Source organism: Apium graveolens, chromosome 5, assembly GCF_009905375.1.
Source record: "Apium graveolens cultivar Ventura chromosome 5, ASM990537v1, whole genome shotgun sequence".
Taxonomy (NCBI): Eukaryota; Viridiplantae; Streptophyta; class Magnoliopsida; order Apiales; family Apiaceae; genus Apium; species Apium graveolens.
The window spans coordinates 120,320,865-120,392,953 of record NC_133651.1 but is presented as its reverse complement, the minus strand read 5'-3'; the positions used below and the strand labels follow the sequence as shown (position 1 = coordinate 120,392,953).

The window sequence follows — 72,089 nt, the reverse complement described above, 5'->3', positions numbered from 1 at the left end:
TGGGTCGGCTGATCCGTGGAACTCAGGGGGCTTAAGGGACTTAAAAGCCCTGAAAGAGTTTGCCACAGCATTGTTATTTCCTTGAGGGGGTGGGTTGGGTTGACGTTCCAAGTTCTGCCTTAGGAGTTGCATGAATTGGCCCATGGGATCCATGCCTGGGTTTGGTATTGGTTGCTCAACCTCAGTTTCTCCTTCTTCAGCCTCTATCTCAAATCCCTCAACATCATATGTTTCCTCTTCCTCTTTATACAGGGAGTCATCCTGTTCCACATAATCCTCATCTTCCTCTTCACTGTGTTCCTGGTTTCTATTGTCCTGATTATGGCTTCTCTGGTCCTCAGATCCAGGGTTCTCCCTAGTTCCAATCTTTCTTGGCGGCATGATTCTGATAAAAAAAATATTATTGGGAAATTCAACGTTAGGTCACAATCATATATAACATTGTGCCTTGCACAGCTCTATAATGGGGAGAACGTATCTCGAAATTCTATTACATTATGACAGTTCTAATAAGAAGTGCAGTAATAATAATGATAAAAATAGTGATCTCGTCACTAAGGAACTGGACCGAAAGGAAACAAATATATACATAATACGAGAAATACATAGTTTGATCTGGTCAAAAGTAAAACAGTGCTACAGCCATCTGTCCCAAAAGTGATACACAAGAGTCTATCTGTCTAGTCAGAAAAAGGGATGCTATATACAAGTCAACTATCCCGGAAAATTGGCTCTTACTAAGGCCTCGGCTAACTAGACAACTAGACTATTCCATCGTCAATCCTGAATCACACACCGGAGCGGGTCAGCTCCCATACCCTTTTCATCGCACGACGGAAGATATAGTCGGCCTGCCGCCTGGAGATCCTACCATGCCTGTCCCCCTGAAGCGATCTGAGCCTCGCTCGGGACGTGAGCTCTATCCCCGTAAGCTCCCTCCTCAAGGATCGGGGTATAGAACCCCTAGTCTCATAAGCTCGGGTACGCCTACCGGCCCTCTCCGCATCCAACTCCCTCCTGGCCTCATCCAGTCGGGCCTCGAAAACAGCCACTCGGGTCTTCAGTACATCCTGAACATAGCCGTGGGCTAACGAAGACTGCCTGTGGTTAGGGTTGAGAGGTGGTGAATCCGGAGCTGCTGGGGGTGCCTCCTCAGTCTGCCTAGGCTCGGAAGTATGGGTCTCTGAGCTGTCATCATAGGGGATCCAAGATAGTGGTGGAGGGGTAGGAGCTCTGACCACCGGAAGTGTGGGTAAAGGGGTACCAGCATACACTACCATAGGTACGACACGCTCCTCAGCTACTGGGACCTCATCCGGGTCCTCCTCATCTGGAATAGCAATGACCTCTGTCTCTGACTCCTCTGAGGGGTCCTCCTCATCTGAAATAGCAATGACCTCCGTCTCTGACTCCTCTGAGGGGTCCTCCTCATCCTCCTCCATCTCAGGCTCCTCCTGATCCTCAACATCTAGCAGTGCCTCATCATGCTCACGCTCGAACATCTCAGGGTCCTCTATCTCAGGCGCCTACACATTAAACGAGCTAAGTTACTATCATAATACTTATAAGGGTTCCCGTAAGGGTTTTAACTGTCAGCACTACTTTAAGTAGTCCGACCATGAACTTGGAAAGAGTTCTTATTATCTTTATGAGTTTATTATTATATCGTCGCATCATCTCTGAGGTTTATAACGCTTAGCTCTGATACCATTTCCGTAACACCCCCAGATCCGGGGTCAGGGATCCGGGTCGTCACGGTCTTTCTTTCCACCATTATCACTTAACTTAATTAATAATAAACAACCTCAAGCTGTGACCCCACACTAACACACACCACCACAAGTCATAGTCTCAGAGATGAAATTGAAATAAGTACAAGTCCTTGAATCCACAATTAGAAGTTATTACAACCCAAAATGATTACTTGATAAATTTACAGTTAATTTCCATTATCTGCCACAAGTTATAATTATACATAATTGATTCTCAAAAGTAGAATGCCTGATCTATCAATAGATCTACCTCTGCAGCTATAGCAGCTACAACATCAACGGGAAGACGCGGGACGCTTCCCACGCGCTTGCGCTGGGTCTGCTGGAGTCTGGCCATCTTTCCTAACTGTTGTTGTGTGATGAAGAAATAAAGCAAGAGTGAGCCTTACAGCTCGCAAGATAATATATAGTGATAACCATAATACAAGTATCTAAATGGATACTTAGTAGAATCTTTTATCATGTGTAAGGTAATTACTTACTGGGTATAAGTTTTTAAAAGAAGATGAAGTTACCAATTACTTCGCTACACTTATACCATTTTAGAATCTACTAGAACTACTACTGTTCCAAGTATAATAACATTCAAGAGGTCATCCCATAGATGAGACCACAATAAAACTTGAAAATATTTGATCTTTTAAATATTTTGAAAAAAATGAAGTTACGAGATACTTCATTCAATGGATACACCAATAAAACTGTTTGACCCTGTCAATGCTTCGGCAACCACCCATTAGTAGCCTTTCGATCGAAATGCTATGGGTAGTGTTGCAGAATTATCCAAATGGATGATGAACTCATTATGGGAGTTTGCCGCGCCAGGAAGACCACTTACGATGATCAGTCGTAGTAGTACAACCCCACCATTTTCTACATGTAGAGGAGAACCTGTCGGATTTACTTGTCAACCGAACACTGAACTCCTAAGGAATGGACCGCCTTAGCGGAACTTCCAGGCCATTTGGGCCAATATAATAAGGCTGGGTCGGCGCCACTCGACCACTTACGCCACTCCTAGTTCAGATGAAATCCATGACTCTGAAATGTAGAGCTCGTTCCCCCTTTCCCCAAGTAGAAACTTGTTGATACGGCTCCACCAAGAAGTCGTATCTAGTTGGAAAGGAAAACTCACCGATATTTCCCAGGCGATGCCTGTTAATGGATTAACTTGTTCCAAGAATTTTACTTCCCGAGTGTTGGGTAAGTAATCAAAAATTCTTTTATCAAGACAACAACCTTGTTGCGAATATAAAATACACCACAGAGCCGGATCCCTCCGGTTTTGAGCGAGTATTTAAATCCCCTTTTTTTAAAAAGGAAGATCTTAAATATAAAAATGAGTTTTGGGATCCGCTCTAACTTTTGAAAATCATTTTAAAGACTTGAAAACACTTTAAAGAGTGTTTGGAATAATGCTGATTTAATAAAGTAAATCAGTCTCAATATAAAGAAATATCTTAATATTATTATTTAAATAATATTCCCATAAAGAGTAATTGAGGTAGAAGTTGGAAAACTTATACTTGAAATGAATAGTAAATAATCAAAGATATACTTATACGAAAGTAATATCTTTATTTGAATATCAAAAGTAAGTTTGATTATCGAACATTATTCTTTAATAAATAAAGAATATTAAAAAATAATAAGCGGAGTCTTAATACCTCTAATGAATATTATAAATAATATTCATTAAATAAAATAAAGGAGTCATACATCCTCAAATGAATATCCAAGTAATATTCAATAAATAATATAAAGGAGTCATAAGTCCTCGAATAAATATTCAAGATAATATTCATTAATAAAATAAAGTTATCGAATAAACCTTATTCGATTAATAGTTTTGAAAACTATTACCATATATATATATATATAATATATATATATATATATACAAAATCTACTCGGGATCCTCGACTCCCGGTTTTAGAAAATGTTTTCACCTTTGGGTCCATATACTAAGGGTATATGCAAATTACCGCTATTCTCTAGCATAGGTATTATCAACTGAATCAACAGATATATATGGAAAGAATACGAAACAGGCATGCATATGTACCATATCACATGCTACAATATATCGCAAGAATTTGCTAATATAACCATCATGCATCTATTACAAGATAATGCATATACAAGCGTATACATCACAACAACAGTATAACGGATAGAAAACTTGCCTGAGCGACTGGGGGTGGAAAAAGGCTCGGGACGAGTCTGGTAACCTATAAACAACAAGTAAGTTGGAATTAAACCAAAGTCACTTGTAAATCTATACTTTAACTAACTTAGACTCTAACGCTTGTTTTGCGCTTACTGATTCTCTTAAGTCACTCGAGTACCCTTGGCTCCACCATTTTTAATAAATTAACCATTACGAGTTTTAAGGCGATTCCTTCGCGAGTGTCTTACCAACTGCCTAACACTCTTACCATAATTGTTTCATACACTAATTAACCCTTTTTGGTCTTTAACCTATGTTTCAAAGTAAGGCGAGGGGAAAAGTTTCGTTCGCGAAACGCCGTTACTTAAAACGGTCGTTTCTCCTAAACCGTACATCGGAATCAAACGAACTACATATCAAAACGAAGCTCGTAACATGAACTATCTAAACATGGCAATGGTCATAATCTAGCAGGGAGTTCTCGGGTCCAAATGTTGTGAACAAAAGCAGTCTAAAGTAAATCGGACATTACGACGGCTATGTTTACGCGATTTCCCAAATTTAAACCAACTCAAAACAACCACAATTCAACCCCAATTCACAACCCAATCAAAAATCCATCCAAAATACATTACAACAGCCCCAAACCAACTCATTATAATCCATTTACTTACTCCTAAAACTTGAATTTAAACTATACTACATTCTTTAACCAAATCTTAAGATTTCAACAAATCAATCACCACCATTCCAACCCAAACTCTTAAATAAACAAGTTTCAAGCTACTCTTTACTCTAACAACCAAAATCAACCTAATATACAAATTAAAGCTAGGGTTTGTAGATGATATACCTTCCTTGAAGTGGTGTGAGTAGCTAGGAAGCCTTAGGAAGCCTTGAGGAGTCTTAGGAAAGCTTGGATCTTAAAGGAAAAACAAGAAAATCAAGTTAAAATTCTTGAAGTCACTATTCATTGTCTTCTTCATTGATTTCTTGAAGAAGATTGAGAAAGAATTGAAGGCTTAAACTCATAAGATAGCCATAACTATGCATAAGGATGACTAGGGAATTATCTTACCAATTTAGGAAGCCTTGATCTTGAGTTTTGAATTTTGTTTTCTTTGAAAATGGCAAAAGCCGAGAGCAAGCCTTGGTGATGAAGAATAAAATTTTGTTTTGATGAGAAATGATTTGTTTGGCTTGGTGGATGAAATTAGATTTGTTTTATTTTAGGTCAATTACCCATTTACCCTTGATTTTGTGTGGTTAATATTCCACCACATTTCCTTCCTTCCCATGTCATGCTTATGTCATGCTATGATGTCATCTTTCCCTCCTTGTCCTCTTCTCATTGGTTAGGTGACATCATCCTCTCTAATCCCTTTGATTAACTTCCTAATTGTTTGCTTAATGACCGCTGATCTGTTATACGGTTCGCTTAACTTTCGTTTTCGTTTATCGTTTGAGGGATCATACCCGGGATCTTATTACTTAGGTTCCCTTAACCTTTCTCAATATATTATATTCCTTTTATGATCGTCTCTTATAATCCTTTAATTTAAATCCTTTTTATCCTGTTACCTTATACTCAATTCTTTCCGTATCTAGTGGATTTCCGGGAAAAATCAAAGTGTTCGGAATTGGATTCTGACGATCTTTACATACACTTATATACCATATAGAGTACTAATAAAATCTCAGAATATCCATAACAGAACCCCTACATAGTGTGGCATGAAAAGTTTTCTCATTCAGCTAAAACACTATTCATAAGGGTTACAAATAGTTCAAAATTTTGGGGGTTATTACAATAACCTTGGTTTTTTTTTTAAATTTAAAATGAATATCCAATTCTATTGATTAGTTAAAAAGAAACTTGATTCTTCTGAATCATTTCATTTAATTATTGCTTAACCTCAGTTATCCCTATTGAGACGCTGAGCTAGTTAGCTCACCCTTTCAATTCTTTTATATATCTTACAGTTGAAAAGAATATGGATGATAGTGAAGTTCCTCGGTCCAAAGTGCGGGCTAAGGTTCCAGTTGAGTTGGATCGAGCTAGCAGAAGCTTCATGTGGTAGAGAGATAGTCAGATTGTAAGAATGATTTTATTATCAATTGTAAGTTAAACTTAGTTGGGATTTGGTACGTTGTAATAAAGGTTAAGATTGTGGCTTGTTTTCATACTTTAAACTGTTGCGATCAGTGGTTATGTGAATCAGTGTCATTGCAAATAATATGTCTTATACAGGTTTATATATTATGTATGTATTGTGGACCCCAAACTTCTGACCCGGGTTTGGAGGGCGCCACAGGTTGGTATCAGAGCTACAGGTTATAAGTCACTGAAACAAGCCTAGATTGTCGGGATTGGGTAGAGGGTTAGGATTAGGAATAGGAAATAGAAAGATAAGATATTGTGAGGTTGAGTGTGATTGTATAGTAGATCTCCGGTGCGGTTCATGTTGCGATTTAGGATTCTTAACTTGCGACGTGATCTCCAGACAACGACAATGGCAGATCCTGATTTCTCTGTATCATTTGATTGTTTGGAACTTTCCGTTCAAGGATCGTCATCTTCTTCCATATTTGATTTGCACCTTGTTCCTCCATTAGTATTAATGGTACTACCTTCTGTTATGACAGTTGCACCTCCTCAAGCTATTCTACGCTATTCCACCACCTCTTGATATGAAACTACCTATTTAAGAACATCCATCTGTGTATTCTTGTTTTACTAGACATTTGGCTAAGTGTATCTCTTCAGTTTACCCTACACCCTGTTCTATACCCTCAGTTTAAAACTGGTCCTATGAAGCAACAATACCTACGAGGATGAATTCGGGAGCTACAGTAAACAGTGAGTACTGGAGATATAAATAAAGGTGAGAAGAAGTTTAGAAAGAAGATTCACGTGTTTCGAAGAATAGCTGCTACCAGATTAAATGAAGCCATTAGTGATTAGGCCACCTACGGCTAGCTTGTGGAATAGATTAGATGAGTTTTGAAAGAGTGTTGGAAAGGATGATGGATCTGGAGCTTTCTCAAAATTAGATAATGGTGTTATGATGATATGATATATTTATAGTAACAAGGTGATGTGATATCAGCCGATTTGTTGACTACTGGGTAGCCTGTTCTACTTAACTACTGCAATGATAATGTCGGGAATATTACCAAATGGCAGCTTTGATGTAAAGCTACGAATAAGATAGCATGCAACGAAAATTGAAGTTTTCGTCGATTAAGGAATGCAAATGGACACGATGAATGAGGAAAGGTAGATTGAAGTGAACGGACTTTTATGTGATTGTTTCTTTAATTTGGTACCTTGCTATAGATAAGAAGAACAGCAACCAACTCATATAGTAAGGACAACCAAGTGTGCGATTTTCAAAATTTTCATAAACAAACTCTCGAAAGAGATTTTCTTAACAATTTTCAAAAGCTGTTTTAATAAAATAAGTTTTAAACCTTGGTTGTCAAGTTACTACTTGAGTTTCTTGTTTGTTAAAAGACCCGGATTACCTGGAAGGATGTTTGTTTCAGACTTAGTATTGTTAATTCAAAGAACGAAGTAACCCACGAGTATGAAGAAGTTGATTATTCCTAACGGTTTGACAAGGTTAACAACAAAATCTGCGTACGGAGTAATTATTCACCCAGTGGCAGAGACCATTAAGATTTAAAGAATTCATTGATGTAAAAGGAGCATGGGCGTGATCGAAGAAGATTAGGAAGATTTCCAAACTTTTCAAAAAGAAGAATATTATTAACAAAAGGGTCGTAATGTTGAATGATTCGTGGTTATTTTAAATCAAAAAGAGGAAACTCAAAGTTATCTGGTAGGAACGCCATTATGATCGAATTGTTAAAGTATTATACGTGTGGGTGCGATATTAAAGACGCAAGACGTGACAAGTAGGAATCTACCATAATGCTTAATTTGCAAAGGCATTTCAGTGTACCCTCTAAAGTTGTTATATGACGTAATTGGGATGTGATTAATCAAGCCCAAAAGATGAATACAAATGAAATGTGGATGGTGACCAATGGTATTGTTCTTGTCTTCAATATTACAGCGCATACTCCTTTTTGATCCCTAAATAAGTATGAACTTCTTTTCTTAAATAAACTCTTTGCTATGATATCGAAAAGGAGGATATTGTATTCCTTTCAAATTTAATTGTTTCTCTCAAGTTTTGCTTTCTGATTGGGACAAATAGTGTTATGGTAAGACACTTTGTCAGAATGACGAAGAGTCGGGTGGGACGCCACCTAATCATGTGTTGTATGCCATATGGTATGAAAGACTGGCCATCTTAAGTACCAATGTGGTTGTCTCATTCATATTCAAATCCTTCTTTCTTCTTTCTTTTCAACTCTAAATTTTATTGAGTTGTGAATCCTTCTAGTTGTTTCGTTGTACTGTCGTTCTTTGCAAGAGTTTTTCCAACAAAAATCAACGTATTATGGGCCAAGCAGGCAAAGTTCCATCTACCTTTCACGCATGAAAATCAAACAAGGGCATATGATGAGAATTTCAAATCACTAGCCCCAGTCATGGATGCACTAAGAGTCAAGGGAATCTACTCCAATGAGGAATACGTCTCCGAGAACGAGAAATTACGATTTTCCTGTGAAATATGTTATTCAGAATACGGATGTGGTGATGTAAATGATTATCGTAGATACTTTATGCATTAAAGTATTGAAAGATGTGAGAGCAACTTAATTGTTTAACTCCTAAGGTTTTGTTGATAAGATGAATTATCTTGTTGAATTGATAAGATTAGAATCAAAGGACTAACACGTCAAGAACATAAAATTGTTGAATAAGTAAGTATCAATGGTGGAATTGAAATTTCTGGAAATAAGTTGTGAAGAATTGATATCATGGAAGATAAGAAAATTTGACATTATTCTAAGGAATGGATTAACTATTTAAGAATAATGCCCAGACGGACCGTCGCGATGAAGAGATAGTCCTGAAGACGTCGAATGAGAATATGATGAGGTATAAAGGAAGAAGGAAGGTAAAGAATTTGTTAACGATGATTACGGTGATCAAGATGTGAGCATTAGGTGATTATGAGATAAATAAAAGTCAAAAGCAAACAAAATTTGAATATTTTATAGCAATTAAGGAGTTTCAAGATATGCTTCCAGATGAGTTATCAACATTTCCTCCAGATAGAGAAATGAAGCTTGCGATTGACTTAGCGCCTGAGACAAAGCTAGTGACTAAGGCCTTACCCAAAATGGCACCAGGAAGTTAGCAAAGTAGATGCAAGAAATGTTCGAAGAAGAAGCGATGAGACCCAGCATATCCTATAAGGTGCACCGGTACTAATTGTTAATAATAATAAAAATGGAAGTGAGAGATTATGCATCGACTAGAGAAAGCTCAACAAGTTTATTATCAAGAGTAAATATCCGTTACCTCGAACTAATGATTTATTTGATCAGTTGAAAGAAGCAGAGTATTTTCTAAAATAATTTAAGCTTTGGATTTTATCAATTGGAAGATTAAACCTATGGACATATCAAAGATAATTTTCAAAACTGAATATCGTTCTCGTATTGTCATTTAGATTAACTATTATACCAGTAATATTTGAACTCGATGGACAGAATCTTTAAGGAATATCTGGATGAGTCGTACTTGTGTTACTTAAAGTCAATGGAGGACCATGCGAAGTATTTAATGACAACTAAGGAGTCGGAAAAGAAAGAAGTTATATGTAAAGTTTGCAAGGTGAAAGTTTTGATGATAGAAAGCATAAGTAATCAGTAAGAAGGAGACCAAAGGAGATCCAATAGAAATTAAAGTTATTATGAATAAAGAAAGGCCAAAAGCACCAACAAAAGTAAGAAGCTTTACCATAGACCGGTTATACTGAAAATTTGTGCAAGATTTCTTAAAAGTTGCAATATATTTGACGAAGCTAATCAAGAAAAGCAAGAAGTTTTGTGAAGTGGAGAAGGGTGAAGGAAAGTTTTGCGAAGTTAAATAAAAGAATGGTTATAGCACCTGTTTTATCAATTTATCAGCCGATTTGTTGACTACTGGGTAGCCTGTTCTACTTAACTACTGCAATGATAATGTCGGGAATATTACCAATATGGCAGCTTTGATGTAAAGCTACGAATAAGATAGCATGCAACGAAAATTGAAGTTTTCGTCGATTAAGGAATGCAAATGGACACGATGAATGAGGAAAGGTAGATTGAAGTGAACGGACTTTTATGTGATTGTTTCTTTAATTTGGTACCTTGCTATAGATAAGAAGAACAGCAACCAACTCATATAGTAAGGACAACCAAGTGTGCGATTTTCAAAATTTTCATAAACAAACTCTCGAAACAGATTTTCTTAACAATTTTCAAAAGCTGTTTTAATAAAATAAGTTTTAAACCTTGGTTGTCAAGTTACTACTTGAGTTTCTTGTTTGTTAAAAGACCCGGATTACCTGGAAGGATGTTTGTTTCAGACTTAGTATTGTTAATTCAAAGAACGAAGTAACCCACGAGTATGAAGAAGTTGATTATTCCTAACGGTTTGACAAGGTTAACAACAAAATCTGCGTACGGAGTAATTATTCACCCAGTGGCAGAGACCATTAAGATTTAAAGAATTCATTGATGTAAAAGGAGCATGGGCGTGATCGAAGAAGATTAGGAAGATTTCCAAACTTTTCAAAAAGAAGAATATTATTAACAAAAGGGTCGTAATGTTGAATGATTCGTGGTTATTTTAAATCAAAAAGAGGAAACTCAAAGTTATCTGGTAGGAACGCCATTATGATCGAATTGTTAAAGTATTATACGTGTGGGTGCGATATTAAAGACGCAAGACGTGACAAGTAGGAATCTACCATAATGCTTAATTTGCAAAGGCATTTCAGTGTACCCTCTAAAGTTGTTATATGACGTAATTGGGATGTGATTAATCAAGCCCAAAAGATGAATACAAATGAAATGTGGATGGTGACCAATGGTATTGTTCTTGTCTTCAATATTACAGCGCATACTCCTTTTTGATCCCTAAATAAGTATGAACTTCTTTTCTTAAATAAACTCTTTGCTATGATATCGAAAAGGAGGATATTGTATTCCTTTCAAATTTAATTGTTTCTCTCAAGTTTTGCTTTCTGATTGGGACAAATAGTGTTATGGTAAGACACTTTGTCAGAATGACGAAGAGTCGGGTGGGACGCCACCTAATCATGTGTTGTATGCCATATGGTATGAAAGACTGGCCATCTTAAGTACCAATGTGGTTGTCTCATTCATATTCAAATCCTTCTTTCTTCTTTCTTTTCAACTCTAAATTTTATTGAGTTGTGAATCCTTCTAGTTGTTTCGTTGTACTGTCGTTCTTTGCAAGAGTTTTTCCAACAAAAATCAACGTATTATGGGCCAAGCAGGCAAAGTTCCATCTACCTTTCACGCATGAAAAGCAAACAAGGGCATATGATGAGAATTTCAAATCACTAGCCCCAGTCATGGATGCACTAAGAGTCAAGGGAATCTACTCCAATGAGGAATACGTCTCCGAGAACGAGAAATTACGATTTTCCTGTGAAATATGTTATTCAGAATATGGATGTGGTGATGTAAATGATTATCGTAGATACTTTATGCATTAAAGTATTGAAAGATGTGAGAGCAACTTAATTGTTTAACTCCTAAGGTTTTGTTGATAAGATGAATTATCTTGTTGAATTGATAAGATTAGAATCAAAGGACTAACACGTCAAGAACATAAAATTGTTGAATAAGTAAGTATCAATGGTGGAATTGAAATTTCTGGAAATAAGTTGTGAAGAATTGATATCATGGAAGATAAGAAAATTTGACATTATTCTAAGGAATGGATTAACTATTTAAGAATAATGCCCAGACGGACCGTCGCGATGAAGAGATAGTCCTGAAGACATCGAATGAGAATATGATGAGGTATAAAGGAAGAAGGAAGGTAAAGAATTTGTTAACGATGATTACGGTGATCAAGATGTGAGCATTAGGTGATTATGAGATAAATAAAAGTCAAAAGCAAACAAAATTTGAATATTTTATAGCAATTAAGGAGTTTCAAGATATGCTTCCAGATGAGTTATCAACATTTCCTCCAGATAGAGAAATGAAGCTTGCGATTGACTTAGCGCCTGAGACAAAGCTAGTGACTAAGGCCTTACCCAAAATGGCACCAGGAAGTTAGCAAAGTAGATGCAAGAAATGTTCGAAGAAGAAGCGATGAGACCCAGCATATCCTATAAGGTGCACCGGTACTAATTGTTAATAATAATAAAAAATGGAAGTGAGAGATTATGCATCGACTAGAGAAAGCTCAACAAGTTTATTATCAAGAGTAAATATCCGTTACCTCGAACTAATGATTTATTTGATCAGTTGAAAGAAGCAGAGTATTTTCTAAAATAATTTAAGCTTTGGATTTTATCAATTGGAAGATTAAACCTATGGACATATCAAAGATAATTTTCAAAACTGAATATCGTTCTCGTATTGTCATTTAGATTAACTATTATACCAGTAATATTTGAACTCGATGGACAGAATCTTTAAGGAATATCTGGATGAGTCGTACTTGTGTTACTTAAAGTCAATGGAGGACCATGCGAAGTATTTAATGACAACTGAGGAGTCGGAAAAGAAAGAAGTTATATGTAAAGTTTGCAAGGTGAAAGTTTTGATGATAGAAAGCATAAGTAATCAGTAAGAAGGAGACCAAAGGAGATCCAATAGAAATTAAAGTTATTATGAATAAAGAAAGGCCAAAAGCACCAACAAAAGTAAGAAGCTTTACCATGGACCGGTTATACTGAAAATTTGTGCAAGATTTCTTAAAAGTTGCAATACATTTGACGAAGCTAATCAAGAAAAGCAAGAAGTTTTGTGAAGTGGAGAAGGGTGAAGGAAAGTTTTGCGGAGTTAAATAAAAGAATGGTTATAGCACCTGTTTTATCAATTTAAAAGTATCAAGGAGGTTTGGTAGTTTATAGTAATGCATCTCATTAGGAAATAGGATATGTATTGATGCAGCACAATAAAGCTATTGTATATGCATCCAGATAACCGAAACCTTATGATCAGAAGTATCCTACTTATAATTTGGGATTAACAGTAATAATATTCGCTTTGAAAGATTGGGAAACATGATATGTATGAAGAAAGGTGTAAGATCTATACGGACCATAAGAGGTTGAAGTACGTATTCACGAGGAAAAGCAAAGATAGAGGAAAGCGATAAGCAAAAAGGAGAAAACGAACATAGAAAATGTACCAGAAGAATTTTCTATGGAATTTTAGAAGTTAGAATTGGGAGTCAGAGTTTATAATCCAAAAAAGAGCAAGGATGGATAGTATGACCTTTCAGTCGAAGTTGTTAAGGGAAAGATAAGGGGATGTCAAGAGAAGATAATGCATCGCGATGTTAGCAGTTAGTAAGAGGAAATTCATGTGCTCAGGAGAACGATCACGATATCCCCAAGTTCTCTTTCAGCACTTGGAAGCTACAAGTAGAAGAATTAAGAAATGAGATTCCACAAAGAATTCACAGTATAAAGTATTTAATCTATTGAAGAGATGCCAAAATATATGGAAATTTACAGAAAAACAATGATAACCGGGTATAAGAAGGGAATTTCAAAATATACTGGGAAGTGTTGAACATGTCAAAGAATTAAGGTGAAGTATCGGAGGCCTAGTGGACAAGGCAGACCAAGGAGTGGTTTTACAAAAAGCAAGTGATAAAGTGTACCAGTGATGTTGAGGAAGAAAAGGAATGAAATTATAAGATTATGTACTGATTATCGGGAGTTGGACAAAACAACAAATAAGAATAAGTGACCCTACAAAGAATTAATTACTTACGAGACCTAATTCAAGAAGTATATTATATCTCGGGAATTAACTTTAAAAAAACCGACCTGAGAACATATCAGAGATTACGATTAAAGTGAGTTAGGAGCATTGCAAGCTCTGGTGATATTATGTGAAATAACAAGCGTATTAGGTGACTATAAGGAATTAAGGAACGTGGTGTATAAGGAGTACTTAAATAAGTGAATTGTATTTATTGATAACATCTTCAGCTATTCAGGGAACTATACGTTGAGTCTTCAAGAATGAAATTTTGACTAAGGTTAACAAAAGATTCTGAAATAATCCATTAACAACTACCTAAGCAAAGTCGTATGATAACAGACGCCTTAGAATTGGATATAATTAAGACCACCGAGGAGTTAATAAACGAATTGGAAAAAGTGAAGTCTGAAGTTCAAATACTTAAAGGTGATAAGACATGAATATATGAGATTACTTTTCAACCTTAACGGATAGAAACGAATAGAAGATGTTTAAATGATTGGAAGCTAAAGCTGAAAATGAGCACCGCCTATCATCCTTAAACGGAGAGTCAAAGTACGGAAGTGATTGAGGAAATGTAAGTTATGTTGAGAGGTTGAGTTTTAAAAAAACACTAGAATGATCATTTATCAGCAATGTCAGCTTTGGAATACCGCTTTACCAAGCTTCAAGTGAACGCAAGTGTAGGTCCTCATTTTTTCATTGAGATAAAGTGGGAGAAAGAAAGTTGTCGAATTCTAAGTTAATTCAGCACACTAAGAGCGTAGTAATATTGATTGAAGCAGCTTGGAGTAGACAGAGAAATAAGGCGAAATTGTATCGAGAGAGAGTATGAATATAGAAATAGGACCAATAGTGTTAGTAAAAGTTTCTTCTTGAAAGAGATTAGATAAGTCTAAGTAGAAAGGACAATTTAAGTCCTAAATTTAGTAGACCATTCGAGGTATTGATAAATATAGATAAAGTTGTTCATAAGTTGATATTACTGTTATATCAATATGTACATATAATGTGTTCTGCGTGTCAATGTTAAGGCGATAAATATCAGATACAAATTAAGCGATTGGTTAGGAGCCAATGAGCTCTTGTCTAAGCTTATTCTGCATATAGTGATCGATCCAAATTCTTGATCGTTAAAGGCGAGTTCTTAAAATGAGAGTATATCCCTAGTAAGTATGTTTGAAACCTTGAGTAGTAGAATCTACTTGGAAATTAGAGTCACATATGCTTGACAAATATCCTCACTTGTTTAGTTAAACCAGATTCTGAGGACAGAATCTTTTTAAGGGGGGAAGGATATAACGACTCGTGTAGTTTTGAATTATTCAAATATGTGATTATGGGAATTATTACATAAATAAAATATGTGTATTGGTTTTTAACCGCTACGTGTTATTTGGTTATTATCTATGTGTGAATTATGGTGTACCGGGTTGTCCACGGGATTAATTATGGAGTCGTATTGAATTGTCCTCACTTTAAAAAAGTGGATTTAGTGCAATTTTTTTGCATAAATATATGGAATGTCTCAAAAATTGTTTTTATGGTTCTATAATTACAATAATTATTTTTGGGATTTATAAAATTTAGAAATCAATATTTCATTAATTATTTAGCCCTGTATGATTTTCTGATTGCTTTTATTTTTAAATCCATATTTAATTCTAAAATTCTTCAAAAATTATGAAACTCATATTTATTGAAGTTTGAAATATTCCGAGAATTTTAAAATTATTTTGGAAATTTTTGGGATTAATTTTACCCGCGCGTTGTTTCGTTTTATTGATAAAAGCGGGTATAAGTGGCGTTTCAAAAAATTGTGTTAAAATTATGAAAATTACATTTTTATTTACTTCGGGATATTTATAATATTATAATATTATTTTCGCGATTTTCTGAATTTATTTTAAATACAGCTCAGTCGTTAATTGTCAATGACGGGTATATCACGTAATACAAAATATTTTAAACTTTGCGAATTTCTCGTTTTAGTAGTTTCAGAATATTTATAAAACTTTAAAATAATATATTTGTATTATTTTGATGAAATTTGCACGTGCTACGTATCGTTAAAAATTCATAAAACGGTGTTAAAAATGGGATATACGATTATGAATAAGGTACGTGTCCCTTATCTTGAACGCGTGGCAGCAGTACAAATCACCATTTATATTTTTGTTCTTCACTTCCTTGCTTCAACAGGAGACAACAACATCAATTTCTCTCCCGATTTCTCTGATATCTCTCCTCTCCTCTTTCCCTCTCTATTCCCGTTCCCTGCTCCTTTTTATTCGGTGGAAATTATTTTCGCCGCCTCTGTTTCCGGCAAGTCCGCTGCGCCTGAGTTTTTCTGGTATCTTGCTCTTCCCCGATTACTTGACTCAACAGTTATATATATATGTACATATATGTCTGCCTGTAGTTGGGTAGTGTGGGTTTCTTCTCTTGGGTTCTGTGTTGCTCCGCCGTGTGCCGCATGTCCCCTGTGCTTTCCCCGTCGTGGTTATGTTTTTTTGTATAGCGCGTGTTATACACGTGTGTGGTGGAAATGAATTTTTATTCTTATTCTGTTTCTGCAGGGATTAATTGATTAAGTTTTGTGAAATAAAATAATTAATTCGCGCAGGAATAAATTATTATTATAAATCGGTGGAGTCCGCGTAGGAAACCCGAAATTAATCGGGTACCCGCGAATTTCGCCGCCGTCAGCGATGAACATTCGTGAGCTGACGGTGGACTGTGATGTTTATTCTGAGTCCTAATATTTTAAAATTAATAAATTAAGTTATGAAATTATCTTTGAAATGAGAATTTGATTTTACATTAAAGTCGAGTACGTAATTTAGTTGACGAATCGTGATTGGATTGTTTGTTGGGTTGAACTGGTGGTTGGAATTGTGGTTGTGAATTTGATTGTTGTTGGTTTGACGTCGATTGATATATCGACGGGTAGTCCGATAAACAGAGGAGACGCTGCCCGATTTCCGAGAAATTTACCTACAAAAAATACGGGAGCGTATCCAACGATTATTGGGACGTCGAATGGTTACATAGATATATATATGTGTTCTATATGGAACTTGATTGCACGATGTGATGAAATAATTTTCTAAAATCCATAACCCTGATTTTGTGAAATTACAAGTATACGTATTTTCGAAAAACGAACACCAAACCGATTTCTCGAGAATGTGAACCCTGACTGTTGGGTGTGTTGTTATATTATAATAATCCATATAATTAGGATTCGGGTTTGAATATCGTTGGGTAAAAATTAGTATCGAGGATGTGTCAAGCATACCTAGACGTCTAACGTAGGGTATTTCGACCCTATAGGTTATAATCGGGAACCTGAAAGTGAACGATGGACTAGAGATGACCTAGTAGTCAGTCGACGAGCTCAATAGAGTTTCAACAGAAAACCTGAGCGTCAAAGTCGAATCTAATGTGGTCTAGTGGTTGGACGTTAAAGCCTGAGCGGCAGAGTCGGCTCAGAGTTGATCAGTAACAGTTGTAAAGCCCTGTGAGGCAAGTACCTCTGAACTTTTCTTCAAGATATATTGCCAATATTTTCAAACTGTTTCATAACATGTCACTATTATTCAGCATAACTCCTATTTTATGATGCAAATGCTTTAAACTATTTAACCTTGAACCCTAATTTTTCTTGATCTTGAGCCATAAGCCTTATTCTTTATAAACCATCCTTTGTTGATCCTCAGACACCAAACCACACAAATATGATACTACTCCCCAAATGTATAACTACCAAACACCAAATACTGGAACAAAATTGTTTGAAAACCAGAAACTTTTATACTCCAACCATTCTTTATAACATCAAAGAACTATACCTTGAAAAATCATTACTGGTCGAATACCTGATCCTTTACAAGCTGGAAACCGTTTCTTATACATACCCTGATATACCCTTGTGATACTCAATAATTGCATTACGTTTTTATACCAATGCTTTATCGCTATTGATTATGATCTTGCTTAGTGAATTATATTGTTTATTATACTAAATTGTTTTAGAATTGGATAGTTTTCTTTATATGGACCAGATTCGTGGTCAGACCAGATTCGTGGTCAAATTAGGCCAATGTGTGCCTTGGATCCAGTTCGTAGAGCAGAGCTGTGTGCTTCGCTCGGGGTTAGTGCGTGACTGATCAGCAGCCTAACCTTGGTTTTTTTAATTTAAAATGAATATCCAATTCTATTGATTAGTTAAAAAGAAACTTGATTCCTCTGAATCATTTCATTTAATTATTGCTTAACCTCAGTTATCCCTATTGAGACTTGCTGAGCTAGTTAGCTCACCCTTGCAATTCTTTTATATATCTTACAGTTGAAAAGAATATGGATGATAGTGAAGTTCCTCAGTCCAAAGTACGGGCTAAGGTTCCAGTTGAGTTGGATCGAGCTAGCAGAAGCTTCATGTGGTAGAGAGATAGTCAGATTGTAAAAATGATTTTATTATCAATTATAAGTTAAAATTAGTTGGGATTTGGTACGTTGTAATAAAGGTTAAGATTGTGGCTTGTTTTCATACTTTAACCTGTTGTGATCCGTGGTTATGTGAATCAGGGTCATTGCAAATAATATGTCTTATACAGGTTTATATATTGTGTATGTGTTATGGACCCCAAACTTCTGACCCGGGTTTGGAGGGCACCACACTAGTACACATCAATCCTTCAAGAAAAGCGTTTGTGTGGATACCGTAGAGCATAAATCGCGAGAAAGTGAAACGTGATAATGCAACAAGGTTTAGAACTCCATTAATCCTCCATTAATGAACTCTCAAAGTTTCTTTAAGGTAAAGATTCTTACTATTAATTAAATATCTATTTTCGCATGGATCCTGCGTATGGTTTCGATTTTATTATTATTTTAATTTAATTTTACATTATTTTCGTTGCATTTATGTGCTCAAAACCTTTCACCGACAAGACCCACCTCTAACAAAAAAGAGAGAAAAATGGCCAAGATATTAGTTTTAATCCGAGACTGATTACACTAATTATAATGATTAATAAAAACCTTACAGTTGGAGTAAGGTTAAGCTCTTAATCCAACATCAATGGGCATCTATAGCCACGACTTGATTACGGGAACATTCGGATAAACAAGTTTCATGAAGGATAGAAAAATCACGAGAACAATGAAGAACGTTCACAAAAACAAGTACAAAATGTTCACAAGAAGAAGTTTCTTGAAGACTAGAACATCCACGGAAACAAGTTTCGTGAAGAGTAGAACGTTCACGAGAACAAGTTTTGTGAAGACTCGAACGTCCACGGAAACAAGTTTCATGAAGAGTAGAATGATCATGATAACAAGTTTTGTGAAGACTAGAACGTCCACGAAAACAAGTTTCGTGAAGAGGAGGACATTCACGGAGGTGAGATTCTGGCCTACCGAGAGTCAGTGACGCCTAGTCCTCCACATGGAAGGGTTGGGCTGACTAGAACCTTCACGGAGGTGAGATTTTGGCCTACCAAAAGTCAGTGATGCCTAGTCCTCCACATAGAAGGGTTGGGCTGACGAGAACCCTCACGGAGGGAAACAAGTTTTGTGAAGAGTGGAACGTTCACGAGAACAAGTACAGAACGTTCAAAAGAACGAGTGCAGAATGTTCACTAGAACAAGTGCATGACATTCACTAGAACAAGTACAGAACGTTCACGAGAACGAGTAGAGAAGGCCAACGAGGACCGCCATGGAGGTTGGTCCTTGGCCTACCAAGAGCAAGAGGATTCGAGCCCTCCACATGAAGGGGGAGGCCGAGTGGACCCTCCTAAAAAAAATACAGGATGTTCACCTCCCGGCCGATCAAGACCACCATGGGGATGGCTCATTCGCCGACCAAGAGCAAGAGGTGTTAGATAATGAATCACACATAGAGGGGGAGTGAATGTTTTTTGTGTTTTTCTCTTTTCTTGATATGTTTATGGTGATGAACAAAGTAAATTAAAATCTTGTAATTAAATGTGTTAGTACTGAATTTAGACAGATAAAACAGTGAACACAAATCTTTTAAACCTCACTAAATTTTATATTAAAATTAAGAATGTTTTGCTACAAAATTTCTAGGCTCTTTGTTCATAAAGAGCTTTGCTTCTTCCTTAAGAGAAAATACAAGAATTCTGATCTTTTTATGTTACTTCTAACAAAGCATTTAGTGTTTGTTTTATAGAACAACAAATACTGGTTATTACACATGCATTAGCATGTACTAAACCCTATTTTTGGACAATCAAATCTTTCTATTTCTGGATTAGTGCATCTTTGCTAATCTTGCACGCCTGTGACTTTACTTTTCCAGTTAATTTTGGCCTTTGATCTTGTACTCTTCAAGCTACTTTTGTAGACTTGTCAATCCAACTGATTAGATTGTTTGTTGATTGATAATCTAGGATATTGAACTGGTCTGCACTTTATACTTTGAGTTTTACCTCAAGATCTCCAGTTTGGTATATAGAGAACTTGACATCTCGATAAGTATATTATCTTATCGAGATCTCTAATCACTCTATAGTTGTTTTGACTTATCAAAGTCTCTGAGTTCTCTATAAGAGAATTTGGCTTGTCGAGATCTCTCATCTTCATGTCTTCACTTTTTGCTTATCGATAACTCTGAGTTCTCTAGTGACAACTTGGCTTATCGATAACTCTGAGTTCTCTAGTGACAAATTGGCTTATCAATAACTCAGAATTCTTTAATGAAGAAATGACTTGTCGATATCTCCATTCTTCATGTCTTCAAATTTTCTTGTCGATATTTCTGAGTTCTCTAGTAGCTTTTCCTGACTTGTCGATAAGTCATCCTGGAGTTCTCGAATGACTTCTCTATAACACTAAATAAGTGACTTGTAGAGATCTTGACTTAGAATATTTTTCTAAAACAGATTTATTCAACTCCAAGCTTCTTCATAATTCTTCTGAGGCATGATCTTCTTAATCATTTTTCAGATAGAATCCTTAGGCTTGATACTGTTTACAGAAAAAGACTCATGTCTGCCCCTGAACATTTTTACAGACTTAAGTGTTACAATACACAATACAAACATAGATTACCATACTACTTACTTAGGGTTGTCAATTTGACTTAGTCTTGTTATTATACAGGCATGTCTTGCACAATAATCTCCCCCAATTTGTGAGAAGATTGTTTATTAAAAATTCATGCCTGTTAACAAGACTAACCCCAAGCTACAATGGAAAATTAGACTAATACATAAAATTTGACACAAATATAACATTATACATTAGGTGATTTCTTGAGTTTAAACAGTTACATGCATTAGACAAAGACTGGATCTTTTGTTTCTTCTCTAATGAGGTCCTTTAAATATACAAGAATTTCAAGTTCCTCTATGATTGGTGTCCCTCTTAGAGCTTCCACAAGTTTGAGTCTACTAGGCTTTGAATAACCACTTAGCAAATCAATCCTAAATTTTGAGAATGTGCCAGCTTTAACACTTAGAAATCTTCCATCCTTGGAGATTCTGTTCATTCCTTTTGCCTTGAGTTCTTCTGATCTTTTAATGTACATTTCAATCTCCTCATCATACTTCATTATCTTCTCCTCATATTCAGCCTTATTTCTTGCTCTCCTTTCCTCCCTTACTATCAACCATTCATCTAAAACAGATCTTCATGCTCTTGTAGCAGTATCCTTATCCTTCAGTAAACTTATCACTCTCTTGATTTATGTGGGTGAAAAGGTGTCCATTAAGTTGCTGCCAAGAAATGTGAAAGACCCATATTTATAGTAGATTCTTACTTTCCTTAGTGTTACAACCCAAACTCTTACTATTTCCTCAGCTAGTTGTTGAAAGTAGTCTTCATCTGAGCTACACCAGTTTAGAGGTAGAAAATCACTTTGCTTGAAATAATTCCAGATGGCCCTCTCAGTAACTTAACTTTTTCACTATGCTTAGCTTTCTTAGGTTTCCTCCCAACAGACTTGTAGTGAATTTTGAGTGATGGCTTGACAGAAGGCAGGTTTGTGATTTTCTTGAGAAAATGTTTGGCTTGAGGTGATTGGTATTTTTAGAAAGGTGTTTGCAGTTTTTTTGTATAGGAGCTTAGAGATTTGAGGTGGTTTGATGTTTGAGTTTGTTGGTACAGAGGGTTGAGCTTGGTTAATTTGGATTTTTAGGGTTTGTTGGTATGGTCCTGAACTGTCCACATTTTTATTTTTCCTTCTCTCCTCACCTCTCTTTTTCTCCTCCTTCATCTTATCTTTGCTACCAGCTGCCTTAGAGGATTGACTTGGATTTGAGCCAGAAGGTTTTTGATCATCTTTCTTCTGCTCATCATCATCCAAGTTATCCTTGTTGATTTGAGTTTTAGGCAAGTTGGCTTCAGAATTTCTTAGATATCTCCCCAACAGCATAATCATTTCTTTATCTTCAACAGTCTTATTTTGCTTGACTTTCAACTCAGTCTCCAGAATCATGATTATTTTTTTGTTGGCCATGACACATTGCTAAGGGATCTAGAAGTGTTTGCAATATTTGGTGGTAGGGCAGATGTATGTCACACCCTTACTTGGTTGTAGATATGCTTCAGAAAAAGCAGCCATTTGAGCATTTTTCAATTCAGTTAGCAAGAGAGTGTCTTCAGGAATCACCATTTTGACTTTGTTTATTAGGATGCCCAACTCAGATGCCCTTCTAGAGATAAGATAATTAAGAGACACCTACATACACCTATCTACCCCTGAGTCATTATGTTAATCACAATTATTTTCTCCTGAAAGTTGTCCTTTGTGACTAAGATCACCCTTATTGAGTAAATTGTTCTGTCCAAGGCCTTTTTGTAGGTGAAAAAATTATTATTGAGAGAAGCCCTGAGAGCCTTGAGCAACTCATCAAACTCCCTGCTCAGACTAGGTCCCTCAGCTGCTCTAATAAGCCTCTCCATTCCAATATCAACTTCTTGAGTTTTGCTCTTGTCGGCAGCTTGGACAGTTTAAGTAGATGATCTTAATAGCCTATCATCTATCTTCCCCTTAGTCTTGTTGGCAGGCATGAGAAGGGGAATTGGAATTTCAGGCCTCACAACTTCTGGAAGTGCAGGCAGAGGTATGTAAAGCTTGCCCATGATAGCCCCCAAATCCATAGCATTTTGCATTTGTAAGTGCTTATAAGAGTCAACCAAGGTTTGTATATCTTTCTGTTGACTCCACACCAATGAGGTGAGAGCATGCACTTGAGATGTGAGTGAGTCATTGGAAGACTGCAAGTTGGAGACTTGTTGTTAAAGAGACTGAATTTGAAGATTTGTAAATGTTGAGACAGGTTGATGAGAGCTGGAAGAAGTAGAAGGTCCAAATGTGTCTTTCACATCTTGTTTGATACCCTCCATTAGTAGTGTAGAAGGCTCATATATGCTTTGGTGAAGCTGGTTCAACTTAAGATTTGTATCATTTGAACTTGTTATTTGTTGTTGAACCACTTCATGAAGAGCAATAAAAGACTGTCTGAGATTTTTGACATCTTTTTCCATAGTGGACAGATCTAGCCTTGTCATTTGGTCAACAAAGTGTTGAAAATTTGAATTGATCTTGACTTGTGAGGGTATAATCTCATCCATCTTCTCATTTAACGGTTTCCTTACCCTATCTTTATGACCAATCAACCTGAGTTCTAGAGCTCTTCCAAAGAGATGGAAAGCTTTGATTTAGGCTTTGGAAACTTTATTGATGGCATCATAGACTTCATTAGGGATTAAGGCTTTAGCATTGCTTCCCAAAATGGTCAAATAATCTTCCCTGAATTTAGCTAAAACATCCTCCATCTCCAGATTGTAGTCCTTGTTTAGCCAAGCATCACAGTTTCCATCATGTTCAGCTTCATTAACAATTTTATCTTGTTGTTCTTGGACATTTGTTTGATATGAGAGCATTATGGCTTGGTAATATTGGTTAGACATATCTGAGGTTAGGAGTTGTTGAGAGATCTGTGCAAGTCCTTCTAGCTGATCAACCCTGAAATCTTCAATATTAGATTGAGGTGCAGCTTTATGTAGCCAGTTGGAGACTAGATGGGTTGGTTGAGCGGTTGAGGGTTCAGTTTTTTGGATTTGTGAGGATCCAGGAACACCTGTGTTAGAAGTCACAGTTGAACAAACAGTTTGCGCTGTAGTTATGACAGGGTGCTGTTCATCACCAGTTGTGGGAACCTCCATTTGAATTAGAGGGGATTTGATTGTGCTACTGTCATTTGCAACAGTCTTAAACCCTTATGTGTCTTGCACCACACTATCACTTAAATGTGCTATTCTTGCCTCCTATATGACAAGATCATTGGCAATTGTACTCCCAGCTTCAATTGTCAAAGCAATTTTAGCCAGGGTTTTGAGGGGGGTTGTTCCTAGAACAGGAACCTCCAATTAAATTAGAGAGGATTTAGATAGCTTCCCCTCAGGAGTACTACCCTCAAACCTAACCGTCTGTGAAGACTGATTTGTACATGAAGGTGTACTTGTGATCTCCATGGGGTCTTTAGTAGAAACTGATGAATCCCTCATGTTTGTGTTGGTGTCATCAAGGTCTACCCCCAACATGTAGTCTCTCACCAACTAGTTGTGATTTCAGGGTGGTGAGCAAGGTTTCTTGTACCAATTCACTTGAATGGGGTTGCACTTGAGAATTAGATTCAAGCACATTGTGAGAAGAAGAAATTTGAGAGATAAGTAGAGTTTGATCATGAGTAAGTGTTGGCATCTCCCTCTGAGTGAATGAGGGAGCTTCAATAGATGTGCTCTCACTGTGTGTGACAACCTTATTTCTTCTTTCATATACTAAAACTTGATCTAGTGCAGGTGCAGACTCATTACAAGATACATTGGGGAGAATGTTTTTTTCAATAGAAACACCCTGTTGAGAGGATGTCTCGAGAATCTGTTTTGGCACCATTTGTACAACTGCATCCTTTTGGGAAGATACAGAGGTGGCTTGAGTTGTCAACTCGGTTTTCTTAGCCTTCTTTGTTTTTCTGACCAAAGGTGACTCTGTTGGTATTTGTTCCTCACCACTCTCATTCATTATAGTAAGGGTTATCTCATTTCTCTTCTTTTTACTCACTTTATCCTTTTGAGAGGATGAAGTGGTTGGTTTCCTAGCTGCTATTTGTTTTAAAGAAATGGTCTCAGCTTGGGAAGGCCCCTGTTGGTTTTCCTGTATTTGAACTTCTACAGGTTCAGGGACCATAGTTGTACTAGTTTGAGCATTTGATCTCATATCAGGCATAAGATAAGGGTAAGTCTAAAACCTCTCCATCATGAATGAAGTGATTTTAAGACTCGCATTTACCTTGTTCTTTGTAGTAAGTGAACCAAATATAATTTTGGACACTTGCTTATAACTGTCTATTTTAGTGTTGTTTATACCATTCAACAAATATATGTCTGATACTTTATGATTTAAAGTAGACATAATAAATCTAGGAAATAAAATTTCCTTACCTCTAGCTGATTGGGGCATGGTCATCTTGGTTGCAAGTTCTTCCAGGATCAGTAGACCAACATTCAAGTGTCTGTTGTGGGCTATTGAGAACACCAGCTTCTGCACCACACTTGAGATGTTGTCAAATCCTGTCTTCCTGCATGTGAAGACCCTTACTACAGAATGAAATACAAAGGACCACTCCTTCCTTAGGTTTGTTCTGTTTAAACTAGCCAAGTTAATTCTTCCACCATAATTGATGACGTCCATGAACTCAGCTAGTTCATCCTGAGTTGGAACCTCCACTAGATTTACAGTTGGAAGACCCAAAGCTGCATTCACATCTTGCTTATTGAACTCTATCTGTCGACCTCCAATTGAGCATGTCACCACCAAGGACACAGAGTTGTCAAGCATAATAGTTCTCACCACTGTTGTTGTCCAGGATTCATGCCGAACATCCAAGTATAGGACTGGGTTAGCTATTAAAGCACCTGCAAGATAGGATTCTGACAAAAATTTTACAAACCCCTTGAAACTGTGAGGGGGTTGGTTAGCATCAGTGAAAGCAAAATAGTTGGTTCCTTTCTCTAGGATTACAGCTCTAACATTGTTGAGGGCCATTGTTGTTGAGTAAGATTGAATGGCTAAGAAAAATTAGTGAGAAAGGGTTTGAAACGAGAGAGATATCAGTTTGGAATTGAAAAAGCTAGGTCACTTAGAGTTCTCGAAGGCGTAAGTATATGTGTATCGAGATGTCTGGGTATTTATAGTAAAAGCAGTTGACTTATCGAGAAGTCAAAAATAGATGTTTGGAGTATACTTATCATGAAGTCATTTTGAAGGTGAATTACATATCGGGAAGTCATTTTAATTTACTCTTTTAGAGAACTAAAAATTAACTTATCGAGATGTCAAATAAATACCCATTTTGTCCAAAATGGACTGAATTATTTCCAATTTTTATTTGAATAAATCAAAAATAAAATCAGAATAATTTTTCCAAAAGTATTTTACCAAAATAATTTATTAAATTAAATTATTTCTTTTCTCAGTTATTTATAAGTATAAAATGATACTTGTAGAGAATTCTGTGAGTTAACACTTATAGAGAACTCTACAATGACTTATCGATAAGTCATAATAAAGCTTATCGAGAAGTCACACGAGAAGTCAGGAAATTGACTTATCGAGAACTCACTCGAGAAGTCTTAAAATGACTTGTCGATAATTCAGTTAGACTTATCGAGAACTCAGTTCTCTATATACCTGTTATTCCCTAACAATACAACAAGAATTACAAAAGGGGGGTTGAATGTAATTCTGGCTACATTTTCAAGATTTTAAAAACAGGTCTAACTCGATAAATATATAAGTGTTTGATTTGCAGATTGCGGAATGAAGTAGTTATATAAATCAAAACACAAAGTAATAAAAACACAGGCTTTTAAAACTTTCTGGTGGATTTGAAAGTATCCACCAGATATATATATATATATATATATATATATATATATATATATATATATATATCGAATGAGAACCCTATGAAGCTTGAATAGCTCACAGCCGCTTGCAAGTAGAACAAACAAACTACAGAGAAATTCTTGACAAGTACAGCTTTTTCTATCTCTCTTTGAAATGTGTTTGCTTAGTTGAATGTTCTACTAGCTATACTTGGTTTATATATCACCAAGTTTACATGACAATAAGACAAGATAATAAAACAAAACATATATAGTCTAACTTCATGCTACTTCACTACTCTATTCCAGCATCTTTGAATATCTTCATAATAGCATGGAAATGGTAATGCTTCTTTGTTCTCAAATTCCTGCTTAACAGGCTGACACATTCCTTTTACAAACACCCAACGCATGTGACTGTGTTGTCACTGTCAACAGATATTTGAATTTGATCATCTGTCGGTATATGCTTGTCATCCGTCGGGTAGCTTTGTTGATCATCCATCGGATAGCTATTTGTCACTTGACTCCATTTCACTTATACAGAATTACAAGACATCTCATATTTATAATTAATTAACCTATTTTGCATATCCACTAGTAGTCAACATGAATCATATGCTCCTACAGATTATACACAAAGTTGTTTGCAGAAATGTGCTACAATACTTATTTTTACATAAGCTATTCACCCGGTGGATGTCAAATCATCATCTGTCGGGACTATATTAAATCATCCATCGGGACTATATTTGCTCATCCGTCGAGTGCTACAATAATTCACTAAGTTAAATCAAGTTCACAACATATTCCTAGCAATCTCCCCCAATTTATGTCTACAGGAATTGTAGCCATAAATTAAGAGAAACTTGATGATAAAAAAACATCCTAAAGATAAAGAATAAAAATAGTAGATGAAACTTATAGGTGTTGCAATATTTACTAAAAATTGAACAAAGAAAAGTTTACAAAGAAGTTGCTCACAATCATTATCAAAGTGCTCCTCTAGTCTGAGCATATAAGTCTATTTCCTTAATTGTCTGGATTTCTTCCCAAGCCTCATGTTGTTCTCTTCTATCTGATTTTGGAGTTGTCTGTGGAACTCAAGTTCATCAGCTTCTGAGAGATCTAGCATTTCTTGCATTTCCAGTAGAGTCTAATTGCTAGAGATACTCAACTGGTCCTCTAATCTAAAGAATCTTCTTAGTCCCTTTTTATCCCTGAATTCCATCAGCCAATAAGGCCTCAAATGCACTCTCTTTCCTGTGAAGGGAATTGACAGAGTTTTTGGTAGTGCATCTTTAGCTTAATTACTCCTCAGCTCCTCAATCTTCTTTAGAACTAATCTCCTTGTAGTCACATTGTATCCAAAGTTATTTTTAAAAGATGAGTAGATATTTATTAGAATAGAATGGCTCTCTAGAAGAATCCTGTGAAGTGGCCATATTATCTCTTTTCCTCCCTTGTATTTAAACACCAGCCTTTCAGAAAGATTTCTGTGGGCATCAATCCCTCTTACTTCTTCCAATTCATCTAAGTAGAGGTTTATGTCAGAGAACTCCTTAATGTCACAGATGTATAACAAATCTCCCTTGTTGACTGTAGATTGAGATTTGGTTAGGGTCTTGGATTTGAGAGTCACAGGCTTCACTTTCTTGCTTGCTCTAGTCTTTGTCTTTTTTGGCTTGTTGAAGATTGGAAAGTTTAATTCAGGAATTGGCAAGCTATCCCAGTCTACTGGCTCATCCTTTGGAATTATGGGCTCACCATGAATATTCCTTGTTGGATCCACCACCTTGAATTCTTCAAATACCATTGAGGGTTTTGATGTCTGAGTTGAAGTTGTAGACTTTTTGGGAATGTAGTCTTCCATTTCCTCATCACTGAAGTCCAATTTTTTTTGGAGTGGAGCTTGTATCTGAATCTTTTTTCTGTTGTGGTTTATCTTGCACTTTTTGTTCTTGAGGTTCAACAATTACAGATGGTTGTTCAGAAATCTCAGTTGTAGTCTTTACAGCTTGAAGTTTGGCCAAGATAGCAGCTTGCTCCTTCTTTTGTTTGAGCTTCTTAGCATCTAAGGCAGCTTGCTTCTTTTCTTGCCTGATTCTTTCCTTCTCTTCCTTTTTAACTTCTACAAACTGAGGGTGTCCAGCCACCACACAGATTTCTTTACCATTTCTGTAAATCTTGGCAATTCTTCTTTTAAGTGCTGAATCATCTGGATCCTTGAAAAATGCAATTGACCTAGCCAATAGCTTCTTCTCATCTTGCCTAGGTGTTTCATACACAATATCTATAGGATTTTTGTCTGAAAACTTTGAGTAGTTTTTTTTAGGCTTCATGATCAGCTTTGCATTTGGAGATTTGATGCAAGATGTTTGACCCTTTTCCAGATAATTCAAACTCATTTCATTCACAGAGATGTGCTTGACTTGAGAGTGATGAGTGAAGATTTTGTCTGGTTTCTGAATTGGTCCAAATTTCTGTTGAATTTATGCATCTATTTTCCTCCATTTTTCTTTTAATTCCTTCTCAGCTGCTACATCAATCTTTAGCAGTTTGTCATTTGTTTCCAGTTTTGCTGCTGCCAGATTTATAATGCCAATGTTGTCCATGGCTGGTGGCTTTGTGAAAGAAATTGTTGGCATAATTACCTTGCTGACTTGTATGTTGAGCTGTTTCTCCCCCTCACTAGATGAGCCTTTCTCCCCTTTTTTGTTAGCATCAAGTTGGAGAGTGGAAGGGAGTTGAGCAGCCACCAACTATTGGAGCAGATCAGTCTGAGTTTCTTGATTAGCAAGTATCTTGGCCATTGACTTCTCTACATTAGATAATCTAGAGTCCATGGCCTCAACCTTTCTATTAAGATCAGCCTCCTTCCCTAGCTTCTGAGCTATCTTAGTCATGGTAGTTCCAGGAAGTCTAGCATCCAACCTTGCTATGAAATCCTATTTTACTTCAGGTACCTCCTGCTTGATTTCATCCATACTTTGACTGTGTTGGAGAGCTTGAATCTTATGCAGCTAGAGTGCTTCAAGATGTGCTGTTTGTAGCCTCTTTGTGCTGGCATTTGTAGATGTCTTAATGGCTTTTGTGTAATAACCCCAATTTTTGGAAATTTTTGAAACCCTTATAAATAGTGATTTTGCAGATTATGCTGAATGAGAAAACTTTGTATGCCACACTATGTAGGGGTTCGTTTATGGATATTCTGAGATTTTATTAGTACTCTATATGGTATATAAGTGTATGTAAAGATCGTCAGAATCCAATTCCGAACGCTTTGATTTTTCCCGGAAATCCACTAGATACGGAAAGAATTGAGTATAAGGTAACAGGATAAAAAGGATTTAAATTAAAGGATTATAAGAGAGGATCATAAGAGGATTATAATGTATTGAGAAAGCTTAAGGAAACCCAAGTAATAAGATCCCGGGTATGATCCCTCAAACGATAAATGAAAGCGAAAGTTAAGCGAACCGTATAACAGCTCAGCGGTCATTAGGCAAACAATTAGGAAGTTAATCAAGGAGGTTAGGGATGATGAGGTCATCCAACCAATAAGAAGAGGGCAAGTAAGGGATGATGACATCACAAAGTGACATAAGCATGACATAGGAGGGAAGGAGGTGTGGATGAATAATAACCACACAAAGTTCAAGGTTAATAAGGTAATTAACCAAAATCAAAACAAAAACAACCAAGGAAAATCAAAACAAATCACAAAACACAAAAACCTCCATTTTCTTCATGAAGCTCTCGGCTTCTTTTATAAAAAATGAAGATCCAAGCTCCACCACTTACTATTTGGCAAGGTATTTACCTAAGCTTCCCCATGGATAGTTACATACTTCCTATAAGTTTAAGCTTCTAATTTCAAGCCAATCTTTTTTTATAAATCAAGGAAGAAGATGGTGAATAGTACTTCTTGAAATTAATTTTTGTGTTCTTGATTTCTTTGAAAGATCAAGCTTGTAGGAGGTTAGATTAAGGTTTCCATGGGCATTCCAAGGATCTTTCATGGATTAAAAGCTTCAAGGAAGGTATAACTCTTCATGATCTTAGTCTTAAGTTTTGTTGTTTAGATTTCCTAATGTTTAGATGATGGGTTAGTGTAATGGGTGTGTAATCATGTTTAAAGCTTGCTATGAGTAGTTTAGTTGAAGAGAGGCATGATTATTGTGTGTTTAGAGATTGGTTGGTTTTGTGATATTTTTGGAGTTGGAAGTCTTGGTTATTAGTTAATGAACTTAAGTAAACTCTTAGTTCATAATTGGGAAATAAGTATGAATTGGTAATATTTAGTTGTTGGGGCTGTTGTAGTATGGTATGGATGGAGTTTTGATTGTGGATTGATTGTGGGTTGAATTGGAATGGTAAAAAATTGGGAAATCGCGTAAACATAGCCGTCATAATGTCCGATTTACTTTAGACTGCTTTTGCTCATAACATTAGGACCCGAGAACTCCCTGCTAGGTTTTTACAATTGCCATGTTTAGATAGTTCATGTTGCGAGCTTCGTTTTGATATGTGGTTCGTTTGAATCCGATGTACGGTTTAGGAGAAACGATCGTTTTAAGTAACGGCGTTTCGCGACCGAACCATTACCCCTCGCCTTACTTTGAAACCTTGGTTAAGGACCTTAAATGACTAATTGGGGTAAGAAACAATTATGTAAAGTGGATTAGGCAGTTGGTAAGGTACTCGCAAAGGAATTGCCTTAAAACTCGTAATGGTTAAATTATTAAAAATGGTGGAGCCGAGGGTACTCGAGCGACTTAAGTAAATTGTTAAGTGCGAAAGCGAACGTTAGGACTCTAAATGGTTAAAGTCTAGTTTCTTAAGCGACCGGGGTTTAATTCCGACTTATGTTGTTGTTCATAGGTTATCAGACCCACTCTAAGCTTAAGTCTATCCGGGAGCACTCAGGCAAGTTTTCTACCCGTATAACTGTTATTGTGATGTATATGTGTATATGCATGATCTTGCGATAAATGCATATTTGTTATTAGCAAATTCTTGTGATATATTGTAGCATGTGATAGGGTATATATGCATGTCTGTTTCATATTCTTGATTATATATCTGTTGGTTCAATGCTTATAGTTGCATAATACATATGCTAGAAATAAGCAGTATTTGAGTTTACCCTTAGTATAGGGGATCAAAAGGTGAACATATTTCTAAACCGGGAGTCGATGTTCCTGAGTATATATATATATATATATATATATATATATATATATATTTATATTTATATATATATGGATACAGTTTTCAAAACTATGAATCGAATATGGTTTATTCGATAACTTTATTTTATTAATGAATATTATCTTGAATATTCATTCGAGGGCTTATGACTCCGTTTATTTTATTAATGAATATTATTTTGAATATTCATTCGAGGGTTAATGACTCCGTTTATTTATTAATGAATATTATTTTGAATATTCATTCGAGGGTTAATGACTCCGTTTATTTTGTTAATGAATATTATTTTTAAATATTCATTCGAGGGCTTATGACTCCGTTTATTTTATTAATGAATATTATTTTGAATATTCATTTGAGGACTTATGACTCCGATTATTTACTAAATAATATTCTTTATTTTATTATAGAATAATGTGTCAATAATTAAACTTACTTTTGATTATTCAAATAAGATATTACTTTCGTATAAGTACATCTTTGATTATTTAAGATTCATTTCAAGTATAAGTTTTACAACTTCTACTTCAATTATTTTTATAAAGATTATTCTTTACGGGAATATTATTTAAATAATAATATTCAGATATTTTCTAATATATTGGGACTGATTTATTTTATTAAATCAGCATTACTCCAAACATTCTTAAAAATGTTTTGCGAGTCTTCGAAATGATTTTAAAAGTTAGAGCGGATCCCAAAACTCATTTTTATATTTAAGATCCTCCTTTCGAAGGGGATGTAAATACTCGCTCAAAACCTGAGGGATCCGGCTCTGTGGTGTATTTTATATTCACAACAAGGTTGTTGTCTTGATAAAAGAGTTTTTGATTACTTACCCAATACTCGGGAAGTAAAATTCTTGGAACAAGTTAATCCATTAACAGGCATCGCCTGGGAAATATCGGTGAGTTTTCCTTTCCAACTAGATACGACTTCTTGGTGGAGCCGTATCAACAAGTTTCTACTTGGGGAAAGTGGGGACGAGCTTTACATTTCAGAGTCATGGGTTTCATCTGAACTAGGAGTGGCTTAAGTGGTCGAGTGGCGCCGGCCCAGCCTTATTATATTGGCCCAAAATGGCCTGGAAGTTCCGCTAAGACGGTCCATTCCTTAGGAGTCCAGTGTTCGGTTGACAAGTAAATCCGACAGGTTCTCCTCTACATGTAGAAAATGGTGGGGTTGTACTACTACGACTGATCATCGTAAGTGGTCTTCCTGGCGCTGCAAACTCCCGTAATGAGTTCATCATCCAATTGGATATTTCTGCAACACTACCCAGAGCACTTCGATAGAAAGGCTACGGTTGGGTGATTGTTGAGTGTTGGCAGGGTCAAGTTTTCAAAATGATGTGTGCATCAAATGAAGTATCTCATAACTTCATTTTATTTTGATGATATTTTAAAGATTGATTCTATACAAGTTTTGTCTTGTAGCTTAATCTATAGGATGAACTATTTATACATTGAACGGTAGTAGTTCAAGTAGTATTCGGAAAAGATATAAGTATATTGGAGTATCTTGTAACTTCATCTTTTAAACTTATATCTAGTAAATGATTATCTTGTGCATGTCAAAGATTTTCAGAAAAACGTTGAGACAAGGTTAGACATATGAGATCACCTTGCAACGATATTTTTATACAGTTATAAACTGAAACTCTGTGTATATTATGCATGGAAGAGGACTTCCAAGATTTTGAAAAGTATATATATATATACTGAATATTTTGCGACTTCATCGCATTAAGATATCAAACTTGGTTCATTTCTTTTGACCAAGACTTTCATGAGTACTATGAGAATGCTCGTATATTGTTAATCATTATACATATTATTTTGGTGGGCTTGTTGCTCACCCTTGCTTTCTTCTTTCATCACACAACATCAGATAGACAAGATGAACATGACCAAGCTCCCAATTCGCGAGCGGATAGGAAACGTTCCGCAGTTTCCTATAGGTGTTGATGTCGCTGTAGCTGAGGTAGGAACTACCAATAGGCTAGGCTTTCAACTTTTGATGTACCAGATTTATGTATATTTATGAATTGTAATAATGGCAAAGAAAGGTAAATTTATTCAGAAACCCTTTTAAAGTGTATTGGCATATAATGGTGGAATAAAACGACTTGTGATTATTTTTTTTGGATATTCATCTCTGAGACTATAACTTGTGGTGTGTGTGTTTATGGTGGGGTCACAGTACAGAGTAGTTGATTACTTATTAAGATTGGGTGTTATTAAGGAAAATGGAACTCGTGACAACCCGGATCCCCGACCCCGGATTTGGGGGTGTTACATTTTGGGTGTCATGAATCAGCTTGAATAGTGTTGATTGAAGATGTGAGTAGGGACATTCTTGTGTTAGCATCCAGGCAGGAACATCTGCATCTCCCCCTATGCTCATGATGTCTTCCTCATCATCCCCACAAGCATCCCCAAATGAGTCTTCAGCCAGTTCAAAATCACTACCAATAGTTGAAGGCATAGCACTGATTGCATCCTTGGCTCTTTATAGAGATTGAGTTGTGTGCGCCAAATTGAGTATTCTTTCAGCCTCCTCATTGCCCTGTACAGCTAATGTTTGATAAGCTGTAACAGGATGAGTAAATGTCTCAGCATCCAGGGAAATATAATCTATGACAGCTTGATATTATTGCTGAAATAGTCTTTTCCTTTCTGCATCATTGACATTCATTGACTCACTAGCAATGGTGTCCATCCTTATCTCTCCAGTACCTGTATTTCTCTCATGATCTCTCTCTTTTTACATCAAGGGCTCCCCTTGGCTTCCCGGCCTCACACCCTCACCTTCACCATCTAAGGTGGGACTCCTCTCACTTACTTTTGCCAATCCTAAAGAAATGGACGGCATTTGTTCACTCATATTCTCTCTTTTTTCCTGGGAGCAACCCAGCCTCTCACTCAGTTCACTCCCTTCTCTCAGTCCTAAGAGTGATTGCACTACCACTAAGTCTTCTACACTTGTGATAACTAAAAAATTTGAAGTTGTGCGGAGACTCCCGACGGATGATGAATATCCATCGGGACAGTAGTATGGCTATCCGATGGATGACTGCTATTAGGCTTATCCGTCGGGATACAATCACTACTCGACGGATGATGAATATCAATCAGGATAGAAGAATGAATGAGTTTGGAGTGGAGACTATTGTAGACTCTGTGCAGATTGATGAAAATTTAGGCATAGATGTCTCTACAGACTCAGAAAGAAATGGCAAGTGAGCCAACAAATCATTAAAAGATGATGCTCACTTGCTTGGATTTTTGGCTTCTCCAAAAGAGTTAAAGATGGAGAATTTGGAAGTGATGTATTGATCATGTCAACATCTAGTGAGTGTGTGGGTCAATTTGGTGTTTCAGGTGCTTCAATTGTTAAGGATTTTGGATATGACTCCACATTTATTGGAGTCACATCAATCTGACTTTGTGAAGGTGCAGTGCCTAGGTCTTTAGCTCCAGTTTGCACTGTGTGTATTCCCTGTGCATCCCCAAGGGTTTTTTATCTTTTCTTTCTAGCATAAGTTTGTGGTAAACTCGTGTCCCTAGCCCTCTTGGCCTGTGCTCCTGGTTGGGAGCTTGTTTCAATAGTAGCATCCTTTTGGGAGGATGAAACTAGAATTGAGCTTATTTCCTAATTAACAACCACAGTTTGTTGGGAAACTGCGGTGTGGCTAGGCTTGGGTACACTCATCTCACCAGCATTATCCTTAGGGTTTCTTTGATTTTCACCCTGTACCTTACCTTGCTTACTCACCTTCACACTCCCCTCTTTGTGTTTAGTAGATTTTGCAACTGGTTTCTTTTGAAAGAAACCAGAGGGGGCTTTCTTAGATTTGGATTTTGGGATTGTTGGTTTGGTATCTTGGGTAGGCATCTATTGGGTCATTAACACAGATGACATAGCTACACTAGAAGGCAAAGAAATTTGTGAGGTTGGAAGAGTGGAGACAGTAGAGCTTACCTCACTTACCTGAGGACCCTCCATGACTGGAAAATAGAAGAGGGGCACCTCTTTGTGGTGATTAGCTCTATTAAGATCTGCAATAATCCTCCTTTCTTGAACCCAACAATTTAGCTTGTTGGTTGGGTTCTCAATTGTTATGTTCTCAATAAGATGGTTAGCAAGCATCATAAAGAATCTAGCATAATAGACACTTTTACCTCTCTTATTAAGTTCTCCTAACTTATAACCTAACTCAAACAGGACCAAATCACTGAAATTAAAGTACTTATCAATAACTAGCATGTAAAGCATGTTTAGCATGGAAATGTTAACAGAGTCAAAGTTACTAATCTTACCGGAAAATACCTTAGTTACCACATCACACAAAAAGCTTCATTCATTTCTAAGACCTAACCTCATAATTTCACTTAACTTAGAGGTAGTAAGTGCATAGCCCATGAAATTTCGCATGTTAACTATATCAGTGTCTGTGTGTGGAACAATAGCAGTATTATCTGGAATTCTAAAGCATGCTTTGACAATGTCACTATTAATGTAAAATTGCTTACCTTTGAGAGTGAAAGTTATGGTCTTGTCAGTCGAGTTGTACACGGCAGTTGTCCATATCTCCTCTACAACCTCACAGTAGATTGTGGGAGATTCCAACATCGCATAGTTGAGTTTACAGCCTTTCACAAAGCCCATCATTTTGTGAAACTCTCCAGACTGTTGAATCTCCTTGTTCACAAGAGCAGTGAAGTTGTTCTTTTCATATATATATATATATATATCCACTTTGAGACATAATTTTGACGACTGATGCCATTGTTAGAGAATGAGAATTTTGCAGAGAGAATATTTGCTTTGGAGAAGAAAGGTAGTTAGAGCAATTGAATTGAGAATGATAAAAGAGTAGAATAAAAATGAATTCTGCTTTTATACTATCTCAGAAATAAACTGTCAAAAATAATAAAGGTAAATAAAGTGACCAATCAAAATAGCCCAAAAAAGCCGTTTAAAAATAAATAAACTATACAAATTATGTCACTTATCCGTCGTGTCATGCTTACAAACTGTAAGTATACTCAATGGATAATGTTCAGAGTTTTAACGGCTAAGATTGAGACAATTCGACGGATGAGGATAAATCAATTATCCGTCGGGTTCTGAAATAATCCAGAAAAGTAACTGATTTTTATTAACAAATAATTTTCTGACGGATGACCAAACTCGATGGATAATGAGCATCCGTCGGAATGTAAATTTTGACTTAGCCAAAATTTCATCCAAAGCTGAAAAATCAATTAATTTTTTGGCTACATTAAAACTTGTAAAAATATTTGAAATAATTCAAGAATAATTAAGCATACCTAACTCACTTACCAACCTTGAAAAGGTGGATTCATCAAGTGGCTTGGTAAATATATCTGCAAGCTACTTTTCACTTGGAACAAAATGAAGTTCCACAGTACCATTCATCACATGCTCCCTAATGAAGTGGTACTTGATGTCTATGTGCTTTGTTCTTGAATGTTGCACTGGATTTTCAGTGATGGCAATTGCACTTGTGTTATTACTAAAAATGGGAATTTTATCCACTTGTAGACCATAGTCCAACAATTGGTTTTTCATCCACAAAATTTATGCACAACAACTACCAGCAGCAATATGTTCAGCTTCAGTTGTAGAAGTAGAAACTGAATTTTGCTTTTTACTGAACCAGGACACAAGCTTGTTCCCTAAAAATTGACAGGTTCCTATTGTGCTTTTTCTGTCTATTTTACAACCTGCATAATCTGCATCTGAATAACCAGTAAGATCAAAACCAGAATCTCTAGGGTACCCAAATGCCAAGTTTTGGTATTCCCTTAAGATATCTGAAAATTCTCTTAATAGCTACTAAGTGAGATTCTCTAGGATCAGTCTGAAATCTAGCACAAAGACAAGTAGCAAATATTATATATGGCCTACTAGATGTTAAGTACAGAAGTGAGCCAACCATGCCCCTATAGCTTGAAATATCCACAGACTTTTCAGCAGTGTTTAATTCAAGCTTAGTTATAGTGGCCATGGGAGTTTTTGCAGATGTGCAATTCATTATATCAAACTTCTTTAAAAGATCATAAATGTATTTAGTTTGACTAATGAATATTCCATCACTAACTTGCTTAACTTATAAACCAAGAAAGTAAGTTAGTTCTCCCATCATGCTCATTTCATACTTACTTTGCATCAATTTGGTAAACTTTTTACAAAGTTTTTCATCTGTAGAGCCAAATATAATATCATCTACATAAATTTGAACAAGTATACTAGAGCCATTAACATTTCTAAAGAATAAATTTTTATCAACAGTACCTCTTGTGAAGTGATTTTCCAAAAGAAACTTTGATAAGGTGTCATACCAGGCTCTAGGTTCTTGCTTCAGTCCATAAAGTGCCTTCAAAAGATAGTAGATATATTCTGGAAAATTTGGGTCTTCAAAACCAGGAGGCTGACTAACATAGACTTCCTCCTTCAAATCTCCATTCAGAAAAGCACTTTTGACATCCATTTGATAGACCTTGAAATTGGCATGGGCTGCATAGGCTAAGAAGATTCTGATGGCTTCAAGTTTTGCAACAGGAGCAAAGGTTTCATCAAAATCTATACCTTATTGTTGATAGTAGCCCTTAACAACCAATCTAGCTTTGTTCCTGACCACTATGCCATTTTCATCCATCTTGTTTCTAAATACCCACTTGGTGTCAATTGGATTCTTTCCTTTAGGATTGGGTACCAGATTCATACCTTGTTCCTTTCAAATTAGTTTAGCTCCTCCTACATTGCTAAAATCCAATCAGGATCCAGCAAAGCTTCTTCTACCTTCTTTGGTTCTTCCTTAGATAGAAAGCTGCTATATAGACATTCTTTTTTAGTTGTTCTCCTTGTTTGAACTCTAGAAGATGCATCACCAATGATGAGCTCAAAAGGGTGATCTTTAGTCCATTTTCTTTGTTGAGGTAGATTAGCTCTAGATAAAGAGGCCTCATTGTTGTCTTGATGTGTGACTGAGTTTTGATTATAAGAAACTCCCCCTGAGTTTGTGAATCTTTGATTTGAGAAGGGGAACTTTCTGTAGGTGATCTATTCTGACTTTCAGCTTCTCTTAATGTTCCGACGGATGATGCACTTTGTGTCCCAACGGTTGAAGCTGAGTGTTTCCCGACGAATAAGGCAGATTGTCTCCCGATGAATGAAGTGTTTGTAACTCGGCAGATGTTGAATTATGTGCTTCATTAGTTGTAGATTTTTCTGCATTATCCTTATACACTGTTTCTTGATCACTTTCATCATAACTGTCATCACTAACCATCTCCACATTATCAAACTTGAGGCTTTCATGGAAATCTCAATCTTGCAGTTCTTCAATCTTTTTGTCATCAAACACAACATGTATTGATTCCATAATAATGTTGAATCTTAGATTGTAGACCCTATTTGCCTTTCCCATAGCATAACCAACAAAAATTCCTTCATCTGCTTTAGCATCAAACTTCCCATGTTGATCAGCTTGATTCCTCAAGATATAACATTTGCAGCCAAAGACATGAAGAAAATTTAGAGTTGGCTTACTATTCTTGAACAATTGGTAGGGTGTCATACAATTTGCTTGATTAACCAAAGAAATATTCTGAGTGTAGCAGGCAGTATTCACAGCTTCAGCCCAAAAATATATTGGTAACTTTGATTCTTCAAGCATTGTTCTTGCAGCTTCAATAAGAGATCTTTTATTCCTTTCCACTACTCCATTTTGTTATGGAGTTCTTGCTGCAGAAAACTCATGCATAATCCCATTCTCTTCACAAAATGATCTCTTGAACTCAGTTCCATTGTCACTCCTGATTCTTCTTACTTTAAAATCAGGATGATTGTTGACTTGTCTTATGTGATTGATGATGAATTCACTAGCTTCATCTTTAGACTTTAGGAAATATGTCCAAGAGAACTTTGAGAAATCATCCACAATTACTAGGAAAAATATTTTTCTTGAGATGGACAACACATTGACTGGTCCAAATAAATCCATGTGTAGCAATGTTCTTCAATTGTTGAATCAAGCTTCTTTCTGAATGATGCTTTGATCTGCTTTCCTTTCTGAAAGGCATCACACAATCCATGCTTAGTAAACTCCACTTGAGGAATACCTTTAACTAGTTCTTTATAGACAAGCTCATTCATGGTCTTGAAGTTTAGATGGGACAGCTTCTTGTGCCATAGCCAACTTTCATCTTGATTGCTATATTGAGAAGACAAATGACAAATTCTGCATTAGATGAGTTGAAGTCAGCTAGATACACATTTCCTTTTCTCACTCCAGTGAGAACCACTTTGTTGTTCCTTTTGTCTGTCACAACACAGGCTTCTGAATTGGAGGTTACTGAATTGCCCTTATCACAAAGTTGGCTGATACTCAACAAATTATGCTTGAGTCCATCCACTAGGGCAACTTCTTCAATAATGATATTTTCTTTTGAAATCAAGCCATATCCCACTGTATAACCTTTGTTTTCATCTCCAAAAGTAATACTTGGGCCAGCTCTTTCCTTGAACTCAGTGAGCAGGGTAGAATCTCCAGTCATGTGCCTTGAGCAACCACTATCCAGATACTAAAGATTCTTTCTATTTCCCTGCACACATCAAAATCAAATCAAGTTGATTTTGGTACCCAAGTTTCCTTGGGTCCTGCCTTGTTAGCTTTCTTCTTTGGTTTGTTAGGTTTGATCTCATTTGACTTGGGAATTTCTGATTCATCCTCGGTCATTTCAGTTTGACCTTTAAAGTCAGTCATTAAAACAGAATTTTCATGCACATTTTGATTAACAGGAACAGGCATGCTATTTGCAAACATGTTATTCCAGTAAGGCATGCTAAATGGCATTTGAGGCATACTAAATGCAGCATAATAAGGATTAGTTGCAAATGGCATATTAGCAAATTTTACATTCATATTCTGAGTAGACATAGTATTCATAGGCATGGTAGGCATAGAAGTCATGTTCGGAAAAGAGGGAGGTGCAGACATGGGAGTAGGCATGGAAAGTTTGCAATTAACAAACAAGTGATTAACACTACCACACTTAACACAGATTTTTCTTGGTGCATACTTATCAGCTATGTAGTTGTTATGCTTGTTAATTCCTACTTTCCCATTTCTATTGTTTTTCTTTTTAGCTCATGCTTTAACCTCAATCTTTTCTAATCTGTAATTTAATTGCTTGATGGATAGATGACCAACATTAATTTTCTTCTCCTTCTTCACTTGACTTGATTCTCCTGGAACAAAGTTTTTGGAAACTGATCTATATTTCTCATTCAGCTTGGCAACAGGTTTACTCACACCCGACGGATGTGGCTCTTTATCACTCGACGGATAATCCTTTTGATTATCCGACGGATGATTTTCATCATCTATTGAGTCCACATATATCAACAATTCTTCAACCAAATTGGATTCCATCTTCTCCTTACTCTTCTTCCAGGCTGCATCACAAAAGGACTCAATACCTTGAACTTTAGTGATTTGAGCATGGACATTTCTGGATGATTTCCATGCTTTAATCACTTCTTGTTCTCATTCAAGCTGCTTCTTTAAAATCTCTTCTTTCTTCAAGGACTCAGTTAATTCATCCTTTGCAATCTTACATTCAATTCTCAATTTTTCAAATTCAATAAACGGAAACTCTAGCACATTATTCCTCTCACTTAAAAACAAATTGTTTTCTTTAATTTTAGCATTTTCCTTAGTGAGGGACTTAAGTGTAACACGCAAGTGATATAATTATGTGGACATATCATTTATGGCATCATTATACTCAGCTTTAGATAAATGTGCTAGGTTAGTGGTGATTACCTGATTACTTGAAGAACTTGTTTCTATTTCATCAGACTTGGACATTAGGGCTAAATTGACATAGATTGTTTCTTCATCTTCATCCAAACCATCTGTAGCCCAGTCATTCTATTGTATGATGAAAGCCCTTTTCTTTTGCTTGAGCAACTCAAAGTATTTATGTTTATAATCAACAGGCTCAAACTTCTTCTTGCTAGAATCAGACTTTCTACATTCACTTGCAAAATGCCCTGCCAAGCCACATTTGAAACATTTGAATTTGGATTTATCCACCATGTTTCTACTTGGCTTGGCTGCTCCAAAATTATTTTTAAATTTGAGCTTGGCAAATCTTCTGGATAGGAATGCTATATGTTCATCAATATCATCCATGTCATCTTGGCTCAAATGATCTTCATTTTCAGCTACCTGCCATTTACCCTTGCTTTCACAGACCTTTGATGTAGACTCAACAGTATCTACCTTCATCTCTTTCTCCTTCTCTAACTCAGCAACCAGTGCTATGGACCCTCCTTTCTTCCTTCCTTTCTCCATCCTCTCATCTTGCTCTATTTCAAGCTCATATGTTTTTAGGATGCCATACAGTCTCTCCAAGGTGAACTCCTTGTAATCTTGAAAATTTCTCAATGAGACTGTCATTGGCTTCCATTCTTTTGGAAGAGATCTAAGGAACTTGAGGTTAGAGTCTTTGTTTGATGGACTCTTCCATGCAACCCCAGAGCATTTAGTAGCTTTTGAAACCTACTAAAAATGTCAGTGAGAGACTCACTACACGAAGTACTAGAGTCTACCCCTCCTTGTCCTTTGAAGGATCTTATTATAAAAATAGAACTCGAATTATATTGATGTTCCTCAAGCGTTCTACTTGTTGATAGAAACAACCCATCTCATATATGTATATAGGTACTTCCAAAAATTTTCGGAGGAAGTACTAAGATAATGTGAGTTGACTGCTGTCAACAAATAAATAAATAAGAGGGGGTTTCTTTTGACACTGGGATCAAAATATTCAGAGTAAGTCGAGATAATATTTTCGACAAACCGAGAGGATTAGAATGATTTTCTGAAACTCGGAAAATATTTTAAAATCAGTTTTATGAATTTTAAATCATATTAAATCATATAAAAAATATTTAAAAATTAAATAATAATTATTAAATAATTAAACCTCGAATAATTATATTTTTAAAATAATATTTGAAATAATATTCCTCAACTAATTTATATTTATATAATTAAATTAATCTTTAATAAACATAAAATAAGTGAGTTTCAAATAAACAATCGTTGGAGAATACCTCTCCTATATTAAATGAATATCTGAAATAATATTCATTGATCACTTAATTAATTATAGTTGAAGGAATACGATCTTTGGAAATATTTTCAAATAAATTTGAGGTATTTAAACTTCACAAGGCGACATCGAGTCCCTTGGAATGAAATAAATACGGACTTTTGATCGTCCAAAACATCACCGAGATGATTCCCGAGTTTTTACTTTGTAAGCTCCTATCGACTCTCGGTCTTATAATTTATGCATCACACTTTATTGTAGCAATAAAATATTCTACGATATACTCATCGTGAGTTCAAACATTATCGATATGCAAAATTCGTATTTTACTGTCATGGCAAACATGGCATTTGTACAAACGACAGTAAAACTATTTTCACAATATAACAGTATATGGAGTCTGGTTCGTAAACTTTTCTGGTTACTTTGAAGTGGAGGGTGCTCTAGGGTTCGCCCAGAAATCTATAATTATAAACAATTATCGTTTCATTAGATTTCATTCCTATTTATCGTTACTTATACATACGCGATACTTACTAATCGTTCACGCAACTCGCTTTACTCTTATTATTCCAATAAGTACAAGTACTTGTCATATTCGATTTCTTTTCAAAATCCCTTTTGTCCGTTAATGTCTTTTACATTTCGTCCCTCGGCTCCCCTCTTGATTCTTTAGGGTTTCTATTCGCGCATTCTCGGCTCCGACATTTTTTTAAAAAATTGAAAAATCCATACTTTCACTTGAAATTTTTATGGAAGTTAATAAACTCTATTTCTTACTCTCTGTAAAAATTCCATGATTTTTGAATATTTTTAAGTCGATCATTTCTATTTTCAAAATTCGTAATTTGTAGCAGTTTTTATCGTGTAAATCATTATTACTAAAATGGACGTAACTTTTGAACCGTAAATCAAAATCAAGCGATTCAAGCGCCTAAACGATCCTTAAAAAGGATCTATCATTTATAAGTATTACTTTTCAAGAAATCACAGTTTATATATTTTGTATTTCTGCAGAATTCGTATGGTTACAATTCTCTCATTTTAACAATGTTACGCTCGCGACTCGGGTTTCGTTTTCGCTCTAAATCAATAACCAACCATCAACAATCAGCATACCATCATTTTAACACTTACTCCTCTCAAGAAAATCATGTTCTTGAGGAAATAACAACAACCTTAATAGCTAACTAACTAATCATCAAGAAAATTACAAATTAACTACCAAACTAGGTTTACAACTAAGATCAATAATCTTCTTGAAACTTAAACTTTAAAAAAAGTTTGGTCAATAATTTATACCTTTCTTGAAATATTGGAATGTTTTCTCCTTGATGGATGAATCTTGGGGATGCTTGGGTAAGTTTAAGAATCCTAAATCAATCCATGAAAATCAAGAAACCAAGAAAAGATACTATTCTACAATATTCATCATCACTTTCATGAAATTATTTCACCATTCAAACATTAATGAAATGCTCTCAAAAATTTATCTAACCTTATTTTAGTATGTAGGAAGATTAGGAATTAATTAGAGAATTTTACCATAGCTTGGAGTGGAGTTTTGAGTTTTGATTTCTTTTTCTTCTTGAAATAGTCGAATGGCTCTTTGATGAGAGAGAAGAGTGAGTTTTTTGTGGTTTGATTGGATGATTCTTGTATAATGATATGTAATTTTTGTGTATATATATCCTTGGACAAGCGAATCTCTTACAATCTTGCTAGCTTAGCTAATATTCAAAGCTAGTTACTAGTTAAGTACTTCATTCACTATTCATGGTTACTATTTGCTAGATAGGTCATCATGCTCTCTAGGTAGGATACTATTTGATTGTTAACCATGGTTACTTTTTTACCTTGGTTAGTTTGCATGTCTATCATGGCTTGATACATTTTATTTATTCACTTATGCGTTCGCTCGGTCGCTTATTCGTTTTCGTAATAAATCTTCGCAAGTGGTCCGCGGGGTAAATCCTTTTATATACGTCTTTTATGCTTTGAAGCCTTGTACTTAGGTTTGAATATGTAGGATTTTAGATTCGTAATTACATTGTGATTCTCGTATTCCTTGGCGGTTCGTAGATACGGTCATTTTTCAAAGTTCGTTTTCTTCGAAAACTAATAGCATTTACATACACTTATTTGATACGTAATATCACGTTATCGACTCGGAAACTAAATTTCCCATGCATAATATAGTGTGGGCTAAAAAGTTTTCCCCAATTATTAGGGTTACTAAGGTCCATAAATTCATTCATGGGCTTTCCCCCCCTGATGGGTATCCTCAGCTTCTTCCTCTACATATCCTTCTTTATCAAACTCATTAAAGTCTAGGTCCTCTTCACTTTCCTCATTCACTATTGTTCAGGTTCATTTTGTCGTTGATTAACAGATTTTACGGGATGTGCCATGGTTCCTCTTCTACGGGGTGGCATCGTTCTGATAATGAAAATGATGTCAATACAGTTGCATATTTTTACATTTCGATTAATTCATTTGTAGGTAAGCATGTTATTTAAATATTTAGCATGCTTCTATCAAGGTGCAATATTATGGTAAGACAATTTCTTAATAACTTCTAGATAATATATCATAGGGTCTCCCAGACTATGTCTTGGGGACAATAACAACCATCTGAATCCACAAGTGGTCCTAAATACAATACATCAACTACATAATCTTGAATACTGAAATATAAATACATACACCACCGGGTACCCTGAAGGGCTAGAAATGTTATCAAATACTAGCAATCCTAAAAAAATTGGTGACAAGTCTCCCAACCCTTGACAAGGTCCATATGTGGTCACTGGTCTCTCAGTATGAGTCACTGCGCGTGAGGTCTCGAACCCTCCTCATCGCTCCTGCTAGCATCAGCTCAACATCAACTACTAGAATGTATTCTCCCATCGATGTCATCCTCATCTGCACTCGAGTATGGAGCTCAATCCCGTCAATCTCCCGGCGAGCTATAGTCGGGGAAGCAGCCCTGAAGTCCCCGGGGTAGCATAGCCTGATAGCTCTCTCGGCGGTCAACGCCTGTCGTAGCTCCATATTACGGGTAGATGCCCCGGTGATCTCAATATTAAGTTGAGTCACTATCCAATCATGCACGGCTACATGTATGGTCGCTGGGGGTATAAAGGTGAGTACGGGTCACTGAAGGATATGTCATGAATGTCGTAGGTCTGTGCCTCCATCTTTTCATCCTCGTCCTCATCAGTATAGGGCAAAGGGCTCAGTATCCCTGGGTGAGGTATGGGAGGGTGAATGGTCAGGAGAGGGTACATCTCTATATCTGTCCAGTCTATGCCATCGCCCTGGGGCACCTCAAAATTATCAGCTATAAGGGTAGGGAAGTCATTCTCCTCCTCTGTGGGATCCTCGGTAGGGTCATCATCTGAGTCATCAATAGGTGGGTCATTTGGCTCGGGAGTAGGGTCACGCTCAGGGGCCATAACGTCCTCAACAGGGCCAACCTCCCCCATATGCTCCAATGGTACCTGACACAATAGACAAGGTGTTACTAACTTAGAGTCGGAATTCCCTTGGGGGTAAAACTGTCAAGACTACCTATGCAGTCTGACAACGAACTCGAATTGAGTTCTAATTGATTATTATTATTCTTATGTCTACGTATTTTATTTCCTATCATTTCCAAGATTTGATAACCTAAGACTCTGTACCATTTCTGTGGCACCCCAAAATCCGGGGTCAATGATCTAGGAGGCCACGTCACCTCGATTCCTGTTTAACACTGATCTCGTACAACAATATATATATATATACTCACACCTTTATGACCCCACACTTATCAACACACACACACACACACACTTGCAGGTTATTGTCTTGGAAACGAACAATTCATTACTAGAGTGTATCAATCCACAAGGTGATAATTATTACAGACCAAAAGTGATTAAGTCTTACCACGGGTGTAATCTTTATTTAAGGTTATACCGGCGGCCAAATATATGTTTCTTCATTATTACCTTACATAAATTATACTTGTAAATAAGCCAGACTAAAAACATCTGAAAACCAATCCAGCTTATACGGTCTACTTGTGATACTGCACCGAACAACCTACGGAACAGCTAGCCGTTTCCTACCCGTTTTCTGTCTGTGAGTTTCATGATAGGCATCTTGATTCACTGTTGTGTTATGTCATTTTAAGAAAACAAGTGTGAGCTATAATGCCCAGCATAAAAAGGTACAGTATGAAAAGAATATATAAGAAATTCATATCAGATTCTGTATATGATATATATGTTTGTTTAAAAATGGCTTTTCTCGGTATTGCACACCTCTTTTCAAAATAACTCTTTTATTAACTTATTAGTCTGCAAATACCTTAATGATAAATCCAGCACCTAGACTTGGGTTACGATATCGAATCTCAATTCCAATTGGAAGAATTGGACATTCACCGGAGCTCCTGAAATACGATGATCACTCGTATAACGGTAAATTTTTATTATATTCTCTACATGTAGAAGGAAGACTCCCATACATCCAATTGTCACCCTTGCCGCATTTGGGCATATTATATGTGGCCCATACATCCAGGCTTTCCACATACTTACATGTTTACATGTGGCACACCAGTAGTCGCTCCAGTACACGAAGTACTAGAGTCTACCCCTCATTTTCCTTTGAAGAATCTTATTATTGAAATGGAACTTGAATTATATCGAAGTTCCTCAAGCGTTCTGCTTGTTGATAGAAACAACTCATCTCATATATGTATATAGGTACTTCCGAGAATTTTCAGAGGAGGTACTAAGATAATGTGAGTTGACCGTTGTCAACAGATAAATAAATAAGGGGGGTTTCTTTTGACACTATGATCAAAGTATTCAAAATAAGTCGAGATATTATTTTCAACAATCCGAAAGGATTAGAATGATTTTCTGAAACTCGAAAAATATTTTAAAATAGGTTTTATAAAATTTAAATCATATTAAATCATTTAACAAATATTTAAAAATTAAATAATTATATTAAATAATTAAACCTCGAATAATTATATTTTAAAAAAATATTTGAAATAATATCCTCAATTAATTTATGTTTAAATAATTAAATTAATCTTTTATAAACATAAAATAAGTGAGTTTGAAATAAACAATCGTTGGAGAATACCTCTCATATATTAAATGAATGTCCGAAATAATATTCATTGTTCGAGTAAATAAATATAGTTGAAAGAATACGATCTTTGGAAATCGTTTTAAATAAATTTGAGGTATTTAATACTTCACAAGTGGATATCGAGTCCCTTGGAATGAACTAAATACGGACTTTTGATCGTCCAAAACATCACTGGGATGATTCCCGGGCTTTTACTTTGTAAGCTCAGACCGACTCTCGGTCTTATAATTTATGCATCACACTTTTTTATAGCATTAAATATTCTACGATATACTCATCGTGAGTTCAAACATTATCGATACGCAAAATTCATATTTTACTATCATGGAAAACATAACATTTGTACAAACGACAGTAAAATAATTTTCACAACATAACTGTATATGGAGTCGGGCTCGTAAACTTGCCTGGGTACTTTGAAGTGGAGGGTGCTCTAGGGTCCACCCGGAATTCTATAATTATAAACAATTATCGTTTCGTTAGATTCCGTTCGTATTTATCGTTACTTGTACATACGCGATACTTACTAATCATTCACACAACTCAATTTACTCTTATTATTCCAATAAGTACAAGTATTCGCTTTCTTTTCGAAGTCCCTTGTTTCCGTTAATGTCTTTTACATTTCGTCCCTCGGCTCTCCTCTCGATTCTTAAAGGTTTCTATTCGCGCGGTCTCGGCTCCAATATTTTTATAAAATTGACAAATCCATATTTTCACTTGAAATTTTAATGGAATTTAATAAACTCTAATCTCTGTAAAAATTGCATGATTTTTGAATATTTTTAAGTCGATCATTTCTATTTCCAAAGTTCGTAATTCGTAGCAGTTTTTATCGCGTAAATCGTTTTTACCTAAACGGACGTAACTTTTGAACCGTAAATCAAATTCAAGCGATTCAAGCGCCTAAACGATCCTTAAAACAAGATCTATAATTTTTAAATATTACTTTTCAAGAAATTACATTTTATACATTCTGTATTTCTGCAGAAAACTTATGGTTACGATTCTCTCGTTTTAACGACGTTACGCTCGTGACTCGGGTTTCGTTTTCGTTCTAAATCAATAACCAACCATCAAAAATCACCATACCATAATTTTAACACTTACTCCTCTCAAGAAAATCATGTTCATGAGGCCTCAACAATAACCTTAATAGCTAACTAACTAATCATCAAGAAAATAACAAAATAACTACCAAAACTAGGTTTACAACTAAGATCCATAATTTTCTTGAAACTTAAACCTTAAATAAAGTTTGGTCAAGGATTTATACCTTTATTGAAAGCTTGGAATGTGTTCTCCTTGATGGATGAATCTTGGGGATGATTGGGTAAGCTTAAGAATCCTAAATAAATCCATGAAAATCAAGAAACCAAGAAAAGATACCATTCTATAATATTCATCATCACTTTCATGGAATTATTTCATCATTCAAACCTTAATGAAATGCTCTCAAAAATTTATCTTACCTTAGTTTGGTATGTAGGAAGCTTAGGAATTAATTAAAAAAAATTCCATGGCTTGAAGTGGAGTTTTGAGTTTTGATGTCTTCTTCTTCTTGAAATAGCCAAATGGCTCTTTGATGAGAGAGAAGAGAGAGTTTTTTGTGGTTTGCTTGGATGATTCTTGTATAATGATATGTAATATTTGTGTATATATCTCCTAGGACAATCAAATCTCTTACAATCTTTCTAGCTTAGCTAATATTCAAAGCTAGTTACTAGCTAAGTACTTCATTCACTATTCATGGTTACTATTTTCTAGCTAGGTCATCATGCTCTCTAGGTAGGCTACTATTTGATTGTTAACCATGGTTACTTTCTTACCTTAGTTAGTTTGCATGGTTAGCATGGCTTGATACGTTTTATTTATTCACTTACGCGTTTTCTCGGTCACTTATTCGTTTTCGTAATATATCTTCGTGAGCGTTCCGCGGGTATATCCTTTCATATATGTCCTTTATGCTTTGAAGCCTTGTACTTGGGTTTGAATTAATAGGATTTTGGAATTGTAATTATATTGTGATTCTCATATTCCTTGACGATCCGTAGATACGATCATTTTTCAAAGTTCGTTTTCTTCGAAAATTAATAGTGTTTACATACACTTATTTGGTACGTAATATCACTTTATCGACTCGGGAACTAAATTTCCCATGCATAACATAGTATGGCCTAAAAAGTTTTCCCCGATTGTCAGGGTTACTATTCATCAAACTTTTTACAAAGTCTCAAAAATTTGAGTTTTTACATAACTCTTCCTTTTGAATATTTTATTCGCCATTCTCTGGAATGTGGCTCCAACATTTTTCAGTCTGAAGGGCATTTTAATATATGTATAGATGCCCTTTTGAGTAATAATTACTATATTTGGCACATTCTCATTATTCATTGTAATTTGATGATAACCAAAAAATGCATCAAGAAAACTTAGTAACCAAAATTCGGCAGTAGCATCAATCAACTGGCCAATCCTTGAAAGAGGGTAATGGTCCTTCGGACAAGCTTTGTTGAGGTCGGTATAGTCTACGCACATCATCCATTTGCCCTTGGACTTTTTTACCACAACCATGTTATCCATCTAGTTAGTATACTCAATTTATTCGATGAACTTGGCTTCTAACAGCATCTCTACTTCAACTTCAATTACATTCTGTCGCTCGAAAACAAAAGTTCTTTTATTCTATTTAAGTGGTTTGGCCTCAGGCTGCATATTAAGGCAATGTTTAGCCGTCGTGGGATCCAAACCAACCATGTCTTTTTTCTTCAAATCTTTTTCCATGTTCCTCCCGATGCGTACCATTTTACCTGAATGACCAGTATATAGATCGACTTCTTCAATCTCCGCAACTGGTTCGGCTCTGTGACACGACAGATCAGCCCCAAATTTTTCCAGCTCAATGTTGAGGGTTTGTCGGCTGCCACTAGGTTCGGCTTCGGATCTTTTCCTCTTATCGGATTCATCCGGATCTTTATACTGTTGATCCTTTTTATCTTCCAGCATTATTATCCTGGTGGTCTTCTGGTCGCCTCTGATTCCTCCAACTCCTTTCTCAGTAGGAAATTTCAACTTAAGGTGGGGGATGGATTCTATTTCTTGGAAGGTATATAAGAGAGGCATGCCCATGATTGCGTAATATGGGCTTTTCATCGAACCACGTATATTTTAACCTACTTTTCAACAGTATATGGAATTTTACCAAGGAGAAATGGCTGAGTAATTGTACCTTCGAACTAGATGGGATATCTGCCGATGGCGTAGAGCGGTGCTTCGTGACAGGGCTCCAGCTGCTCGTCTTCCAGATTCATCTTATAGTATATCTTATGGAAAAGTATGTTGGCCGAACTACCAGCATCGACTAGCACTTTCCAGATCTTGTCCTGACCGATCACGAGATTGATAATCAGTGGGTCTTGGTGGGGGTAGATCACATCTTTGTAATCATCTTCATTGAAAGTCATTGGTATCGGCTGCCTGGCCGGACTGAACTGGTAAAGATTTTACACTTGGCGGACATACTTTTTCTTCACAGTCTTGCTGTGTCGGTCTAAAACACTACCTCCAGAAATTGTCTTTACTTCGCCCTTTATTCTATATCTTCCTTCGGTCTCCCCTTCGTGATTGTCCTTCGGTCCCGGCCTATCTCTCCGTTTATTTCTCCCTCCTTGATTATTGTCTTTATCAATTTTTACAGGTGGTAGCACTATTCAATATTATCTTCATTATATCTGTGGTAGTCACAATACTTGTCAACATTCTTCTTTTGATCAAGAACCTTCATCTTGGCAGGCAAAACAAACCCAGACTTCCCTTTAATTTCGTGGAAAATCTTGGAGATTGGTGTATTCAGGAGTGAACGTGGCTGAATCTCTATCTCGGTGTCGTTCGGCTCTGCGATCAGTTTCCCTATTACTGTCTTTCTTGCTATCCCTTCAGACACTGACAGACCTGGGAGGATAATCATACTTTTCCGACCATTTTCCTCGGTCGTCCTTACGGGAATCCTTATAGCCCCTAATACTTTCCAATTTCCTCCAGATATTCTCCCCCTTATATATCATTCAGAGACTTAGAGGGAAAATCATAAAGAGTGGAACGGAACTTTTTACCTTTGTAGGGGTCTAGGCCTGCTGTCAAGAATCCCATGACTTTGACTTTGTCCAAGTTAGTGACCATTCCTGCTTTTTTTTTAACCGAACCAACTAGTTCCTCATCTCTACGTTCGCCCTCTCTCAACAATGGATTGGGCTTCAGTATCTTTCATTTTTCGGCATAGATTGAAGTAATCCTTCAAGAATTTCCTCTTTAGCTTTTCGTACGAACCGATAGACCTTGGCTTCAGTGACTTGTACCATATCAATGTTGATCTCTTCAAACATGTTTTAAACATTTTGCACACCGTGTATCGTTATGTCCCATTCCCATCATCAGTAGTTCATACATGTCACAGTGGTCTTCGGGATCGCCCTTACCATTAAACTCGCTCATCTTTGAAATTACTTCTCTTTACCCAGGAGAGGCTGATACTGCTCAATCTCTTCGGTCACAATGGGCTCTCGATCGACTCTTATGTCGCCGAACATAGCTTTTTTCCAATCGGTTGAGCCTAGTTCGGGATCTATCGGGATCATAGTCCGAATCGAAGGAAACATAGGCCTTCGAACGTTTCCTTTTGGGGTTCGAATTAGAGTCAGACTCATCTTCTTCGTTATGGCCCTTTCTTTCTTTGTTAGGTTTGGTGATCACCGCCGTGTCATCAGCCTCTAATGCCTCCCGAAGTGCATTCTTCTGCAAGTTGATCTCTTCTCTTTAAAGTCGTAAGCCTTTAGTCTTAGTGCATCGGCTTCTCTTCGCTTTACCCTAACTTGGGCATCTTTCTCCACTTGCTCCGTCTGTTTCTCCTTGCCCTTTTATGTCGCCAATTTTTCGGCTCTGATTTGATCAATAAGGCTTCCTCTTCAGGGGTTAGCTTGATCACTCTGTCGAAATTAACTAACGATTATTTGGCTGTCTCCCGGTGGGATTGGTGAATCTAAGCATTGTTTGTTCTTTGTTTGTGTTCGACATAGTCTAAGCAACTCAAAACGTTGTAGTCCCACAGACGGCGCCAAATATTATGTCCTGGAACGTCCTTCGTCCTGGTTAGAACGTCCTTCAGACTACCTGAAATAGAAGAGAATGGGAGAAACCCCCCGATTCACCTCCGGTTTGAGAAACAATATTCTGGATATTTATGAATTTGAGAATAATGTGTCAAATTTTTACTTTTCGGGGACATATAATCAATATAGGCTCGTATGTAACACTGGAAAATTGGACGAACGTTACATAATAAAATCAGGAAGCGTTCCCTTTGGTGCTTGGTCCTAATCCAACGGTCGACCCATAGCTTTCCGCTACTGGGTTTAAGTGGGCCTGATGGGCCGCCATTGTTTAGCATAATTTTGCTTAAAAATATAACAAGGAAAATTCTTAAAAAGCATTTACTCTAAAATATTGACGGCAAGATGACACTTATTAGTTATTACATTTTTTTACTTTCATTTTTACAATGCAAATTTTCCAACAAAACCCATACAATTTAATATGTTCAACTTTTTGACAAACATTAATTTGGTTTCCCGCAATGCAACAATCGCATGCAATTTGAAATTCATTATTTCCACCATATATTACATGACTAGTCTTGGTACATTCTATTCCTGATTATTTAAGAACCTGATCATCGATATTAGGTACAACCTCTGTTTTAGAAATCGGCCTCTGTTTTAGAAATCGGCCGATTTTTTAAAAATCGTCAATAAATCGCTCAAAAATTGGTCAAAAATATTTATCCGATTTGACCGATTTCCGATAAATCGTAAATCGGTAGCTCAACCGAATAGTTCCGATTTCCGAAATATGTAACACTGGGTATAACAATTCAATTTTCGAAAACTTCAACAATACATTTTCGATGTATATATCAACAAAATAAAATTTTAAATACAAAAATCTAATACACCAAATGACAAAGCCTATATATCTACCGTTATCTGCTACTATTAATAACAATTACATATTTAATTTGAAATGATATCACATTCACCAGGCGCCAGAACTAGTAAAGGCGAGAAACTCACTAACCAGGTATCTATCATGCACTAGCAAATTTTGAGAAAATTTATCGCGGCTTCTTCCAATTCTGGACATCCTGTCAGTCAAAAGATAAACGAAGACCATCCTAATGCACAATCAAATGAACATTTAATAAGGAATTTAATCAAACCTAGTTTAAATTGCATCCAGCTTGATTTAGCAGGAAGGAAAAGAAGACTAACAAACTCCAGAAACATAATCGGGGCTGAGCATCAAGTTTTCATCTTACATAATTCCAAAAGAGTTATTCCCATAGTAGAATTGACTATATAGGACTGACTACTGAGGATCACTCTCAAGTTTCAGTCTTGTAGACTTCAGCTTCTAGACTGAGCCCGGTTTAACACAATGACACCTAATCAGTATAGTTGCTTAAAAGTTTAGAACACTATTTGTAGTTGGGAAAATCATATTAATACTATCATATAGTTTTGTACTTCGAATTTCATATGCAATTAGCCAAATTTCACAATAATTATATAGTAGTCAGCATGAAAATCCTTTGTTTTCTTTTTTACGCCAATACCAGAGGAGCTCATGTTGAGAAGTCAGAGGGATTACCATCCAAGGGCTTTTCTAATCTAGAGATGCTATGTTTTTTGTTGTCAAATTTTATAATATATCAATCAATGAGGCACAAGGTTGAGAGCTCAATATGATCCATACTACACAGTTATGATTTAATATATCTCAGAAATTAGCAACTAGATTTTCACGATCCAAGCCTCTAATTCCTGAATATGTTTACCTTTCTCTTGGTGCAGTAATTTTGTGGACATGTAAGTCAACAGATCAATGACCAGCCTAATGAGCATTTTATGAAGTGTATAAAGCCAATTTTATACAAGCTGGCAAGAAAAATTCATCTATAAAATGCACAAGAGCCCCGATTTCATGAGGTATGCTGAGTGTGATTTAAATTTGTGTTTGAACTAATTCATGAGGTAAGATATGTACAGATTCCCTTGAGAAATATAAAAACATGCGTGTCAGGACAATGATGAGATAAAAATCTTCCTAGATAAATTTAAGAACTGAAATCTTAAGTGCTAACAGATACTACAAGAAAAGCAGCCAGCACAATGACGATTTACTGGTTAAAACTTTTAGCTATAACGTTTTTACATCTTAATATGCATCTCGAAGAGCCAATATCAGTTAAAATGTAAGTAATGGAACAGGAGTAGAAACTTAAGAACTTGACGAACACAAGGATCCAATTCTAGAAAACAAGAGAAACAAGTACAATACGTCTTCCAGCAATTATATAATATCATATTTTACCATTTCTTGCTAATGTTACCCAAATTTCCCAATCACTTCTATAAACCACACCCACGGAACACAAAAAAAATGTAATCAGGTATGTGAGCTCAGATATTCACTAAAACTGGAGAGATCATGAAATCACCAACTATAGCAATATCGATCCTATACCATCATCTAATAGACTAATAATTTTCAGGAAACTTTCGGTATGAAAAAAAACCGAACATTTCAATCATAAACAACAGTTCCATAAATTCACAAATTCATCATATAACAAACATTACTATCTGCATTTCCGATTCAAGATCCACAACATATAATGATTCCATACAAACAACAAAAACAAATATCCAGAATTTTTAAAATAAAAAAACTATACCTAATTCCGAAAATCGACAAAACTCCGAAAACTCGAAGCTGATCAATTATCATAATCCACAACCGATCTGGAATGCTGAACAATGGACCTCCCAACAGAACTAATCCAATCCTCCTTCTCCTTATCCGAATCAGCAATAAAATACATAGTCTCCGATTTAGTCGACAGCTGAAAAGCAAACTCTTTATGAATCACATCTTCCGCGCCTTTCACTGTCAGACACATGGCAACCGGAATAACGCCACGTGGCACGGAGCCACGAGTGATCACAGAGTCTTTGAACCAGAAAAGCTTCCCTTGTTTGAGAACAAACCAGCGTCGACGCCAGGTTTTGATGTACTCGCCTTGTTTTGTGAGCCAGCCGGTGCGTTCGGGATTAGTCCAAAACTCCACGCCGTCGTAGTCGTCGGAGGTTTGGGCGGCGCCGGTGACGGATTGCCAGAGGCTTAACATGGTGGTGGGGGAGAGTGAGGGGCAGTGATGGAATTTGAAATAGAGAATGAGAGATTGTTATTTGTATTGCTTTGGACTTTTGCGACACTTATCGATCACTTAATAAATTCGATATTATCTTCTTTCTCATCCTTAGATTGTTCGAGATCGCGGTAGTTTGTTTTTTTTGGTAAAATTACTCGTAAAAAAAGGTAGTAGAATTATTAACTGTTATAAATTTTGATTGAAAATATTAGTTATGTTTAATATAGAGGAAGTATAGGAGAATAGGAGATATAGAGAGAAAATTGTATCTCATTTCATTAGCTAAATGAGCTATTTATAGTAGTTGGTTTACAAGTTTTACTAAATAAGCTATTCAAATATTTTTCATTAAGTATTACAAAACTTCGTTGGTAAGTTTTGTAAATCTTCCTCGATAAGTTTTACAAATCTTTCTGATTCAATTTCTTTTTTAAAAAGTTGTGCAAGTCTTCCTCAGCAAGATTTGAGAGACTTACTGTCACTCAAATATTTATTTATTCACTTTATATTTATTCAAATATTTTAACACTCCCCCTTTATTGTCAAATGCGAGTTATTGCAAAGATTGACCGCCTCGTTAAAACCTTGCAAGGAAAAACCCAGTGGGATAAAAAACCTTGACAAAGGAAAAAGAGTACAGCCTCCCCTGAATAAAACATCTTACAATTTGACATCTTGTTGTATTAATGATTTTAGTCACCGCATTCCAATATTATTTCACAACTTTTCAAAAGTTGATGTAGGTAATGACTTTGTAAGCAGATCTGCCAGATTATCACATGATCGAATTTGTTGCATGTCAATGTCACCCTTCTCTTGGAGTTCATGCGTGTAGAAGAATTTCAGCAAGATATGTTTTGTTCGATCTCCTTTGATATATCCTTCTTTTAATTGTCTGATACATGCTGAATTATCCTCGAACAAAATTGTAGGTATGTCTGAAATACTTGATAACACACACGACTTTCGAATATGTTGAATGACAGACGTTAACCAAATACATTATCTGTTTGTTTCATGAATTGCTAATAATTATGCGTGGTTTGATGAAGTTTTAGTCATAGTTTGTTTTGTAGATCTCCAAGAGATAGTAGTATTACAATATGTAAATAGATAACCTATTTGTGAACGTCCAAAATGAGGACCCGACAGATATCCAGCATCTGCATATCCAACTAGCTGCGATTTTGAACTGTTTGGGAAGAATAGTCCAAGATCAATTGTTCCTCGGAGATATATGAATATATGCTTGATCCCATCCCAATGCCTTTTAGTTGGATCAACTAAATCTTGCTAACAGGTTCACAGCAAAATCAATATCAGGTCTCGTGTTATTTGCAAGATACATAAGAGCACCAATTGCACTAAGATACGGAACTTCAGGTCCAAGTACATCTTCATCTTTTTTTAGGACGAAATGGATCCTTTTCAAATTCGAGTGACCGAATAACCATTGGTGTGGTTAGTGGTTGAGATTTGTCCATATAGAACCGATCAAGAACTTTTCCTGTATAAGTGGACTGATGAACAAATATGCCTGAAGATAAGTGCTTCACCTGTAAACCTAAACAAAATTTTATCTTTCCAAGATCTTTCATTTCAAACTCAGTTTTCAAATACGTAGCAGTATTAGTAATATCTTCAGAAGTACGTACAATATTCAAATCATCCACATATAAAACAATAATAACAAATCCAGTTTGTGACTTTTTGATAAACACACATGGACACACTTAATTATTTACATATCCATCATTCAATAAATATTCACTAAGCCTGTTGTACCACATACGACCAGATTGTTTTAAACCATATAATGATCGTTGCAATTTAACTGAATATAAATGACGGGGCTTAGTTTTATCTAACTTTAATCCTTTAGGGATTTTCATATAAATATCACTATCAATTGATCCATAATGGTAGGCTGTCACAATGTCCATGAGACGTGTTTCTAATCTTTCCATACAAGCCATACCCATTAGAAAATGAATAGTGACTACATCCATTACAGGAGAGTAAGTATCCTGGTAACCAAATCCAGGCCTTTAAGAGAATCCCTAGGCTACTAGCCGGGCCTTATATCTTACAATTTCATTTCTCTCATTTCGTTTTCGTACAAACATCCATCTAAGGACTACACCAGCTGGTGTTTGGACTGCAAGTCCAAATACATTTCTCTTGCGCAACGATTGTAATTCTTCTTGAATCGCAATTTTCCATTTTGGCAAATCATCTCAGTGTTGAAACTCTTCCACACTTTGTGGTTCAGGATCGAAGTTCATAATATTATCAGATGCCACGGAAAAAGCATATACATCATCAACCTCAATACTCCCACGATCCAGTAATTTTGCATTATGGACATAATTCATTGAGATCTCATAATTTTCAGGTACCTTTGCTTCTGTGGAAGCATTTGCCACTTCTGGGGCATGTGCCACTTCTGGGGCAACATTCTCTTCTGGAGGCAATCCCACGTCTGGGAGTTTTGTTATAGCCACTTCAGGGGATTGAACCTCTTCAGAAGGTAATACCACTTCTGGGGTATTTTCTGGGACACTTGCCACTTCAGGGGCAAATCCAATTAATTTCCGTTTTCATGGTAAAATATCTTTTGCACCAACAGGTCTACCACGCTTCTGGCGTGGCTTTGAATCACCAATCAATTCTTCGGGAATTGATTTCTTAGTAGGGATTTCAACTCATGCCGGAGCATTAACAGCAGGTATATGTGACCTTATATTATGTCTAGAGTCACTAAAAACCTTCGGCATTTGATTAGCAATATGTTGCATATGAATAATTCTTTGAACTTCAGATTCACATTGATTAGTACGTGAATTAATAGAATTTAATCCTGATGCATTCCATGATATTTCGGAATTTAATTTATGCAAATCATTATCTCCCCCCTAATTTAGGGAACATGGATTCATCAAAATGACAATCAGCATAGTGAGCAGTAAAAACATCACCAGTTAATGGTTCGAGATACCTTATAATAGACGGAGAATCAAAACCAACATATATACCAATTCTTCTTTGAGGTCCCATTTTAGTTCTTTGTGGTGGTGATATAAGAACATACACAACACAACCAAATACTTTTAAATAAGAGATATTAGGTACTTGACCATGAACCAATTCTTGAGAGGATTGCTTGTGGTAAGCAGAAGGCCTAATTCTAATTATATTTGCAGCATGAAGTATTACATGACCCCAAACAGATATAGGTAACTTTGCTCTTAGGAGTAAGGGAAGGGCAATAAGTTGAAGTATTTTAATTAAGAATTATGCTAAACCAGTTTGTGTATATACGTGAGCTATCGGGTGTTCGACTGAGATTTTTACTGACATACAATAATCATTAAAAGTTGCAGATGTAAATTCAGCAGCATTATCTAGTCGGATTGATTTAATGGGATGGTCAGGAAATTGAGCTCGGAGTTTAATTATTTGGGCAAGTAATTTGGCAAAGGCTGAATTTCGGGTAGGAAGTAGGCATGCATGAGACCGTCTGGTTGATGCATGAATTAAAATCATAAATTACCTAAATGGGCCAGAAGATGGATGAATAGGACCACAAATGTCATCTTGAATTCTTTCTAAAAATTTCAGGGATTCAGTTTGAAGCTTTGTTAGGTCACACACACTGTAGAGGGGGTGAATACAGTGTAAAGTACAATCAAATTGAACTTTAATATCTCAAGTAACAGAAAACAAACTTTATTGAAACAATAAACTCTGTTACAGTATGGAACTGTTACCTCTCAGTGATGAATAATTATCACGAGAGCTGCTAGGGTTACAATGAATAATCTTCTCGAATATGATAACATTTGTAGTGTAAACCCTATGTCTGTGTTTATATACTACACAGTTACAAGATAATCGCTAATTGATATGGAATATAATTCTGCTTCCTAAAATATATCAATCAGATATCTTTTCTTCCAAGTATCCTATTCTTCATAGAATTCCTTCTTCATGCATATCTCTTCTTATGTTTATCTCGATCTTCTTTCCTTTAATCAGCTACTGTCCTTATCTGAACGTCCTTCAGCACTTAAGTTCTGATATCCATCTTCTGATGATTATCTCCTGATAATATAAGTACTGATATCCTTAAGTCCTGACTTCCAGTAAGTACTGATTTATCCTGTTTAAATAAGATCTGAAAACTAAACATAAATCATATTAGCCATGACATTATCAAATATATCTAACAATCTCCCCCAACTTCTAAATGAGCGTAATATACAAGTTTAACAGATATTTGATGATGTCAAAAACATTAAGTACAAATGCATGAGAATTAGACTAGATAACTACAACTTACAGTCCTTAAAGCTTTACCAATATTTAACTTCTGATAACAACTTTAGTCTGTACAAATATCAGAATTTAATCAGTTGTACATCTTGACTTGGCTTCATCTTCTGATCTCTCTGATGTCAGGAGTTCTTCTGAGATAGTTCTTCAACAAACATCTCTCAGCATATCTAAGTTCATCAATCATTCTCCTTTTAGCATCTTTAAGCTCTGCATTATCTTCACCCATTTGAAAGATTACAGCCCTGAGATCATTAATCTTTGCTTTTCTTATATCCTGATCCAGTCTGATCAAATAAGCTTTATCAGACTCAAGATTGAATTCCACAGCCCTGTAACCCAGAAAGGTAGTTATAATTTTAGCAGTGTTTGGCTTCATTTCAACTATATCACCCTTGTGATCTCTGTACTTTGGAACATATGTGCTGTCAGACTTAACAGAATAAAGTCTTTTATGTCTCTGAATCTGATCCTTCAAATAGTTTGCAACACTTTCTGTCAATCTGTCATCCACTTGAAGTAAGAATAGTACATGCTCCAATTCTTCAAAATACTTCAATGGAATGGCATTTTGCCTTATATGATAAACCCTACCATCTGTCATGAAGTACAACAAGATGTGTTCTTTAAAGTAGGTATGGTAAACCATTTGTACAGATTCCAGTTGATTCAATCTCTCAGGAGTTGCTCCAATACCTGGTTCACTTAAGGAAGTTGGATCATTGGTAGTGTTCTGTATTCTTCTTTCATCAGAACTTCCCAATCCAGTTTTATCTCTTGCTTCCTTTCCAGTGACTACTCTTGCTTCAAAACCACTTGCAGCAGTCTTCAAAGGTTGAGTCTGTTTTGCTTTAGTGAATCCTGGTAGGAGTGTCTTTGGTCTAACTTCTGATATCAAGTTAACTTGAGCTATGTCAGAGGTTACTTGCTTCTTTGGAATATCAGAACTTACTGTCTCTTGACTCTGAACAACTTGAGCTATGTCAGAGGTTGTCTTAGAAACTTTTCTTGAAGTCAGAGCAAAATCATCCTTTTCATCAGTGATTTCTTCATTCTCAGGAGGCACATAAACCTTAATAGGTTCACCAACTTTTTCTTTACCCTTGGATCTTGGATCTATCTGTGGTTGTGATTTAGCCAATATTATTTCAGTATTTGTCCTTTCTTTTATCACAATGCCTTTGAGTTTTGGAAGCGTCTTTTTACCAGAAGCTTCAGATTTAGATGTGACTTTTTCTGATTTAAGTCTGGCTTCTTCTTCCATTAAACTCTCCAAGTCCATTCCTGGATTTTCCTGAAGAAATAACTGTCTTGACATTTCTTCATCAAGATCTAAAAGTTCATCAGAACTTATCCTTTTACCAGTAGCAAAACTAATTCTTTTTCCAGCATCAGAACTTGTCATGTGACTTGTGATTTCAGCTTTTCTTGATGAGAAACCTCTACCTTGACTATGACCTCTACCCATTCCAGAGTTTCCTTGGTCATCCTTTTCATCATACTTCCCTTTCAGTGTCTTATCAGTTTTGCATTTGGACTTAATTACTTTCTCCCCCTTTTTGGCATCAGCAGGTAATAGAAGAGAAACAAGCAATTCCACTGAGGCTTGGATTTCACTAAGTTGAGATTGCTGAGAAGCTTGATTTTTCAGAATATCATCAATCTGAGCTTGTTGTTTCTCTTGAGTCTTCACAATATAAGCAACTCGGTCAAAGGTAGGTTGGAAGAACTTTTTCTTATCAATCTTTTGAACTTATTCCTGTTTGATGAATTCTTCCTGAATCTTGTGTAGCTCTGCATGAGTAGTTGAATGGAGACCTTGAAGATGTTTAGTACTCAATGCAGTGACTCTAAGGTGGGTTTTGAAATCATCAGAATTTAACATGTCATCAGCTTTTGTCAAGTGCTCAGCAAGATGCTTTGCAGTTGGAACACAGGAAACTGAGTTCCATTCCTTAGTCCACTCCTGTCCTGCAGGAGTTTCACTCCAAGGCACTGGTGCTTCTCTGGTAACAAACTTCTTAACAAGTTCAGACTTAAGAATAGTTTGTTGAGGAGCATGTCCTGAAGGACCTGCTTCATCAGCATCTGTATTTGGAGCAGCATCACCAGTATCTCCAGCATTTGCAGCATCAGAACTTACAGAATCAGTATCTTCTGATAAAACAACAGTGTGAGTGGTAATGGAGGCTTCAGCATCCTCTAATTGCTGATCTGGTTCTAAGTTCTTATCAACAGCCATATCCTGATGCTCACCTATATTCTGATCATCAGCATCTAGATGCAGAGAAGGTGTAGTAGATAACTCTGGAGTTTGAACAGCATCAGTAACAGGTGTTGTTGATGGATTAGTTATTGTTGGAGCTTCTAAGAGAATTACTTCAGGCACAACCAAGGTCTGGATATCAATATCAGCACTTGTGCCTGGATCATCAGGAGATACAGATTGTTGAACAGGAGACAGCTTTTCAAGAACAGCTTCCTGAGATGGAGTTGATGAAGAAGAAGTGACTTTAGCAAATACCTTTTCTTGTGAGATCAGAGATTCCTGATCTCCTTCCTTAGCTGCTGCTTCTTCATCATCTGAAACTGGCCTTTTTGCCCTCTGTTTCTTGTATCTCTTTGAAGATATGGATTCCTTGGGAGTTTCAGGAACAGTCATTCTTCTAAGCCTCTTGAGAAGCCTAGAGCCCCCAATGCCAGAATCCTTCTGAGAAGTCACTTTCTCGGCTTCTTTAACAACAAGTTCTGAAGAAGGAACCTATTCCTCACTGTCAGACTCATCTCTCAAAGAAATCCTCCTTCTCTTTTTAGGTGTTTGAGGAACAGTCTTTGTCCTCTTTGGCTTGGAAGATGGAGGGTTCACAGGAGGTTCTGAGGATGATGGTTGAACTGTCTGTGAAGTGGAGAGATAGGATTTGATATATTGCCTGAGGGTTGTTGAGTAGAATGAGTGGTATGTTCTGATGGTTGTTGTGATGTTTGGGAGGTGGTGGTTGGTTGGACATCAGGATAAACAGATCTATAGATATCAGGATCAGCATTTACTAAGATCTGTTTGACAGACTGAGGAATCTGTAAAGGTCTAACCACTGGTTTCTTAGTGTCAGCTTTTACCAGGTCATTAAAGTATCGTTTTGCAACCTTAAAAGGTGGAGTTAAGAAACTGACTAAGTGAGGTTCATCAGTACAAAAAGTGTATATAAGTTGACATAATCTAGCAAAGTAGACAACATTCCTATCCTCTGTCATCCTATCCCCAATAAAACCAATTATAGCCGTTGCAAAATCAAAATGAGTTTGGTTTATAATGGCATACCCGATGTGCTGACTCATTATGGGGATGGCATCAAAATTCGAACACTTGTTCCCAAAAGCTTTAGTGATGCAGTCGAAGAAGAAGCTCCATTCCCTTCTGATATGAGCCCGTTTCAACTGCCCAAGTTGCCAAACTCTGTTCATACCCCAAACTGGCCATTAACTCCTGAAGAGCGGATTCCTCTGGAATTGAAAAAGTACATCGTTCTGGGAGATGTAGAGCCTTGCGTATTATACCAGGAGTGACTGCATATGAAGAATCACCCACTTCGAAAACAATACTAGGAGTACCATTTGGACCACCATTATCAAAGTTTCCAGTCCTCCAAAGTGTCAGAACTTGTTGGCTTGAGAAGGCGGAAGGTTGGGTCAATGCATACCCGATTTCACTGTGTGCAAGAAGGTCTTGCACAAAATGCAATTCAGATGGAGCTTCAGCATTATCAAGAATAGCAGTATAATTGTTTGGAACAAATTTAGCTCCATCAATGATTAAATCCTTAGGTGCCATGAAAGTAATCGAGATGTGTAAGTGCCTGTTAGGTGTTTGATAGAATGTCTATATGAAAAACCAACGTTAGAAGAAGAAAGAGAGTAAAAGCAAGTAGAGAGAAAAAGTATGAAAGGAAATAAAAGATTAAAAAAATCTTCTCTCTGTCTTACTTATACTTTAGAAAAAAAAATGTAACCGTTGGACACCTTTCAGACATGCAGTAAAAACGAATAGTTAATGGGCACGAGAAAACAGTAATCATTACTTACCCACTTGCAGTTTTTCAAGGAAAAACCGTTCCACTTACTCAGTTATTCCATTAATCAAGGTGAAACAGTTTTAATTCAAAATTGAAACCGTTCCCACTTATTTAATTATTTTTCACTGCAACATCAATATTCTGAAGAAAAAAACTCGAGTGAAAATGACCATAATAAATCAGATGAACAAGTACTGATAAAATAAAATCAGAACTTAAGTTAAAACATAATTTATATGGTAATCAGAATATGAATAAGTATCAGGATTTATCAATACATTACAAAATATCTCAGAGACAAGATCTTGAAACAAAAACAAATTTCATTAATATATCAAGAGAATACATTCATGAAATTTAAATTACATCAGAACTTGTACAAGATTTCCCTAAGCTGCTAAACCTAACGTCAACAGCCTTTGTCCTAGCTCAAGAAGTAGGGCGAGGCTGATGATGAAGAAAAACAGAAAGAAGAAAATAAATCATTTCTTCTTCCTACTCTCGACAAACAGAATAGAGAGTCGTATGATTCGCTCTTGCTGGCGGAGAGCTTCCAGCCTTTTCTCCTCCAATCGCTCTAGATGGCGATGGTAATCCATATAGAAGAACAGGAGGTGGGTGAGTACCTCCTGGGGAACGGAGTCCCATATCTCATCAGGAATGGCAGTAACGTGCCATTCCTGCTGCCAATCGGCACAGCTCAGCTCCATGTTGAAGGTTTCGTAGTTCAAAAACATATTGTATCTGACCATGGTGTTTTTGATAGAAAAAAAATATGAAGGTGAGTTTGTGATAAAAGAGTTGATGAGAAGGCTGATGTAAAGTGGTTGTTTATATAGGCAAGAGAATGCCAGGAGACGCAAAGAAATTTAATGTTGACAGGTAGAATTAATTTTACCTCGTCTCCCCGGACTTGGAAAAAGAAAAAAATTCATTGGAAAGGGAAAACAAGGTTTAATGCGCACAAGAAACAAGTAAAAGTTGATTGTTCATGTACGAGTACCACTATCCCTAAATATAATGACTGTTAATCTTCCACTTCAACATTTTCTGGTTTAAACTGAGATTGTTTCCAAATTTTATCCACAAATAAGTCAAGTAAAGAATCAGACGTTAATATCAGAACTTAGACTTATATCAAAACTTAACGGTCATCAGAACATAATCTCTTAACTCGAAAAATGAATGCCTATCTTAGTAAGTCCTCACACAAATTCTGATTTATATTCTTCAGAACATAATCATCAGAACATGCAATCAGAACATGTCCTCAGAATTTGTGCATTATGACACAATGACTGTTCATCTAAAACAACATAGATCACCACAGTGATTTTCATCATTAATATGGAGTGTTTAGTGTGTGCATTAAGCTAAATATCAGAAAAGGAGTAAAGTCTGATTCACTTCTGTACATCTTAGAAATAAGGCATAACTAAAACTTTGCTAAAGAGCTGTCATTATCCTGAAACCTACTGTTGAATGAGTTCATGCTTGAGTCCACCTCAACTATTGTGTGCTAATTTTGTGCATCTTTTTAAATTCCTTTTTACAGTGGCTTCTCAGTGTAAGTGAGTCACGACTGCTTATCAGAATTTATGCTATTATCAGAGTATTTCTCCAGTAATCATAGAGTGTGAAAAGTCACCAAAAAAATATTTTATTTGCTTTTCTGATGCATATTACTTAATACCAGCAATGCACTTGGGTCTTCCCTTCCACATTTTTACTCTAGATCTCAAAGGAGTACCTGATTTTTAATCCATGTTTCGCTTTCTTTTTCTTTTGATAAGTGAGGTTTATCAGCACTTAGTTCATTCAACAGATTTACTAGCATCAGAACTTAACAGATGAGTATCATTATTCTAGTTTGTGACTTAATAATAAGATAGACAAAGTAAACTCAACTAAGCTCAATTATCAGAATTTGCTTGTGTCAATAGATTTCCACATAAATAATTACTTCTTACATGGGATCCCTTGTTTATTGAAGACTACTAGGTCAGCATCTAGCACAGTTATCCTCATAGGATTGAATAGTTACCTAAACAGACATATCACTATCAGAGTTTAGAAATATTGATCAGACAACAGTCAGTACTTAAACATATTTTTCAATTAAGCACAGAATACACAAAGAGATTGAATTCTGTAAATACTGATCATAAAGTCTGATGCAAAAGAACAAAACTAAGCAGATTTAGAGAAAGAACCTGAAACCATTCCAAGTTCATTTACCAGCCTTGTTAAAGTAGCTTCACATAGTGGTTTTGTGAAGATATCTGCTAGTTGTTGATCTATTGGAAAAAATGCAATTCCACTATACCTTCCATCACATGTTCCCTTATGAAATGGTACCTAATGCTGATGTGCTTTGTCATAGAGTGTTGAACTGGATTACCTGTCATAGCAATAGCACTTTGATTATCACAGTAAATAGGGATTTTGAAATATGTTAACCCATAATCCAGTAACTGATTCTTCTTCCAAAGAATCTGTGCACAACAGCTTCCTGCAGCAATATATTATGCTTCTGCAGTTGATGTGGAAATTGACTTTTGTTTCTTGCTAAACCAAGAAACCAATCTGCCTCCAAGAAATTGGCAGCTTCCACTTGTGCTTTTCCTGTCAATTTTGCAACCTGCAAAATCTGCATCTGAGTAACCTATTAGTTTAAAATCTGATTCTCTGGGATACCATAATCCCAGATCAGCTGTTCCCTTAAGATATTTGAAAATTCTTTTCACAGCTGTTAAGTGAGGTTCTCTTGGATCTGCTTGAAATCTTGCACAAAGACAGGTAGCATACATGATATCAGGTCTACTAGCAGTTAGATAGAGTAGAGAGCCAATCATACCTCTGTAATCAGTAATATCTACTGATTTACCAGTATCCTTATCCAGTTTTGTTGCAGTGGCCATAGGAGTGGATGCACTTGAACAATCTTGCATTCAAAATTTCTTCAGCAAGTTTCTGGTGTACTTAGTTTGACAAATAAAAGTGCCTTCTTCATTCTGCTTGACTTGAAGGCCCAGAAAATAGCTAAGTTCCCCCATCATACTCATCTGATACCTTGACTGCATCAGTTTGGCAAACTTCTTGCAAAGTCTGTCATTTGTAGACCCAAAAATGATATCATCAACATAAATCTGGACCAGAAGTAAGTCTTTTCCATGGTTGAGGTAGAACAGTGTTTTGTCTATAGTCCCTCTGTTAAATCCACTTTCCAGAAGAAACTGAGCTAAGGTCTCATACCATGCTCTAGGAGCTTGCTTAAATCCATGAAGTGCTTTATCAAGTCTGTAGACATAATCTGGATGTTTGGAATCTACAAAGCCTGGAGGTTGTTCAACATATACTTCCTCCTCCGATTTTCCATTGAGAAAAGCACTTTTCACATCCATTTGAAAGACAGTAAACTTTTTGTGAGCAGCATAAGCCAAAAATATCCTTATGGCTTCTAACCTAGCAACTGGTGCAAATGTTTTATCATAATCAATTCCCTCTTGTTGAGAATATCCTTTTGTAACCAGCCTTGCCTTATTCCTTGTAATTATGCCATCACTGTCAGTTTTGTTTCTGAACACCCACTTTGTACCAACAACAGATCTATTCTTTGGTCTTGGCACTAGGGTCCAGACTTTGTTTCTTTCAAATTCATTTAACTCTTCCTGCATTGCTTGCACCCAATCAGCATCTTGAAGAGCTTCTTCCACTTTCTTTGGCTCAGTCTGAGAGAGAAAAGAATTGTAAAGACATTCGTTTAAAGTACCTGTTCTAGTTCTGACACCTGCATCAGGATTTCCAATTATCAAATCAGGTGTATGTGATTTAGTCCACTTCCTTGCAGATGGAAGGTTTTCTCTAGAACTGGATGCTCCCCCATGATCCATGTTGTCTTCAATTTCATTTTCTGATGCTCCCCCTGAAACTATGCTCTCTGAGTTGGATTCTTCAGAATTTAGATTTTCAGCACTATCAGAACTTGGCTTATCACAACTTGACGAATCAGAACTTGAAGAGCCAGATGTATGTTCTGATGCTTCTTGAGATGTGGTAAGATCTTAGGTATGCTCCCCCTGCATAGGTGCATCTTCCTTTGGCATAGTTACCACAGTTTCAATAACATTAGAGTTTAATCCATCAGAGTTTACAGTATCAGGACTTAGACTGTCAGGATTTTCAGTATCAGAATTTGAGTCTTCGTTTTCAAATCTCAGCTGATCATGATCAATAAAATCTTCAAGACCAGTAATCTTCTTGTCATCAAAAGAGACATTGATAGATTCCATGACCACTCTTGTTCTCAAATTATAGACTCTGAAGGCTTTTATGGAAAGTGGATATCCAACAAAGATTCCTTCATCAGCTTTTAGATCAAATTTGGATAGCTGTTCAGGATGAGTCTTGAGAACAAAACACTTACATCCAAATACATGAAAGTACTTCAGATTTGGCTTCTTTTTCTTCACCATCTCATATGGTGCTTTTCCTTGCTTGTTAATGAGTGTTGCATTTTGAGTAAAATAAGCAGTCTGCACAGCTTCAGCCCAGAAATAGGTTGGAAGCTTTGCTTCTTCAAGCATTGTACGTGTAGCTTCAATGAGAGTTCTATTCTTCCTTTAAACAACTCCATTTTGCTGTGGAGTTCCAGGAGCAGAAAATTCCTGCTTAATTCCATGGTTTTTGCAGAACTCTTCCATTATCAAATTCTTGAACTCAGTGACATTATCACTCCTTATGGTTTTCACAGAATCTTTGACCAATTTATCCAGATGTTTGACATGATCAATCAAGATAGATGCAGTTTCACTTTTTTTGTGCAAGAAATACACCCATGTGTATCTGGTGAACTCATCCACTATGACCAACGCATATTTCTTCTTTGCAATAGACATGACATTCACTGGACCAAATAGATCAACATGTAGTAGATGATAAGGCTCAAGAATTGATGATTCAGTCTTGCTCTTGAATGAAGATTTTCTTTGTTTGGCCTTCTGACAAGAATCACACAGGCCATCAGGAGCAAATACTGACTTTGGCAGTCCTCTCACAAGATCTTTCTTGACTAGTTCATTTATATTGTTGAAATTTAAATGAGAGAGTTTCTTGTGCCAATTCCAGCTTTCTTCAATTGATGCTCTACTCATCAGACAGATTGCAGAACCATCAGTACTAGTTGAAAGCTTAGCTTCATAAATGTTACCACGCCTGTATCCTTTCTGAACAACTTTGCCTTTAGCTTTACTCACAACTTCACAGTGTTCTTCAAAAAAATCAACATGATAACCTCTGTCACAGATTTGACTTATACTCAGCAGATTGTGTTTAAGTCCTGAGACCAGAGCTACTTCTCTAATGATGACATTCCCAAGATTGATATTGCCATATCCCAATGTTTTTCCAATGTTGCCATCTCCATAAGAAACACTTGGGCCAGCTTTCTCCACAAATTCTGATAGCAGGGCTTTATTTCCAGTCATATATCCTGAACATCCACTGTCCAGAACTAGGATATTTTTCCCGTTGCCCTGCAATCACAAAGACCACTAATTATTAGTTTTAAGGACCCAGAATTGCTTGGATCCTTTGGCCTTATCAAGTTTGTTAACATTTACAGCGGATTTAGCATCATAATTTATGTTAACATTTTTCTTATCAGAACTTACACTATCAGACTTTGAATCAAAATTTACACTAGAAGGAACAATGGAAACTTTCTTCAAAGAAGGTTTTATTTGATAATAATCATAGTACAAACTATGATATTCCTTACAAGTATAAATGGAATGCCATAAACTACCACAATGAAAACAAGGATTTTGTGGTTTATATCTAACAGACTGACTCTTAACTCCTGACTTTGAAGGTAAGGAGTTTATGTTCTTATTTTTCCTGCAATAAGAAGCCAGATGGTTAGAACTTCCACAGTTATGACACGTTTTCCTAGGAGCTTTAGGAACAGGCTTGTAATTATTGCTTTTATTCACACCTTCCTTTCCATTCCTATTTTTCCTAGGTGAATTTACCTTGTTTGCATTCTTAACATCTTTCAGCTTATGCTTAAGCTGCTTCTTAGTCATTAAGCCTATGTTTACTTCAGCTGTCTTTTCCTGTTTTAGTTTGTCAGAAGTTAATTCCACTTTAACTTCTGATTTCTCATTATCAGACTTTACAGTTACAAACTTAACAGGTTTTAACTTTGGCGTTTGCTTAAACATAGGCTTAATTTCTACAGTTCCTTTATCATTCTTATCCTCTCCATAACTTAAGCCCTCTTTCCAATTTTCACTACTTAGCAAATTTTGAGTTGTTCTGCCAGAGTTAGTCCAAGTCCTGATTATCTCTCTTTCCTTTTCTAACTCAATTTTTAGAGATTCATTCATTTTTAGCACTTCATCCCTAACATAAAAAGCATCATCTCTATCCTTCTGAGTTTGATGGAACATAACTAACTCTTTTTCTAAGAAATCATTTCTTTTCTTAAAAGCAAGATTTTCAGAAGTTAATCTTTCACATGTTAAAGTTTGATCTCTATAACTAACAAACATGGTTTTAAGATATCTTCTCAACTCATTAATATCATCAGTATGAAAAGCATAAGTAGTCTAAGGTACCTTTGTTTCAGCAGCTTCAGAACTGCTCTCAGCACTTTCTTTATCAGCATTTGCCATCAAAGGATAGTTCACCTCACTTTCAGAGTCTGAGGTGTCTGTCCACCTTTTCTTCTTTGTGATCAGAGCCTTGCCTTTGTCACTCTTCACTTTCTTGCAATCAGGAGATATGTGGCCTTTCTCACCACAGTTATAGCATTTGACATTGGTATAATCTCCTCTATCATACTTTCCTCCTCTGCCCTCAGATCTTCTGAAATTCTTCTTATCAGAACTTGTGCCTTTCCTGGAAAACTTCTTTCCCTTCCTGAACTTTCTGTATGCAATCTTTGTGATCCCTTTCACCATAAGAGCACACAGATTCATCATTTCCTCATCAGCATCAGTCTCAGGCAAGCTTTCAGAATCTGAGTCATCATCACTTTCAGAACTTGATGACTCAGTATCAGACTTTGTGAAAAGAGCTTTACCCTTGTCTTTCCTTGAGGTAGCTGCCTTGGGGGATTCTTCTTCA

At 36.2% G+C, this 72,089-nt stretch overlaps 1 protein-coding gene across 1 annotated transcript; it reads right to left on the bottom strand.

Moving 5' to 3' along the window:
* Window positions 1-55,923: 55,923 nt before the first annotated feature.
* On the bottom strand, window positions 55,924-56,619 carry LOC141724431 (pleckstrin homology domain-containing protein 1-like). Its single transcript, XM_074526586.1, has one exon. The coding sequence runs from the start codon at window positions 56,527-56,529 to the stop codon at window positions 56,119-56,121; it is 411 nt and encodes a 136-aa protein (XP_074382687.1). The 5' UTR covers window positions 56,530-56,619; the 3' UTR covers window positions 55,924-56,118.
* Between the last annotated feature and the right edge of the window lie 15,470 nt (window positions 56,620-72,089).

What these genes read in the sequence shown, in the direction of transcription:
- LOC141724431 (XM_074526586.1), bottom strand. Translation starts at nt 56,529, where the DNA reads ATGTTAAGCCTCTGGCAATCCGTCACCGGCGCCGCCCAAACCTCCGAC.